This window comes from Manduca sexta, chromosome 16 (assembly GCF_014839805.1).
Source record: "Manduca sexta isolate Smith_Timp_Sample1 chromosome 16, JHU_Msex_v1.0, whole genome shotgun sequence".
Lineage (NCBI taxonomy): Eukaryota > Metazoa > Arthropoda > Insecta > Lepidoptera > Sphingidae > Manduca > Manduca sexta.
The window spans coordinates 9,884,860-9,956,948 of NC_051130.1; the positions used below are offsets into that span (position 1 = coordinate 9,884,860).

The 72,089-nt window shown below is 36.5% G+C and overlaps 6 protein-coding genes across 14 annotated transcripts in view; 5 read left to right on the forward strand and 1 right to left on the reverse strand.

The window, feature by feature from the left end:
* LOC115448860 overlaps window positions 1–3,262 on the forward strand; it is a 15,826-nt gene extending 12,564 nt beyond the window's left edge. For 2 of the 4 annotated variants that reach the window (XM_037439075.1, XM_037439078.1), the window contains exons 17-21: window positions 220–500; window positions 1,066–1,235; window positions 1,640–2,020; window positions 2,434–2,518; window positions 2,851–3,262. In XM_037439075.1, the coding sequence (XP_037294972.1) occupies window positions 220–500; window positions 1,066–1,235; window positions 1,640–2,020; window positions 2,434–2,518; window positions 2,851–3,192 (1,259 nt within the window). In that variant the 3' untranslated portion in view covers window positions 3,193–3,262. The remainder of the gene's footprint in view (window positions 1–219; window positions 501–1,065; window positions 1,236–1,639; window positions 2,021–2,433; window positions 2,519–2,850) is intronic. The other 2 variants (XM_037439079.1, XM_037439077.1) reach the window with 2 other exon arrangements.
* Window positions 3,263–3,904: 642 nt separating this feature from the next.
* LOC115448861 (centromere protein X) lies at window positions 3,905–5,815 on the forward strand. Its single transcript, XM_030176441.2, has 3 exons — window positions 3,905–4,165; window positions 4,380–4,574; window positions 5,013–5,815. Exons 1-3 carry the CDS (start codon window positions 4,082–4,084, stop codon window positions 5,028–5,030), a joined length of 297 nt encoding a protein of 98 aa, XP_030032301.1. The 5' UTR covers window positions 3,905–4,081; the 3' UTR covers window positions 5,031–5,815.
* Window positions 5,816–5,993: 178 nt separating this feature from the next.
* Window positions 5,994–12,761, reverse strand: LOC115448855 (phosphorylated adapter RNA export protein). Of its 2 annotated transcripts, none has more exons than XM_030176434.2 (6): window positions 12,560–12,761; window positions 10,380–10,637; window positions 9,866–10,220; window positions 9,648–9,739; window positions 9,164–9,350; window positions 5,994–8,997 (listed from the first exon to the last, which is right to left on the reverse strand). In XM_030176434.2, exons 1-6 carry the CDS (start codon window positions 12,620–12,622, stop codon window positions 8,744–8,746), a joined length of 1,209 nt encoding a protein of 402 aa, XP_030032294.1. In that variant the 5' UTR covers window positions 12,623–12,761; the 3' UTR covers window positions 5,994–8,743. The 2 variants fall into 2 exon arrangements, with proteins under 2 accessions (XP_030032294.1, XP_030032295.1); XM_030176435.2 differs by lacking the exon at window positions 12,560–12,761 and adding an exon at window positions 12,305–12,519.
* A 504-nt stretch (window positions 12,762–13,265) lies between these two features.
* On the forward strand, window positions 13,266–22,070 carry LOC115448870 (probable beta-hexosaminidase fdl). Its single transcript, XM_030176453.2, has 12 exons — window positions 13,266–13,582; window positions 13,664–13,813; window positions 14,083–14,233; window positions 14,611–14,732; window positions 15,571–15,655; window positions 15,885–15,996; window positions 16,645–16,793; window positions 17,405–17,580; window positions 17,813–17,997; window positions 18,498–18,688; window positions 19,311–19,312; window positions 20,346–22,070. Coding segments are annotated over exons 1-12 (3,000 nt in total). The 5' UTR covers window positions 13,266–13,580; the 3' UTR covers window positions 22,021–22,070.
* Window positions 22,071–25,566: 3,496 nt separating this feature from the next.
* On the forward strand, window positions 25,567–38,954 carry LOC115448853 (E3 SUMO-protein ligase PIAS3). 5 transcript variants are annotated; one of them, XM_030176427.2, is made up of 13 exons: window positions 25,585–25,740; window positions 27,298–27,467; window positions 27,757–27,919; window positions 28,286–28,428; window positions 30,553–30,730; window positions 31,660–31,761; window positions 32,767–33,007; window positions 33,281–33,515; window positions 33,762–33,937; window positions 34,815–35,033; window positions 35,362–35,535; window positions 36,147–36,240; window positions 36,917–38,954. In XM_030176427.2, exons 2-13 carry the CDS (start codon window positions 27,325–27,327, stop codon window positions 36,921–36,923), a joined length of 1,875 nt encoding a protein of 624 aa, XP_030032287.1. In that variant the 5' UTR covers window positions 25,585–25,740; window positions 27,298–27,324; the 3' UTR covers window positions 36,924–38,954. The 5 variants fall into 5 exon arrangements, with proteins under 5 accessions (XP_030032289.1, XP_030032291.1, XP_030032287.1 ...); XM_030176432.2 differs by having other exon boundaries at window positions 34,932–35,033; XM_030176428.2 differs by having other exon boundaries at window positions 28,295–28,428.
* Window positions 38,955–57,405: 18,451 nt separating this feature from the next.
* LOC115448854 (zinc finger protein 608) overlaps window positions 57,406–72,089 on the forward strand; it is a 118,412-nt gene continuing 103,728 nt past the window's right edge. The window contains 2 exon segments of the mRNA XM_037439371.1: window positions 57,406–57,588; window positions 57,680–57,880. The gene's annotated coding sequence lies outside the window, so the exon portion shown is untranslated.

The following is a 72,089-nucleotide window of genomic DNA, read 5'->3' on the forward strand; positions in this document are numbered from 1 at the left end:
AATAATTTTACTTGTTTGACTAATATTTTTTATTCAAATCCAGGTTTACACTTAGACTCGAGTCCTTATACCATGAGCGCCACTCCGTACACAACCACAAGCTGTCTGTATTGACCATACTAAAGTCAGTTTGAATAGATTGCAGTTCAATTTAGTTGAACAAAGTGAATGTTCGGAACGCCAAATCTAATAAATACATATAGATGTTTATTGTTTCAGAATATGCAGTATTATTTCAAATGAAGTTCATAACACGTTTGACTGTAATGTTGAGACATGCGTCGTTCAAAAGACGTATTTACACGTTGTTTAATGAATTTAACGTCGATACAGACGATCCAGTGAAGTTAGCGCAAAAGATTCAAAACAGTTTTAAGAAAGACCTCTGTGACTTATATATTGAGTTCTTGGGCTTTCTGACGGCTCAACAGGCGGAAAGACTCGGCGTGTTCCGCCATTACCTTGTTAGTTATATTAATTGTATAATGAAGAGGATTGATGTGAGTATTTTAATGTAATATTGTAGATTGTAGATTCAGATTGCCTCTGGCGTAGTTGTAATTGTACACGGTATGAGACGAACGCGTTGAGGTCCCGGGTTCGAATCCCGGGTCGGGTCAAGATAATTGTGACTGGGTTTGGACATGTTAAAAATTACTCAGTAGCAGCTTGGATTCAGGAAGTTAACGATGAAAGAACGTAAAGTCTTTGGCCTACGCCTGATCTCTCTCCGGTCATGTCGGATTGCCAGTCTGTACTATGCGACTGAAGGAACACAATGCAACTAGGTATTGCGCACACTCTTGTGCACTATAATATCTCCTGCGTCCTTGGCTGATCGCCGTTGAGATTGGGCACTGTGGCCGAAATTCAGTTAGGATGGAATCAAATATTATAGAGTAAAAATATTTGTGTATATGGTGGTATATAAAACTAAAAACAAATATTTTAAGTCACTGTTAAAATATTATAAGTGCATTGTCGAAAAATAGTTAAATTTTAATGTCTAACATTCGCGTAAACATGTGTAATCATTCTGTCTAATTTAAGTTAAACATGTTTCAGGAAGAAATTTCGGACATAGAAAGGCGGAAATCTATACTTACAAAATTAAAGCAATGCGTCAATAACTTACAGAAATTGACCACGTGTCAAATGTGTAAGAGTTTGCTGGTAGAATTAAAAGATTACCCACGGGTGGCGCAATATATATTCTCACTCTTCCCACACAAAAAGTAAGTTTGGTTATACAGTCTGATTAGAAAAAAAAACGCTACTGTGTGGTGGTAAATGTATAATTAATTTCTCGAACTGACAATGTTCATTTTAAAACGAAAAAGCAACAGTGCCGCCATCAAAGCCGGTTTTTTATATACCTGATCAACCTATACGTAATATGTACTTTACCATTATTTATGTCTTTATATTTATGATATTGGGCTGATTGTACCGTTTTTTTTTTCTTTGGTCTAATAAAATTTTGGGCAATCTTGTAATGAAGTTTGTCTTGAAGAAAAATTTAGTGCTACATTTCGGAGGATCGTGATAACAATATGTAAACTATGATGCTTTTGCCTGCCTTTATGTCATTTTAATTGCTTTAATTTTGATGGACTATTATTGCTTTGAATTATTTTAGATGTACGCCACAGAAAGTAACTCTGGAAACCGTAAGGACTAATGATAAGCCAACAGCGCCATCTAATGAGCCAATAGTGATACCTGATGAGCCAATAGTGATACCTGATGTGCCAGCAGCACAACCTGATGAGCCAATAGTGATACCTGATGTGCCAGCAGCACAACCTGATGAGCCAATAGTGATACCTGATGAGCCAATAGTGATACCTGATGAGCCAGTAGCACAACCTAATGAGCCAGTAGCACAGCCTGATGAGCCAATAGTGATATCTGATGAGCCAGCAGCACAACCAGACGAGCCAACAGCACAACCTGATGAGCCAACAGCGCCAACTGATGAGCCAATAACGATGAATCAAGAAGATGAGGCTATGTCAAGGTATTGACATTATTTATTGCATTTTTATGCATGGAACAATTCATCTTAATATATTTTTGTTTATTAAATATATAGCCTGAACAGGAAAATAAAACACGTCGCCACGTTGTGGTAAAATATGGAACTAATTTCTTGTACTGACAATATTAACTTTAAAACGAAAAGCGAAAGTGGCGCCCCCAAAGCGGGTTCTTTATGTCCCATCAAGCAATTTTTTTTTGTGAGATAAACCTATGTTCATGCTAATGAAGTTATGGACATATGTAGTTAGTTATATCATAACTAATCCATACTAGTATATAAAATTGAAGAGTTTGAACGCAGTAATCTCGGGAAAATTTAATTCGATTTTTTATGCGTGCGAGGCAGCAGGCAAAATGAGTTATAAAAATTATATCAATCTTTTTTTCCAGTAGCGATTGTGAAAATTCCGAGCAAGAACCAGTCATAGTTGGAACATTCAATGAACGTCAAATCGAACTGGAAGTTGTGAAACAGGTAATGAAAAGGTTTTTTTAAAATTATTACTTGCATTTTCATTTCTCATCAACATAAAGCCAAAAAGCATTGTCAATATCCACTAGAAATAAATCATGATAACTTTAAAATCTGTTGGAAAAGATTTATCAAAGAATAAAAAGGAAAAACAAGGAAAGAGATAGTGATTTAACCCCATTACGTGTCCGTTCTTACTTACATAATCTATAAAATGTGAATGACTGTCTCAACTGTAATGCTGTTTACACACGATTTGTTTTTCATATTATGTTCCGAACACAATAATTATATTATGTACATTAGTACAGAATAATATTATGATTTTGTGCCAGGAGCCAGTGTCAGAGGAAGAATCGACTAATGTTATATCAACAGCACTCAACGAGGAATCCCTTGACGACTCGCGGGAAACACCCGATAACACCATGGTCATAGTGGAAGATGATACTCAAACTGATAACCAGGAATGGTCGAGAGAAGACGATAAATTACTACTAGAGATTATCAAGAAGTACTTGGCCACAGAAGAATCAAAAAATAAATCGATATTTAAAACATTGCAAGAAAATAAAGTGTATGAGTTAATTGCTGAACGTTTGACTGAGAAATCCATGGATAATATTGTGCAAAGAGTCATTTACTTGTTAGAAGTTTTAGTTGTAAATAATAGTTGACATTATTATCGATATAAACTGTTAAGACTTTTTTATAGCAATGTGAAATAAATTATTTCATCTATACATATTTTTCGTGGTTTTTAATAAAAAGTAATTTTGGAATACCTTATCTCATTGAAATCAGCTTTATTCTATAATATACCTATTACACAAATGTAAATGACGTCACTGATTTAACTTTAGAACAATAACTAATGCTAGTTTACATTTTTAGCTATCTAAAATGGAAATAATGCTTTAATTTCTAATCGCTTTTTTATTTTGTATCCGCTCGACATTAGCAAAATCACCGATGCATTAACGGTGGAAGCCATAAAATAGAACAAGCAAGCTAGCTTCAACTGAAACTACATTTTTTACTTGACGTACGTTTATACAAACATACCGGATTTTTGAGTAAGCGCATTAGGCACTCGCAAGCCTTGGAAAGTAAGTGACTATGCTGATGGCAACGCACTCACGAGTTGGTACTACTGATAGTATTACCTGTAATCAACTAACTGCCGAAACATATATATTGCAGTTGTGCGCCAGTATATATAATTCCATGATATCGGTATATCAAAATGAATCCACTATCCTACTGTAATACCTTTTCGAGCTCCGTTTAAAATTTAACCTTTTGCTACCGTAGCGCTACCAATTTGTTGTTTTTTGACAGACACTTTTACATAAATATGGACATAGGCAAGAGGCTAGATGTCAACTTCAACGGCTGTCAATCTGTCAAATGATAAATGTCAAACGGTCCACATATTGCAAAATATTGCGTTAACTGTTTTGGTGTTTTGCCCAAACACCATTCATAATACTACAGAAACTTATTCTGAAAATATATTTGTTGTTCTGCTAAGTCTTCAAAACAATAGTTGAGAATATCTTCAAAATGGCCCGCAATAGTAACGAAAAAGGAGAAGACAGCGTCGATCCTGCGGCCGTCGTCTCCAATGTAAAAAGTACATTTAAAAAGGTAAGTAGATTTATAATCTAAATAGCAAAACCGTTAATAACCGTTTGAGATTAAATTTTTTTTTATTAAAATTTTGAAATATATTCAAATATGTAACTAATTATATTAACATTCACTTGCGAATTAGTTTTTGAAGTGGTATATATTTTTAAAATAACGATTCTTAGATTATACAGATAAATAAGACAAGCTTTACACACCATATCTATTTCAGGAAATAATAAAAGAGCTATTAAATGGTTCGTTCCAAGACAACAAGATGAAGCTGGGCAATGATGCATTGCTGCTGGTGGTGGAAGTGGCCAAGTGCCTCGTCACTGAAACCTGTTTGCGAGCTTCAACACATGCCCTGCAAGAAGGCTGCGAGAAAGTAGACATTGAGCATATTGAAAAGTGCCTCCCACAGTTGGTAAATATATTTATTTATTGTACCTACATATGGTTAGTTGGAATCAGGGGTATGTTGCAGAGCATACAAATACTATAGAATGTTGATACAAATTGTTAATCCCTAACCAAAATTAATTCATTATGTTGTCCGTTTTTGGGGATATGGCAGGTTTAGTAGTTATTTTAATTTTTTTATTAATGGTTTACTTCTTGATCTGATCTTACCTACTCTAATAGTATAGGATTTAATGAATGAGTGAATTACAGTTGAGTGCAACTTAAGACTATTTGAAAAAAGTAATAATTATATGTATTGTATAAGTTACTTCTTTACTATTCCATTAAATTATGAGTTATATCAAAACATAAAATAAATGTAAAAAAAAGTGTAAAGTAACCATTTCTTTTTTTAAAATCAGTAGAGAATATACTAAACAAGCTCACGATTGTTTTCCAGATGTTGGACTTCCCATAGACAGCAAATTGGGGAACAAATGAGGATTATATTCAAAAAGATTTATTTCTGGATGTTTATTGATGACTTCTGTACTCACAACCAATAGCTGATACATTAAATCCTTTAATACAAATTGATCTCAATAAAAATGTATATTCTGTAATTTAAGATAAAATGTGGAAAAATATAGTGCCAATGAATTATATTCTATAAAAGGACATCATTATAAACTATAGCTTATAATGACCAGGATGAGAGGAGATGCAGTTGTTATGAAGAAAGAGAGAGTTTTAAGTTCAAATGCCAAGATTAAGTATTGATGGGAGAGCTTCAGGAATTCTGTTCTACCGAATATCTCACTAGTATAAATATACATTATGTAAACACCTGCAAAGATGTTATAAGTAAACATGGAAACTTCTTAATGGATTTAGATGAAATTTTGCAGACATGCCATGTCCTAGATATAGGATATTTTACACAAAGAACATCACAAGACTTTCATTACAGTAAAAGTTTTTAACATGGATGAAATAAATGGAATTGGCTCTTTATAGTTACTTACAACACATTTTCAAACTGTAGAAATGTTGCAAGTTGTTCTAAGTACAGTATTCATCCAAAGTTGATAGTCTTTATAGATATATCAAAAATAATGTGCAAAACGATTAGAAATATGTTCAAGGATGTGGAGCATGTGCAAAAATATTCTAAGCCAAAATAATTTGTGTACCTATTTTGGATTGTAAGTTATTGCATCCACTATATTTGTTAAATTGTTGAAATATATTATTTTCCTGTAAGGTACTGTATTATTTTCTAACATCCTAAAATATCCTGTGTGTATTTTTGTGATGGATATAAAAAGTGATTGGGGTCATTTATTGAAAAGGATGCTTGGAGAGTTCTTTATATTAACTTATTTAATTAATAATATCAAAATAACATGGCTAGCAGAATGAGGAATATAAAAATACAAAGTTGTTTCCAATTTTTATTATACAAATTATTTCAGAGTCCATTTCTGTAACGTTCACAGTATTCAATACCATCTTCACAACACTTCTGAAAGCGTTCCATTTGTATAAAAGACAATCAGTACGAAGCAACTACTTCTAACGCTTACAATTGCCATTTTGGCAATATTTACCATTTAAAAATAACTCCCTAGGTATTAAACATAAGTAACACAGCTCTGCTCAGCGTTTTGAAGAACTTTATTTAAAAAAATATAAGGGCCTATTCAGATGGTGCGCTTTTTACTCCCCGACAACGCGCTGTTAACGTGACAGTCGGGAACTGCACTGAATATGCGTCGTCGACGTGTATAAAATTCGTCTGTATAGACTTTTATATATTTCAAACATTAAAAAATTTGCACCTGAAATATTAACACATATTTCTTAAAACACTGAGCCAAACTGTAATAAAATACATTCTCGTATTCTATGTCGATAGCTCCGTCTAGTTACAAGTCTAGACTTCACTAATAATTATAGAATTCCATGTATGAGATAAAGTACATAATATAAAGCTTCGTTCACATATGTGATGAGATCTGCTGTGTGTATTTAAATGAGTTAGGGATGAAACGCTTGTTTCGTCAAAAATTTTGACGATTAGGGAAATTATAAAGACAAATAATTGCTGCATTTTGGTTGTATAACAAATAACATTATAATACTATTATAATATGTATGTTTAAAGAATAATAGATCATTTTTTAATTAAGTATTCATATACTTAAGATTAGAATTTAAAACACAGCCAAAATCGTTACTACCTATAATTTAGGTCACGATATAGAAGGGGTTCATATTTCAAAGCTACACAGCCGTTATTTCCGTTACTTCTCAATTTTTTAAAAGGCGATCCTCACTTTATTCATCATATCTGATACATAAAAGACGTTTTCACGTAAGAAAAAGTATTGTGTAGCGATACTATTCAACTTTGTTTATACACACTACAGCACGTTATTTTCGCCGCTGCGTTTTCGGCGCGTAGGTGTGATCGAAGCTCTATACGTGGCGAGTACAGCCACAGCAACAGCCGAAAGGAAAGTATTATTGTCTACATCTACAGCTAATTTACAGCCATTACAATAACCGACGTTCGTTTACAAAAATAATTTCATAGGCGGAGTGAACACAAATGCCCCGATTCGTAAAGTACACAATATGTTCCATTATGTTCCAGATTTTTCGATAAGTTCACCAATTCCTTTACAATGCGTTGAGATCGATATTTTTGATTGTTTAAAAATATTTTTCCTTCTTTATAAAATAGAAACTCATTTTCACACTTTGGTATTTATACAAGTGAAAGTAATTTGTTATGTCCAATAACAAAAGCTATCTTCATTAATACATTAAACTATTTAAACTGACCCTTGATTATTCTAAACATTGAGGTGCCAACTATATTAACAAACAACGCAATTAGAACGGAAATTAACGTCTTCTTTAATCGCCATTGCCTCCACATACTCAGTCTATATAAGGGCTATGACAGTACCATCAACAAAAAAACCTTTACTATAGATCTTATTTATTTTCAACAGCCAACCAACTGTTTTATTTGATTACATTAGTGGGGTAGTTAAAGTATTTTTTTTGCTGACAGTTCCATTTAATAACTACTGTTATTAGATTTAAGCCAAGAATTACGCCATTTATAAATACTCCAAAGGAAAATTACTGCGGTTTTGCTTCATACATTTTCAATAATTAATGTTGATAAAGGGTTTCTCGTAATTAGATTTTACAGCACTAAGTAATCCTAAGTTTCTAGATGTAGGTATCTTTGTATGTTACCATGAGTAATTAAAACTAGGGATAAATAAACAAACGTAACATACACTACATACTATAATAACTGACGAGATGAGACATCAAAGTCTATGATTATACCATAGAGACCAAATTAGAGCTGTCGATAGAAAATAATACACTTGAGTTTACGAAAATGCTTTCATATTCATTAAACTATTGTAATTTTTATTAATGTTGCCAAGTCAACAAAATTAATAATTTCAACATGACCCATTTAAATATATTATACATAGTGTGTCAAAATATATACATAAATTTTAGGCAATTTTGTTCCTTTAACATATAATGGATTTATGACTTAATAAGCTGCCTTTCTGAGGCAAAGGTAAAAAGCAACTTTTTTCCTCTATACTAGCATACCATCATATGGAGATATGATGTGCACAATTCATATAGAACATACATTGACTCAAGAATCATAAACAAGCACCATGCATGATCACCACTAACATTATTTCCAAATATATTAGTATCAGGCCAAACTGTCAGGCAGTATTTTCGTGAACAGTCTTCAGTTTTGTATTCATCTATGCTCGGTAATCTGCACAGATTGCTGTTAAGTGACATATAATCTACACTATAAGAGGAATGGGCAAAATTATTCTTCAATACCATTCCATCTAAATGGTCGTAAAAATAGGTTGTTTGGTTACTAAACCGTTTTAAACGAAACTTTGTTTCGCTAACAATATCCGATCTCATCAAAGAAGACTGTAGGAGTCGCCGTCAAGGGATCATCGGACATTATCATCACAATATATTTGACCTGGTATGATAACAATTCCATCATACAATCCGCTGCATACTAGCAGTAAAAAATCACTCGCATTTCATGATTAAACCTTGGCCAAGAACGCACTTTCACAAGATAGTTTTCCGCACAAGTGTAAATACCACTTAGAACAAGTCCATGTCATCGTTGCACATGACTTCGAGGAAGTCATCATCGTCATAGTTGTTTAACTGGCGCGTATCCCTGTCTGGCGGCGGTGAAGGAGGCCGCGCGGGGGAGGGCACCGCCGCGTCTGTGTGCGCGTCCGTGTCGCTCGAACAGTCGCGCGCGTCTGTCGCCGGAGACGGCGGCGGGTTGGACCCGTGCTCTGATTGGACTGTCGTCTCACCGCGGGATAGTAGTGATGGTAATTCCGCTTCTGAAATTAAGATGTTTAATTTTAAAATGGCATATTATTTAAACATTTGAAAATTGACAATTATCAATAGCAAAATTATACCAATATAAGACAGTCTTTTTGAAAATCTATTAAAATAAGAATATGGTACATATATGTAACATAGAGGTGAAGAAATTTTAACTACCTGTGAGACTCTGTTTCAGCTCTTCCATAACCTTCTGGCGACTTTTGGACCGCGCTTTCTTTATATTTCGCGCCGTTTCCCTCCTATCTTCGTTGAAGATCTGGCTGATCATTTCTTGCGATACTTCATTGTCGCGCTTTAGTAAGAAAAAGTAGATACCGCCTGGCGTGCGTCTGCGTGTTCCGTTCTGGAAAATATGATTAGTTTTATTTTTTTGTTAATAGTTAGATAAATGTATGTCAATATCCCATAAGTCGATTATCATTCTCTCTAAACATTGGAGAATGTTGTATATGCCAGCCGCTATAATTCCCACAGATAATGTAAGTAAATTGAAGATTGATAATAATCCTTAACTATTCCCCATTTTAGTCTCACAGGCGAGTATTACTTTTGGCCCAATAGCCGCTTGCTTGGGAAGTTCAAGTGCATGGAAAATATTGATTTTGAATAGTGAACCAGTAACAATATACAAAAGACTTACAACGACTAGCATGCCTCCATCAGCCTCCAGCCTTTGTGTTTCTTTGTATAATTCTATTGCTTTATTTACACCAATCACTTGCACAATTTTACCTGTGGACAAAACAAATGTTCTAAATAACTTTCATATACCAACTTGATAAAGATCATTTACTAAGTAATTGTGAAATATGTATTTAGAAACACATAAATAACTGAGTTAATTCAATTGTAACTTACCCACTAAATCTTTCTTTTCTTCGGATAATTTCTCGGCAATTTCTGTGGCTATGCTGTCAATAGAGTTTTCTGTGGTGACAATCAAATCTGGCAGATACTTTGGCTCTGATCTTTCGTGTTGGCGACGATGGCTGTTCTCTCTCTTCCCAAGCCTTAATTTAACATTTGACCTATCAGAGTACCTCCTTTTATTTGACGTGCGCTCCCTTTCGTAATTACTATTGTTTGTAAAAATTTTTTTAGACACATAATCGTCATCTAGCCTATATTTAATGGTATAATCATAAGATTCAACGCCATATTTACTTTTTTTGGATACATCACAGGAGACCATGTCTTCAGTTAATAAATCCTCCTGAAAGGGAAGTATAGCTTCAGTTTTAAAGTGTCATTTAGTTATAAATTAGCAAAACTGCATACTATTTCCTGATTGGAGTTACTTACTACATATTGAAGACAGAATGTTTCCTTAATAGAATTGTACAAGTAAGAGAAAACAAGTTTTGCAAGTTACCTGTAACGTTTTGCACCAGATATTATATTTTTCTTTTTTGTCTGACTGCGATGATGACTGCGGCCGCCGCGGGCGCAGCTTCACCCGTTTCGCGCGCCTTCGAGGCTCTTCATCCGACTCCGAACCTGATGACTCCTCTGGTGTGGGATCATCGCTTTGTTCATCTTGAATCTGCATGTGAACCAATGATGGAGGGTTGAAGGCTTCCGGTCGCGTCAACGGAATGTACGTTCCCTCTTCTACATCTGAATCTTCTAACTGTAACAAAAATATATAATATATTATATTATACACTATTTCCATTTATGTTAAGTCAACTGGTGCATTATCTCATTATTGCTAGGTTTCTGTTTATTAATAAGGGCAATATTTATTTATTATTTTGTGGAATAAAAAGTTTAACTATCAAGAGATTGTTTGAACAGTTTAAAATTATATGTATATATAAATAACATTGCAATAGTGTATTATATTCAGGTACGGTACTTCTCAGGTAATTAATGATAATAAACATGCTTCTTTCTCTTAAAAATGTTGACAGACGTGGGATAGTTCTCTGAACAGATATACAGAAAATTTAAAATTTAAATACACATTACAAAAAGCAACCTTTGAAATACAGGTAAAAAGTTCTATGTACTAAAATCGTAATTCCCACTTATTATATATTTGGCCTAATATTTTTGGTCCTTTAAGCCAGAATTCAAATCATAATTTTCAGAACTTATTGAGTTGTAACTTTTTAATTAATAAAACAAATAAAAATTGAGACCTGTTGTAGGCCAGGTTTGATCTGTGAATATTCCTATTCATCACTTCTATCATAAAGTGTACCAATTACCATCTCCAAAGTCAAGAATGCAGCATATCAGTGGTGAAGCATCCATATAACCCTTATCCATTAGTTTCCCATTTGTAAATATGTTAAATCTATCCTATACCCTGTTCTTGGATGTTATTTAATTAAATATAATGAACAGTGTTAGGCATATTTTTATACTCTACATTTTGGTCCAAAAATTAAGACAAATGTTGGGTTCTGCACAAAATATGTTTGGGCCGAGGATGTTCGCAATCAATTTCACAACAGACGTTTTTAAATGTGCAGTACCCATGTTATAGAGAGAGCAAAACAATTTGAAATATTATTTGTACACTATACATGTTTCCAAATATAACTAAAAATAAATTTTAATCTAATGTTCTATCAGTCAATGGGCTGGTACAACATAGACCAGGATTTTCTATCTTTGTCACCCAACTCTATTGATGTTGTTTCACAGTCTATTCCCGTATATAATTAGTTTGAAATGTTCTCCAGATAATTTCAAGCCACAATTGTTTACACAAACTGATTTAAATGATTTTGCAAGATTTAAATTTAACGGAAAAAGCTGAGTTGCTCTATTCTAGATGAAAATAAAAAGATTTATTTGAATCTGGAACATCTATATACTATTATAGGGTTGTGGTTTTTTGCTAATCTAGCCATTTCAACCATTAGTTTTATACACCAAAATTATATATTTTTAACATATAATCAATATCCTATTGTTATACGGAAAAAAACTGACACCAACAATAGGATCAGCACCCAAATACATACTATTTAGGGAACTTAGTATAAAAAGTTTCTTCGAACATGATTTTGTAGGACTAAGTTATTATTTTGAGATTTTATTATCACTTTACAAACAACACTTCTATATGATTTGTGATATTAGTAAATTAGAATTTATACCCATTTTTTTTCTACCTTGAATTTTATATCGTTCCAAATTTCATGGACTTTGCTAAAGTAAGGCAATTTCTAACTATCCCACATAATTGCATTTTTTATGAAATTTGAGACGCAAAATCATGAAGTACGAATATTATAATATCTATTGTGATAGTGTGAAATGTAATATAAAGCTCTTACGCACTTTCTGGTTCATTGACGCTTCATTTTTATAGCTTGAACGATTACTGTCACATGAACGCGGCCAAAAATGTACGCCCTAAACGTCACGACGTGATTTTACGTTTTCACATTAACTTTATCACAAAACGTATTAATTATAATATCTATGATGAAGGAAACAAGTAACTTAACACTTTTATGTAACCAGTATATGTAATTACACGTGAAATACAATTTTATTTGGTAAAATAGATGTCAGTAAAAGTGGCATTCTAACCTCCCCCTCCTCTCGATCATTAGGCACCTCCACATCTAATTCGCCTTCCGTCGTAGACATCATACTTAGAAGATTATAATTCAGTGGTAAAACAAAATAACATCAAAGAATTTTAGCGAAAAACACTTATTCCGCCTTTTATCACTTTCTGCTTGCTGTCATTTTTCTACCATTAACTACCATAGACAAAATTAAACCACAACTGTCAAAAGGGTAAAATGCAGTGTTGCCAGAAGGTTACATTTCTTACATTTTTCGTTACTTTTGACCCTCTCGCGTAACATGTAAGTAATTTTTATATTTAAGGCAATTTTCGTAACTTTTGAGAACAACGAGATTTGTAATATAAATTATTTATTATAAACAGTTTACGAACGCATTTCTATTCAACGCATCCAAATTGAACGCACTTAAAACTGGCGGGTCTAAAAAGTATTTCACTCCATATCACACTTAGGATGGCTCGCCATGACAAAATTAAACGTATCTTGCATATACTAAAACTTGATTTTGCTTGAGTGTACGCGCGCACTTTTTTTACTTCGCGAGTCCCCGCGGTTTCGTAGCTACAGAAATGCTTGCCAAAAACGCGTAAATTAAAAAAAAAAACAATAATGTAACTTTTGCAGCAACAATGTAACATTTCAGGAAACGAAACGTAACTTACGACTCAAGGGCCCTGGCAACACTGGTAAAATGTTTATGGGCTAAGGACATAGGTCCGACGCGAAAATAAATCTAATATTACATATTTTAAAATATGTAATATTATGTCATTACTTTTTATTTATATGTTTCACCGCATTGTTTATTTATTGAATGTAACATAAAAAAATACACTTTTTTCTGTGACATAAATTGATAATACATCCGATGACATCCCACGGCGCGACATAACGTTCTGCTCTCTTTGGTTCTGCTTCTATTTGAATATTTATTTGATTTTGAAAATGCCAATTATATATTTTATCATGTTTTAAAATAAAGGATCGAGAAATTTTGGCACTAAATAGAGATTACGATGTACGGTTTTATTCATTCGTCCATTTGTTTTATAAAGACTAATGAAGCGATTTATATGCCATACATCAATATAAATTACAGGGCCGCATTCGAAGCAGTGAGCAGAATAAGGATTCAGCCTATGAACCGAGCATCATTTATAGATTTCAGAACTGCTAGATTACCCTTGCAAACACCTGAAATAGATGATTTTGATCCCTCGCTACAACGTGAGCCTAAAAACCCTATTAAGTAAGACTACATTATTAAACTCGTATTTAATGTATGTAAAGTACCTATATCAATATGTATGTAATTTTATAAAGCTTGCTACATCATTATTGAACCTACGGAAGTGTTTACTTCGTCATCACCGGTCCTGAGTAGGTTCGGTTTCTAGATTAAGCAACACTTTGAGTTTTGTGAGTATTACGATCATAATTTGCCTGATTTGGACTAGAATTCACCAATGTTATCGAAAGTGTATTTTCCAGAAATAATATTTTCATTTTGGTTCTCAGATTATGGATGGCGTATTTCAATTTGTTGCGCACGGTTTTCGGAGCTGGAGTCCTTGGTCTTCCATTGGCTATAAGCCAAGCTGGAATAATCTTGGGTCCAATATTGACGATAGCCATTGGATTTCTGATTGTTCACACGCATCGAATGTTGGTGCGGATAAGATTTTATTAAAATAATTTTACATATTCTGCAATTCCCGTAATGAGTGCCTGCTTGATGTAAAAAATCTGATATAATTTAATTTTGCTGGTAGTAGAATATATTTTATATCCGGCCGGATAGCGATCACAGTACACAAGGTGTTGAAACCCGCCACAGTGGCCCACGTAATTGTGTCATGTTCCAGGATCAGCGCGTGCATATTCGGTTCCAACAGCCCGGCATAATTTTGTCGACTGCCAAGGATCAGTCGAATCATTTCTCGTCAGTCGACGTTCTAATGAACCCCATTCCACTGACCATCAGGTGCAGTGGGGTCACTAGCTTGCACTTGCCTGAATAAAATAAAAATAAAATAATTTTCTTAGTTACGATGTTTGAATGAGGTGAGTCGTCAGCTCAAGATCCCATACATATCCTATCGCTATGGGTTCCGCATTGCGCTGCTACACGGTCCGGGGATATGTCAGTTTTTTGGACACTTTGGCCCGTAAGTTTCAGTCATTGTAGCTACTTACCCCCTTCTCTTACAACCTCTAGAGTTTATTAATTTTGTGCCAGCAAACGAGCGAATAGACCCGTCGTTAAGCATGTCGTGAGTCCTCCATACCTAAATACACAATCCCAATGAGGTGAGACGCTGGTCGTCTTAAAGGAAAGGAATAGGATTAATACATAGATTCGGGATATCTGGCTTTTTAGATATTACATTTAGTTTCCTATTATATGAAACGCAAATGTAAACTGACAATTCACGTTGGTCCTCTGTAAGGCGGTGGAAAATACATTATCTGTCGAGCCAGATCGTTAATACTTGAAAGTCTAGACTCTAGACTAAGGACGGCCGTCTCATCTATATCTGGGCCCACGCCGTCTCGCGAACATCAGCCAGCACCCCTCTTGCTAAAAAAAATACTTATATGTTTCTTTTACGAGGTTAGAGACTTTCCCGCCCTTACACCCACTACAACACATATCATTTATCAGCAATGGCACGCTTATTATGACACCGAAGAGTGAACCTCGGCGAGTCTCAGGGAAAACTAATTTGTCATTATCCCGCAACGAAATTAATCAAATAGAAAGATAGGGAGGAGTTGGAAATATTTATTGTCCACCTCCATAGTAAAGCTTTTACGAAGTTAGGGCAAAAAACTGGACGCAATTTTATCTGCGATTTTTTTATGGCGGCGTATGACCCTGCATTCCCTGTACCCGTGTGGTTCCGACCCCGGGTTACCACCACCCTGAGACTATGTCTACCGCGTAACTAACTATCTTATAAATATTATATATATGTCAGAATTTTATTTTTGTTAATTTCGCAGTGCAATCATAGCAACCTTTATGATACTGAGCCAACTCGGAATATGCACCGTGTTTGTTTGTTTCACTTCGGACAGTTTGCGAGATGTTAGTGCTTTTTTTTTTGTATTTTTTACTTACCATTTAATTATATTTGCCTAAAAACTGAGATATGTTACTTTTTATTGTTCTTAACTAATCACGGCTTTAGCTATAATAGTAGTGGGTAGGTTATATTATGATTAAAATTATAAATTGCAAATGTAAGAAGGTTTTGTTTACTATTTTTGAACTGACTGTTAATACCTACCTATATTTTACGGGCATCTTTTTTCAGATCATGGATTGGCAGAGTTCACAAACAGCATTGTTAGCACTCCTATTGCCATATTTGCTGTTGCAATTCTTTATGAAAACGTTAAAAATCGTAAGCTATGTGTCGTTGATGGGTATGTGAGATTTATGAAATCTTATTTTCTTTCTTTAAAACTAGCTTTTCCCCTCGGTACCACCTGCGTAGTAAAGTTTATTCGGAATAAAAAAATAGCAAGCAGGAATAATGTACATGTAGCTTCCTATCAGTAAAAGATTATTCAATCGCCAATCAATTCAAAGTCCCTGTTTAATATTTAATTGGAATGGACAGCGAAATGGACCTAATATCAGATTTTTCGGACTGAAGACCAGCAATATAATTGACTACCTACCTGCCTATGTATAGGTACCTACATATGTAACTCAATATTAATTTAAATTAAGTATGTACGATTTAGTATCCAAAGAGCTTGTTTGTTGTTAGAATGCCTATATCCTCATGCATAACGAGCCCCAAAAATATAAAAAATAATTAATATTGTGTTAGATATGTTTTAACAGACTTCAAAAAAATAGTTTATAAAGCACTTTATAATTATTAATGTTGTGTATCAGGGATATTCACTAAATAATAGAGGCCGGCAATTACTTTTACCGCAAAACTTCTTTATTCAAAGAAGGAATGTCAAGATGATAATGGACGCGAGAGCATAGACTCACATAGATAATACCATAGATTAAATTTAATTCGACTTTTACTCAATAATTAACAACATTTTCAGGTAACTTGCTGAACCTTATTGGTTTGATTCTGGTTTTCTACCACATATTCGATGACCCGCACGGCGAGTACATTGACGCTACGACTGACGCACTGCCCGTGCTCATGAGCATCGGCTCATTCCTCTTCAACTTAAGTGCCGTTGGCGTGGTTAGATATTTATAAATTCGGAAAATTAAAAAATAAACTTGTACCTGGATTCCAACGGGTCATGTCGACTGATATCTTACGGACGATTTGAATAATGGATCCCAATATTGATATTTAATCCGAAACAAACAAACCATTCAAAATGTTATGTCAATTGTGAGCAGTGAGCATGAGCCATGACAAAAAAAATGTTATGTTGTGTCCATACACCGTACCCTCTCACCGAAAAAGTGCACAAGCATGATTCTTATATCTGGTAGCAGCATTATGGTTCATTATTGCAATGGAACAAAAATAAATTGAGACCATTTGTTGATATAATTTATCATGAACTTTAGTGCCGTAGGCTTGTTTACATTTATATTTATCAAGGCGTAAAATGTTTTTTTCTCTATTTCTATAAAACCATTTCAAATCTGTCCTTGAAATTTGAAATGGCTGGATTCTAATAGATCACGTCGAATAATTATTGAGCCACCATAGTCTTTTTTTTTCAATGTAATACCTACTATAGTGTTGATAATACTTAAAATTATGCGTAACTCTTAGGGAAACATACTCTACAGTGTACTAGATCATGTGGTCATTTCATTCGGAATATATATTGCCAGGTCCTGTCTTTAGACAAAGCATTACAGAACCCGAAAGTGCTGACGGAGAAATTCGGCGTGCTCGACATAGGCATACTGATACCAACGCTAGTGGCGACCATATTCGGCGTGTTGGGCTACTGGTCGTTCGGCACCATGGAGGAGAATATCCTTAGATCGCTGCCGTATGATGACGAGTAAGTGGTGTAATATCAGGAAAATAAGTTAAATTGTTTGTCTGTCGTATGCAAGAAATGACGGTAGCAATAACGCCTTTTTTCCACGTGAAAAAAATACTTTTTTTTCGCGACTGATATGTAGGAGTGGTACTCCACTGCTACATATCAGTCGCCAAGCAAAAATTTGCATACACTGTCTTCCAATTTAAAGAGCATCGTAGCAGAATATTAAGCTCTAATTTATTTTCAGCACGGCAATGGCGGCGATAGGTTTGTATCTAATCGCAATAGCGTTCGCGCATCCTATACAGTCGTATCCGGGCATACAGATCATTTTGGAGGTGATTAAGAACAGAGATCTACTGCATCCGCCTTCAGAGCAGTCTATGAAACTTGTGGAGATGGTTGTACGGCCGTGTTTCGTGTTGGCATCTTGTAAGTCGTGTATAAATAGCATACCTTTTTTCCGTTTTCAGGGGTAGGTAAAGGTGAAACGGAAGGGGGCAGGCCTAATACTATTTAAGCAGCACATTTTACGACTCCCGGCTGGTATCAAGTCCTAATATCACTGTGACCCAGCGATCGTCCCTAAAACCTTAGCATCCGTAACGCATGTGCAATAAAATTGAGCCACCGAAATAAGGTCAGGGAGCCCTATTCCGTCTACGGGGTACAGTCTTTTCTATTACGGGCACTCTAATCGAAGGACAGGCTTTTGCCTGCGACTCTGCCCGCGTGAAAATTTTTAGCGAGATAAAAGTAGCCTATAGCACTTGGGAGTAATGTAACTGACTTTGAAAATATTTATAAAATTGGTTCTCTATTTCTAGAGATTATCGCGGTCAAACAAACAAACTCTTCACCTTTATAATATTAGTATAGATCATATCAATTACTATACTGCATCATAATTGCAAACCCGATCTTTTTTTCAGTTATCATATGCTACCTAATACCATTCCAAGGGCCGTTTATAGCTTTCGTGGGCAACCTTTGCACCACACTCCTGGCTCTTGTCTTCCCTGCGACGATGGAGATTTGTCTCATGTATCCTGGGCCGTATGGCAAATACAAGATCTACCTCTACAAGAACCTGTTCATCATTATCTTAGGTCTGTTCACCTGGGCCTATGGGGTGGTGCTGAGCGGTTACCTCATTTACGTACGGCTTCTGGTAGCCCGATCGCCAAACGATTTAGATACTTGATGTGTTTGTGTAATAAATGATGTTTTTGATATTGTTATTACTTTTGATTGCTTTGAATGACGAGACGTGCTTGCCGTTCGTCTGATGGTAAGTGATACGACCGTCCATAAATAGGAGAAACATCATCCAACACCTTGAATTACAAAGTATTGTTTGGTAAGTATTCCACTGCGCTCGCCAATGTCCAGTAGTTACACTGGCTGCAATATCCTTCAAACCGGAACTCAACAGTGTCTACACACTGTTGCTTAGCGGCAGAAATAGGCATTGCGGTGGGTAGGTAACCCATGCTGACTCTCACATATGAGAAACCAACCACCAGTAACAACTTATGTTTATTGTTTTGTGTCTTTCAAGGTATTGTTGCATACATGTGGTGTTCATTGGCATTTTAAAGTTCCATACCTCAAAAAGAACCATTAGAGATCACTTTGTTGTCTATATGTTCGTCAAGACCTCTTTTGTCAAGAACACGTACATACAGTTATCAATTAAAGATTTATGTCAAATACTCAGGTGTACCGTTTACGGTCTTTATCAGCTGTGAAAAAATCTAATGTATAACTCAACGACAAAAGATAAGACCATTTATATTGCATATTTGCGCTTTGTTTGTGATTTCAAAAGGGAAACAAAACGTGTAGTTTTAGGGTACCTATTTCCCATTGGCTTAGAATCATGGAATATAGCAAGAAGCGATGTCTTAAAGTAGTCTGGAAACCGAAAATAAGTCCTTTAATAAAAAAAAAAGTTGGTTTATATGGTGCGCAAGTACAACTTGCATCTATCCCTTTTTTCCCGGATGGTCAATTATGTTATTTAGGTAAAAACACAGGCGTATACATAGATTTTATTAGCATTGTTTGCTGTTAACATTATAGCAGAACAAAAAAAACACTGTGCATGTTCTGTCCCATGACGCGACGGGACACGAGCCTATCGTCACATCCGGCTCAAATTCCAGACTCCGCGCTGACACTGAGCAGAAACCCCTATATCACTTTGCCCAGCACGAAGTTCGAACCCGAAACCTTAAAAGGATGTCATACCGCTCACGCAATACAGCTATGCCATCCAAAGAGTTTAATCACTACATTGTAATGCCACCGAAACAGTCACATTACAGCAACTCGGTAAATTCGTCGGTAACACATTTACCGTATTTTGGACGCAGTTAATAATATTAGGTACCTAGTATTGTTGGACGTTAATAGGTAAATGAATTTATGTCGAGTTTACAAATCGACAAAACAGGTTATTGTATTTATAAAATGTAACCAAGGAGCTTAAACTAAACTTCTTTCAACTAACTTCATGGATAATAATAAACAAGCAAGTTTTTTTAATCCGCTTGATGTGACTTAACAATTGACACATAAAGAAGGAGGGAAATATTGTTATCATTTCTAAATTTTTAAGCGAAATATGTTGAAATTTCCCAAACAATGTTTTCGTATTTATTTTTTATATTTCTCACAAACTTTCGGATAAGCCACTCGGACTTATCGTAAGTAATTTAATTCACACATTTTTATCATTATAATATTCAGTGTTCTAGATTTAAATTTTTGTTTAGGAAAAATTTGCCATTATGGACTTGGGAATGTGTAAACGAACGATGCGCGCCGTCGCGACCGTCACCAGAAAAGAAACTGCAATCTTTAGAGACATGCAACATGCTGTGCTCATCGATGCACATCTGGCCGCAACCAACCGGACCAGTCAGCCTCTCCAGCACAGCGGTGCCAGTACGCGCTGACTTCTTTCAGCTACAAATTTTAACAGCTCCCTCGAAATCCGTCCGTGAACACCTACAAAAAGCGTTTGAGCTGTTAAAATCTGATTTAAAGAAAATACAGAAAAACGCACGCGGCTTCGAGGAATGGCGAACCGTTAACATTCGAGTATTTGTCAACGGAAGCTCAGATCCTCGTATGAGAATCGATACAAATGAAAGGTATAAACTCTTTGTCCGTCCAAAGTTCACGTCGAGGTCTATAACTGTAGATATCTCAGCTCAATCATTCTGCGGCGCTCGGCATGGGTTTGAAACACTGTTGCAGTTGATTTGGCTGGATCCATACGCCGGGTGTTTACTAATGCTAGAGGCCGCGGATGTAGAAGACGCACCGCGTTTCAAATACCGCGGATTGTTGATGGACACGGCGCGTAATTATTTCCCCATTGGTGATCTTATTCGTACAATAGACGGAATGGCCGCTTCCAAGTTGAACACGTTTCATTGGCATATAAGTGATTCACAGGCGTTCCCGTTACGGCTAGTAAGTACCCCGCAACTGTCCGAACTTGGTGCATACAGTAACAGTGACATCTACACCACTAAGGAAGTTCACTCGCTAGTCCGTAGAGCAACATTACGAGGTATTAGAGTACTAATAGAAGTCGATACTCCGGCACACGTAGGCTATGCGTGGAATTGGGGCAGCGCTGACATAGGCGATCTCTTACTCTGTATAGATTCCGAGCCGTGGAGTGATTTTTGTCACGAACCTCCGTGCGGACAACTAAACCCACGTAATCCTCACGTCTACGAGATATTGGAGCGAATATACGCGGAGATTATTCAGCTGACGGGTGTCGACGACTTGTTCCATCTCGGCGGCGATGAGGTATCCGAGCGGTGCTGGGCACAACACTTTAACTATACCGATCCGTTAGACCTGTGGGTGGAGTACACTCGTTCGTCCTTAGAACGACTCGAGTACGCCAACGGGAAACTACCCAACCTAACCCTTCTATGGACCTCGCCTCTAAGTGAACGTATTAAGACCGATATGAGAGAGTACATTCGCGTTTTAGGATTACAAGTTCGTAATACAGCGTGGGTACATAAGCAGATAATAGGCCTTCGCACGATCTTTTCTCACGAGGATAACTGGGACTTAAATAACGGGATGGGAATGTGGCATGAGAGCAATGGCGGAGCGCCGTATAACTCTTGGCAGAGGGTTTATGAGCACAGGCCATGGGTGAGAAGTAATGCGGATATGGTTGAAGGAGGAGAGGCGACGGTGTGGTCATCAGTTTTGTCTGAAGACGGTCTTGACGGCCATCTGTGGCCTCGAACTGCTGCGCTAGCAGAGAGACTGTGGACAGACAGAGCTGAAGGCGCTACAAGACCCGTACACGCTCGCTTAGACGTCCACCGGTCGAGATTGATAGCGCGAGGAATCAAAGCCGCTCCACTTTGGTCCCAGTGGTGCACGCAAAATAGTTTTACATGTGTTTAAAATAAGACACATTTTACACCTTTTGTTGAAACATATTAAATTTAAAAATACACACTTTCATAAAGTTTTGTTAGTGAAACTATAAAAGTAACTAACCAGGGCCCGTAGTAAAAATTTCTTTCTACAAGTGCTAACACTAACTAGTTATGTATCAAAATAATATATTCTACAGATAGACTATATTATTCCCATTTTTGTTTTGATTTCTGTTAGCGTTAGCCATTATAGAACGGCAACTACGGCCTCCGGATCCTTACTAAGGAAGAACAAAGACCAATAGCTGCCTTTTATTTTAAATTTGAACTGCAGAGATATATGGACTCGACCTTTAGGCCTCTTAAGGTCCCAATCACTATATGAAACGCAACAGCAATCTCTCAGTTGTCATTAATTCATTCTTAAAGTTAACGACCGGCAGTCTCATGGACGTCAACCACCCGATAATTACCACAGTATACTAGACGTAGCGTGGGACGCCTTCTGGCCAGATGGCGGGACGACTTACACAAGAGAGCCAGCAGCGACTGGATGCATAAGGCAGCAGACTGGGCTCTGTGGCGTACCTTGGGAGAGGCCTATGTCTAGCAATGGACGAATGATGATACTAGATATAAACACCATAATGGTCTACGTAAATGTGTTGCGTTTCAGAATGAGTTTGTTTATATCCCGTTTCAAACAGGCTGGCATATTTGTGTCGAGGGATAATCATCTCTCACTTTGCCGTCACCATTTTTTAAAAATATTTTAGAACTTAGGAACGTAGGAGATATGCCAAGGGGAACCAATCCTATAAAATTAGTGATGAAAAAAACTCATACAATTCTCCTCGACGCAAAAACCGAACCTAAGAAGTTTCACGTAAAGATCCTTATACTAACACTAAACCAAGGAGAAGTTACTTACATAATATTAAAATTTTACACACACCTTTTATCTACGCAAGGGTAGGTTCAAGTGCAATTAATGCATCAATTTTTCGCTTTTTATTTCGTCTCACGATGTGATAGGGCGCAAGGCTATCAACATATCGGGTACAAATTGGAAAAATCCGATATCATTTCACTCGCTCCGGGATTTGAACCTGACACTTTAGTACGATAGTCGAACCGAGCAATGATCCACCGAGACAGTCTTTATAATTTCATAAAATATAATAAGTAGGTAATTCCGAATTACCTATTGCAATGCTATCTTCCTTCTAAAGTATTAAGGTACTAAATAAATATATTTATATTTTTTAGTAAATCATTCAATAAAATATAGGTACCTAAGCGTACATACATTCCATCGTGAATAATTTTTGCTTTTTCTCACAATTTTAGTAGGCATAGTAAGGTAGCGTATTACATCATAATATAAATATAAATACAACTCATAAGTTATATTTATAAATGATATCTCATAGTTAAATACATACTAAAAATTGCATTGTTTCCTGCATGCGGGTCGTTACCTATGTTGCCTACAAGCGCGGCTGAGTTTGTGTGTTAATATCAAATATTTTAAGCCCATTATGTTTGTAGGTAGTGTACGATATACACCAGCGTAGGTGTATATCGTACCTCGCATCTTCTACGAATGCTACTTAATCATCTCACGTAGATGTTAATTGCCAATGTTGATGATGATGATGATGATGGTTATGTTTGTATTAGAAATAAAAAAATATCGGGTATCTATCATAGCTAAAAAAGAAGGAATTCTTTTCGATTTGCTAATTCACATTTTTTTTAAAGCTGCGTAGTAGGTTTCGTTAAAAATAATTCGGAAAAGAATGTAAAAGATAACTTTTTATCCCGAACTTTTATACCTGTTGTAAATAAATACTTTTTTGTTATACCTGTGATGCTGCATACGAATCTAGTTTAAAATCATTCCCAAATCCATGATTAAATTATTAACCGATATACTTGCAGGATTTTCTGGAAATTTTCTTTCAAATAAACGAAATGCAACATTTAGTTAACCATCTCATCATAGTTCTTTACCGATGCACATTATAATATACAGACACTTAACGTTATTCTCTTAACTTATTCAAATGCGCACATTCCTCAAATAACAAATATTGGCAGTGGCGCAGTTAATTTCTATCGATATCGATGATAAATGCGCAGTATCAACGTAGGTAATTAGGAAACGGCAATGACGCACATTAAATATCAGTATCCGTTTCCGAGATGCTTCCACTTAAATACCGTTCTGAAACCAAGCTTCAAAATATAAACTATTACGTTTATAAATTCTCTATTTAATAACAGCTATATATTTTTTTATAATCAAAATATGTAATCAAACGAGTGTGTTAAAATGTTTGCCTATTTATACAAATTTGTTTATTCATGTTTCGACAGAAGTGCATATATTATCTTTACCAAATAGTTTTGAATAAGGTTTTGGAATGCGCTCACGTTTGGATATTCTTTTTAAGTTTCAAATATTGGTTGACCTACTTTTATATTTATAAAACTCATTGTTTTAAAATAATTCCAAATGAATAATGAAATCAAACTTTAGCATGTTTTGTGATGTTATATAAAATACATTGTAATAAAGCTAATAAGCACTTCACCTGATGATTTTATATGGTATGTAGGTATATACTTAAAACTTTATATATTTTTCTTATTTTTATTAAAATGGTACTTACAATAATATAAATTTAACCAAGACAACTCATGTTTTAGTTATATTCAGATGATCAAATATTATGTATGCAGTTTCAAACAGATCCAACCAAACATCATACTTTAGCATAAAGCTAATTGCGTTTCTTAAAATAAGTATACATAATATTATATATTCTAGTATTATTGTCGTGTTTTGAACTATTTTTGCAAGTCAGTGTCGGCCTAGTTAACAATGGGAGGACCAGACAACCACTCAGGCCTCGCGCAGTGCCTTACCCAAATATCTATATTAATTTTTTTAGGTCGTCAACTAAGCAAACCATTTTACCTACGAAATTATTGAAATTGTAGTGTTCTTCGTATGCTCCAGGGCTCTCGTGCCGGCTAATGCTGTCACTGCTGCGAGTCGCAACTTCAGTACAATGACTATAAATAAGTTATAAATAATGCCACGTAATATCATATTAAAAGAAATATCTTCATCGTCAAGTTTGTATTGACAGTTAAAATTGATATATATAAAATATATAATTACCAAAGTAATTGACACAGAGCACTACAAGTTATAATATACTCAACGTCACACAAAATTCATTACTTGAAACGAGTTCCTTGCTGTATCCGAATGCATAAAATTTCACATCACTAGTGTTAAGGAAACGGATACACGAATCACTCTAGTAGTCTATGCGTAGAAATCATGTATGAAGTCTTTACAAATTTAGATTTTCAATTTGTTACTGTTATTGTCGCATAAAACTTACACAAAACAATTTAAACGAATATAATAGAAATATGGACATCAACTATGGCAACTTTGAGCCTTAATCACCTGTAAAATTCACAATCACAATAAAAACACACAAATAACAAAATGTTATGTAAAGTCAAAGCACATGTTGTTTAAAAATATATTCTTGTAGTCTATGACCAATGTGGCCGCTAGATAGCAAGCGTCAAGTTATGGCGTTTGCGAGACATTCGTAAATGGTTTTTTTAAATTGTAATTTTTATAAATGTCTGTGTGATTTTGATAACATAAATTTAACATGAGTAGATATTACGATTACGGTAACGCGATATCATGGTGAGTAAACATTGAATTCAACACCTGACAACCATATTGCTGAATTTTGTATACGTTTTCATTTATAAAAACTTATTTGCGTTATTGTTTACCTCATAATTTTATTAATATTGTAACAAAATGATTGTAAATACGTAACAAGTGGTATCTGTCATTGCACCCTGTTGATATTTACCGGGGTTTTTAAAATAACAGCTCTTTACAACCTGTCTTTTTTTTAACGTGGTGGTTACTACTTGTGAGCTATGTCCGGAATTTAGGTATTTATTTGTTGCCATTGTCAGTGCGAGGCAAGTTATTCAAAATAAACAATCGCGTTAAAATAATAAGTGCAAATATAACTACGTTGTGCTTATTAAAGTTCGTAGATGAAAATATTGATTTTCGTAATGGTCTGTTAGGGGTTGAAAGTGGTAAAACCTATTACCAATTTCCGGGCTTTGTGCGTACACTCTACCTTTGATAGATGTTGATAAAAAATGATTTGTTATTGTAATATATGTGAACTGTTGTTTATTTATATTTTGTAATTGTGGTAGAATAAAACTTATTGTTGTTTCTTGGTTTTCGAATTTTCTTAACACTATTTTAATAAATAATTAATTGAATTGTAATTTTTATAAACCAATGCAGCTATATATAACAAACTATCGTATAAGTAAAAACAAGATTATAAAGAGCTGTTATTTTTCATAGTTTTATCCTTGAATTTATTTTTAACAAAAATATTTATGTAGTGCGAAACAATATTGTCTGCCTAAACTGAACATTTAAAATAGTGTACAATTATGACTTTGTGGCTAGATTTTGTGTCATTTCTTATGAGATAAGCTCCAATTTTTAAATGTCACATTATCAGCTTTATAACAATATAAATAAGAAGAACAATTCCCATTTCAATGTCTGCTTAGAATGCTCAGGACACATTCTGCTTTTACATGTTGAATTTGTAAAAAACCTCTCATCATTCAAAGCACAGTAATGTATCACAATAATATTTGAATGCAATGTGAATAACATGGTCCCGCATCCCCATCTAACATTTACTATCATTAACTTACAATATAGTAACTTTTTTTCTGGAAAATTTCATTGACAGGACATTCCCTTATTTCTCTTACCGTTAGATCCTGTCAACTGGACATTAGTGGTTGTCTCAAATATTAAATTGTACACTGTTAATGTACTTTCTCTCCATAGCAACGCTCCTTCACAGCTGCAGTGGAATAATTTGCCAATTTACAATTGCTAAAGGATCACCAACATTCATTTCAAATCGATAACTACAAAAATATGGATATACGGTTTGTTTATACATGAAAAATTAATGCTGCAAGACTTGTTTTAACCATTGACGACTCAAATGGAATTATTCAATTGCAGATGTCTCTCTAGTCAATGTCCCTCATCCCTCAATCCAGTCATTTCATAAGAGAAATAAGGAAGTCCCACCGTGTATTAGTTTGACCAACGTCGAGGAAATTTTCCAGAATACTTCACAGTTATGTAACAGATTAAATTATATAGTTTGTCCATTTTTGGACTGGTGAATTTCAGTTGACATGAGATGGTCGCTCGTCAACAATGGTTAAAACACGATCTTCAGCGAGGGTAGGAAACGCGGCCACCAGTGCGCCCGCCGAAAATGGAACGTCTTCCGAACTTAGAACGCGACTCAAAACCACTGAGAACGGGCACCGATCGCAAAAGGCCTACAATACATCTAGGCAAGTGTCAGTCAATGTCGCGTCCGTTCGCCAGCATGAGCTCGCACCACATGTCCGCTGTAACCGGCGTGCACAGGCCGCCGTTCTGTGTCCGCTGTTACCGTTGTTGTGTGGGAGACTCGTGTTTATTAGCACGTTGGTTTACGGTGTTGGGTTTTAGTTTAAAACAAACATTACATGATTATGACAATTTCAGACTTGCATGATTTTAGCTAAATGTGCACCTTGGCCTGTGTTGGCGGAGATCTCTTTATCAATAATGTTTTTAAGCGGGTGTTGTTTATCTCAGGAACAGTCAACAGTCGTTGTCGTCGGGCGGTGTGGGCCCGGGCGGCGGGTCGCAGGGCAAGGACCCGCTGGCCCCCGCGCTGCCCGGCTCCCGCATGTACCAGCACCCTGCCGTCAGCGGTTACAACACACAAGACTCACGCGCACAGGCTATGCCAGTCTCGGTAATTAAGTTTATATTGCCACCTTTTCATTACGTTTACATTACTTTAACATTATGTTGCGTTACCTGCAGCGCTCACACATTTTGTGTGTTTAAGGAAGCATATGCTACGCGTGTCAAAATGTGTGCAGCTAATCACGTACCCTGTGCAGCTTATGCGACAGCATTCGGCATTCCACAGCTGTTGTGTTGGTTGTATGTCGTAGCACTTATTTTCACACTAAGCCTGTTATCGCGCTGTCGTTTGAGCGGGACACATCGGCCGTGTGAAAATAAGTGCTATTATTGTTTGACGCCGCAGCGAAAGCTATAATATTACGTGCAGTAACAAGTGTAAAAGCAAAGTAGAACAGAAATGCATTGTCAGGCGCGACAGAACCCGATGTACGCGAGCGGCATGTACCACGGGTACAGCGGCGCGGGCGCGGCCACGCTGGCGCCGATGCAGTCGCCGTCGCCCACCGCGCCGCTGACGCCCTTCCCCGTGCATCCAGACGTGAAGTTCAAAAAGTGAGTGCATTGTTTATCTACTCTTTCCTACAGTTAACGGCATATTTTTGGACCCCACTCCATTCACTATCAGGTGCAGTTGGATCACATTGATTGATGATTGTGTATATGACAGATGAAAGTGCATGAGAATGGGATGCACTACACAACGAACATCGACTAAGAAACTAATCGCGCAACGCACCGTGTTTACGTTGGACGTCAAACCGACCAATAACGAGTGTGCTCACGATTCGCGCCTTTAAAAATATCTCCACTAGTTTAATATAGGCTGAGCGCAATAATTTTCAAACATATTTAGTAAACGATTTTGTTTAGATTTTACGCACCAATTTAATATAGCAGTCTTATAGTAACTGTTGTGGCTAACAACCGCTATAACGGTTTGAATAACTGTCCCAAGTCTCAATTATCGAAATCTGATTAATATTTCATGGTTGAAGTCTCAATAATATAACATAGCAAATTGTTTTTGGAAGATTTAGTTTATTATAACGAACAAAAAAACCTTTTAATAGAGTTTATACTAAATACCGTTTAGATATCAACTAATTGACAAAGGTTTAGATTTTATTTATTATCCTAACTTGCTTCTCATACTAAGGCGTTATTCGTTTCAATTGCATTTGCGCAGTCCAAATTTACGAATATAACTGAATATGCAATTTCGAAAAGGTCACATCTCATAAATATAATATCTAGATCTATATCGCGAAATGTACAATATATAATAATAAATAACAACAAAAATTTTGTATTACTAATTGAACCCAAATTCTAACCCCAAAATTTATAAAAAAATGTACACTTTAGAAAATGTATGTTTCCTGAAATTTTTACATTTTTGGACATATGCCCTCTTCAAAATTGCATATTCAACTAAGCTCTTCTATTATGCGCAGTCGGTTCCAAACGTGTTACAATGGTACATGAGCCAATACTGATGTTATGTTTATGCAATTCGGATCGGCTCAATTTTCTTTTGATGGTTGAAGTGGCAATGGGCTGGTCACATATTTATGTCGTAGAACAGATAACCGCTGGAATAAGCATGTTCTGGAGTGGACCTCGTCTTGGCAAACGTAGCGTGGTAGGCCCTCTGGACAGAAGGCGGGACGAATAACACAAGAGGGCCGGCAACGACTGGATGCATAAAGCAGCAGACCGGGCTCTGTGGCGTACTTTGGGGAGGCCTATGTTCAGCAAAATCATCATCTTAATCATCATGATGATTTACTTTGATACTATTTGTTACGTTTAGACCACTATTTTTTTTATACGGATATGGCTAAGTGGCCCCACTGCACCTGATGTTATGTGGGTGGGTGGGGTCCAATAGAGTGTCGACTGACGAGAGATGATTAACCCTCGATTGTCGACACAATTATGCCGGCCTGATATAAACTGATCCAGGAATGCGACGCACTTACGTGCGCACACTATAACGGGTTTTAACACCTAATGTACGGTGGTCGTTATATGGACGGATATAAAATATATTCAGTCCAGCAGTGGACTGCAATGGGCTGATGATGATGATGATGAAACAATGTTGTGCCTCACGCTTTCTGCTACTAAATGCTTAAGAAAAAAATGGTTTGTATAGATGCGCCCCTATGAACACACACACGTCACGCATTTATCCCCAAAGGGGTATGCAGAGGCGCAACCAAGCCACCCACCTTTCGCCGATTGTGTTCCGTCCCATGATATATTAGAGGGCGAACCTATCGCCATATCCGTCACAAATTCCAGACTTCGGGCTGATAATGAACAAAAAACCTAAATTCCACTTTGCCCGATCCGAGATTCAAACCCAGGACTTCAGAGCGCTGTCGTACCGCGCAAGCAGTATAACGCCACCACCGAGGCAGTCCCCCTATGAAACATTGATATGAATTCCTTGCGACTTCTCCAAGCGCTATGACTTATCCTTTAAACGCCAGGGTAGGCAACGACCTGTCTATGCTCCTCACAAGTAACTACTACAGTCCATGCGTGACAGATGCCACTTATCATCAGACTCCCTTGTTTGCCTACTAATGCAAAAAGTGCCCCCAGGAAATCAGAAGTATGGCCTGTCTAATGACCTTGCCATTGGTTAATAAAGCATTATCTATACAGGCTGCCGTTCTACGACGTGCTAGCGGAGCTGATGAAGCCCTCGACGATGATGCCGATGCAGGCGGGCCGCATGCAGGAAGGCACCTTCATATTCCATCTCACGCCGCAGCAGGCAACAGAGATCGCGTCCGGGAAGGACATCGTCGGCACTAGTAATAAATTGGATTATGTTATACAGGTAAGAATAATTACCACTCTATCTAGAATTCTTGTATAGAATTTATAACTTCAACTAGACTTATAGAAAGGTGGTGTTTATAACAATGTCCCATAAAGAAAGTACGAATCACAAGATTGGAAGATAAATCGAGTTTTAGTCTAGAATTTTGAATATAAACTAGGATGTTTAAATATAGTGGTATACTTAAAAACTGTAAATGGAATGTATATGGGAAGTTAATGTTTTATTATGATAAAATTACAAATATGGTTTCAGTGCTTGTGCCTAAAAAATATGTCGAAAACAGGAACATTTAGGCTTGCAATACAAAAAATTAGTTTAATATTCACTTTAAATTTTATAATTATTTTGTACATGTTGCATCTACTTTGATTGGTGTTATAGTGCAATACAATGAATGTTGCAAGTAGGTCTTATCAGGCGTCGTAAAAACTTTCAATCTTAAGAAAAAGTATGTCGAGGTTAATGGTAATATTTGTCGTATCGCTAAATATTTTCAAAAAACAATTATTCATAGATGATAAACTGTTCCATAAGAAAAAAAATGCATTCATATGAATCCTCATTTTAATATGTGAAGAGAAAACATTGTACCCTATTTTTAAGCACATTGTAAGCATGGATGGATGAGTATGAGCTTTGACATGATTAAAGTTAATCTAAAGGAGTGGAGAAAAATAAAATTCATGTATAATAATACCATACTGTAATCTCTGCTTGTTCTTGTAAATGTAGTGTTCACAACAAAGACTCTAATAAATATAATTCATTGTCTCACTACTACACCTAGTTCCAAGCGCAGGCGTCCGCCCCGCACCGCCCCGTCTTAAGTTCAACAGCCTGACAGAAACATAAATTGACATTGACCTTATCACAAATAATTGAACAGGAATGGCTATGTATGTAACTTATTTATTTTTTAACAGGCACAACTGAGGTTTTGTCTCCTGGAAACTTCGTGCGAACAAGAAGATCACTTCCCACCTAGTGTTAATGTAAAAGTCAACAACAAAATGTGTCCACTGCCAGTAAGTATTCTTTTCTTTGTAAATAGTAAAATTGTAACATGCTGATGACAGTACATAAGTGGTGAAGGTAGAAATTCTTAAAAAGGTAACTTGATGCAAAAAAATCCTTAGTTAACATATCACTGCCAATTTAACAGAAAACAAAAATGAAGACTTAAATACATCTAAAAGCAAAGCCCGTAATAATTCTGTTGTATGGACGCTTCGCCACTCAGTACATTATAGGTATTAAAGGAAAACTAATATGGGGGGTCTTTATTAGATCAACTGAAGCCAAACCATGTTTTAGAATTTTTGTCTGTCTTTGTACACGCATCATGCAAAAATTACTGCATGGAATTAAATGCAGTTTTCACTGATATATTGCTAGAGCTCAAACTTAAAATATGGGCTCCATATTATCTGGGGAAATATAAAGCGGAACTTTTATCCTGGAAAAATTTATTCACGAGGCCAGAGCCACCAGCAAAAGTAAATTTTCTATTGAAATAAAACTATAACGTAATATTTACGGATGTTATCGCGGTTATTTATATTTCTAGTTTTCCAATAACATGTTTATTGTATAAGATATACTAACTATGATATCTATGGCGGATATTTCGGCCTTTAAAATTTAACATGACGAAATTTTAAAGGCCGAAATATCCATGCATATTAATTATTTTTACGTTTTTCTTTCAACTGCGAGAACTAATCACTAACTAGACGTGAATTTAAATTCTTTACTTGTCAATACTTGTTTAGTTACCCAGATTAAAGGTGAAACAAAATGTATGAAAAATGGACCTTGAGCTATAACCTTAATTAAAAACTGTTTTGCATTTTTTTTTTTTAGTATCATTAATTATTTGGCCAGACAGCATACATAATATGGTATTGCTTGTTTAAAATTCACAAACAGCAATCAAGCTACCTACAAAATGGAATGTCCATTTACACTGCCCCTAACACATAAAACATAAACTCTCTTCAACCACTACTCAATAATTCAAATTTTACCAGAACCCAATACCAACGAACAAACCCACACCGGAGCCGAAGCGGCCACCACGGCCCGTCAACATCTCGTCACTCGTGAAGCTATCGCCAACTGTAGCGAACACAATCCACGTGACGTGGGCGGCGGACTTCACACGCGCGTACGTGCTAAGCGTGTTCATGGTGAGGAAGCTGACATCAGCTGAGCTCCTGCAGCGGCTCAAGAACAAGGGCACCAAGAACCCGGATTATACTAGATCGCTGAGTGAGTTTTGATATGGTGTTTAGTTCATTTAATAATTTACAATCATGTAAGTATAGTGCAATTTATTTGATTGGGCCAACGAAATTTATTACACCTTGTAGGAGTATTGCGGTGCGACTTGCGTGCTGCAGTCTTGAGTTCGAAACCGATTCAGATACTCTGATATTAGGTTTTTATGTACATTTCCTAGCTTTTCTGAGTGTATCTATTCTGATTCATAAAACGGGGAATACTCGTGATGCCATGTATGTAAATCATTTTTTTCCTGAACAGTCAAAGAGAAGCTCTCAGAAGACTACGACAGCGAGATAGCAACGACGTCCTTGCGCGTCTCCCTCATGTGCCCTCTCGGCAAGATGCGCATGTCCTGCCCGTGCCGGCCGGCCGCGTGTCCACACTTGCAGTGCTTCGACGCGTCGCTCTTCCTGCAGATGAACGAGCGCAAGCCCACGTGGCTGTGTCCAGTGTGCGACCGCCCCGCACCGTATGACACTCTTGTTGTCGATGGGTATGTTGTACTTATCGTCTGAAAGAGTAAATGTTTCAAATAGTTAATTTTGTCTACGAGCATATGATCCAAAAAGGGCTATCGGGAATTAGGGAATTTCATTAATATCTATCGTATATGGCGTCAAAATACCCTTTGTGTGGTTTGATGTTAATACTGTCTGTTGGATACTGATATAACCAAAATTGGTCAAAATTTTATGGTTCTAACAAGACTGTAATGTTTGTGTTATGATGTGTTGTGCAGGTACTTCCAAGAGGTGTTGACGTCTGCGCGGCTGTCGAGCGAGTGCAGTGAGATCCAGCTGCACGCGGATGGCAGCTGGTCTGCGCACGCGCCGCCTGCCCGCGCCGCGCCCGCGCTCACGCCGCACGTGCACGAGCCCGCTGCCGAGCCCGTCACGCTCATCTCAGATGATCTGGGTTAGTGATGCACGGTGCACGTCACTGCTGTCATGTACCAACACTCTCAACATACCGCCAATGGAAACCGCATACTTAAGTCTTACGTGGGATTTCAATTTCATATAAAATTTAAATAGTCAGTTCTAGTCATATTTGGAGACCTTGATTGAATGCTTTCGAACAACTCAAAAAGACCCGTGATATAGAGGGTCATGTAAAGACATCCATATAAGTAGCTTAACAAATTCAAAACTTCATATCCTGTACACACTTGTTCAGGATATGAAGCTGATATGAATTTGATGATTTGAATTTTTTAATTACTTCAACTTTTTTAACTGACTGTACCTCGAGCTGCTCACTGAGACGTAAATTTATATTAGAACCCACTAGAAATATTTAAACAATAAAATATGTAATCAAATTTGATTGTGTTGCTGTTATATATTTATGCGGCTTCTATTGGACATAATCTTGATCTATTCCTTTGTTTTTCTCCCATTTATGTCTCCTGTGTCGATTTAAATAGCTCTTTGGTTTATTTTTGTTTTTTCAGTTTTATTTTAGTTACTAACTATATTTTACTTACTGTTTGTAGCTTTTCGTTTATATTTTATTAAACATTCATGTGTGCAAGTGTTACCAATCCACATACATATGCATGTTCAGATCCAGTCTATGTTGTATGTATATTTCTAGGTTATATACTACTGGGGCTCTTTAGAAGCTTTCCGTTTCTTTATCGAAAACCCCGCGTTGCGCAAAATCTATAGGAGATGCCTATGTCTACAAAATTTTCCATAAACAATACAACAAAACACCAAAGAACTATTTAAAGGTATCAACGTAGCTTTGTATGTAAAAACGTGATCGAAAATGTCGAATGCTATTATAGAAGTGATACCAGTGGAAGGCAGTGCAAGCAACGGGGGTGGTAAGCGCGCGGCTGTAGGCGAGAACCGGGCCGCCAAACCGACTGCTGAGGTGTTAGTCGATCTCACTTCTGATTCAGAGGACGAACTGCCACTGAAGAGGAAGGTGCCACAGCCTAAACCGACGCCGCCCGCCTCCGAGACGAGTGTCAAGAGTGATGACAACTACTCCTCCTCGAGTGGTGAGTGTTGGGTGTTGTGTAGATCGAAATTACATTATAGATGCGAGTTTATAATTTAATTATGTATACATTTTTATATGCAGCAGTCTGATAATTTTCATGTTAATATCATATTTGAAAATATCATTTATAATTAAGGTTATGTTTTTTTTTATTTACAAAAATTGTTGGTAAGATGTGTGTACACTGTACACCGTTACATTGACAATATTTGTTCCTTGTACGTTTCTTTCTAAGTAAGTTATCCTATAGTCACAACGGCTAATTCAGGCGCCCTTATTGCCTTATGTTAGAAAACCATTCTATATAATATACGTTGTGTGTGTAGCGGTGGAGGCGGTGTCGTCGAGCGGGTACCGGTCGCCGGGCGGCGCGGGCGCAGGCGCGTGCGGCGCGGCGTGCGGCGTGATCTCGCTCGACAGCCCCTCGCCGCCCGCCGCCGCGCCGCCGCCCGACCCGCTGCCAGACCGCCCGCATCTCTCCATCACGCCTGTAGACAGATGTGAGAACAAAATAAACACCAACAATTATCTATTCTAAATACTTGCCACCAGAGCTCATCCCACTCGGTGTGGTGTCGATGTAACTCAGAAATTGTCATAGGTTCTGCGATCGGCTGCCTGCCTGAAATCAATCGTCTACTGTGTAATCGAGTTCTAGGTAAATCGTGTCAGGAAAACATCAGTTTCCCCAATACGAGAATCGAACTCGAAACATACTATCAGCCTGCAGTATTTTTGTAAATATTTTTTTAAGAGAATCTTTTTATTTATAATAAAAAAAAAACACGCAATAAGACTTCAGTAGAACCTTGAACCTCGTCGACAAAAATAAGCTATGATACATAAGTTACTTGTGTTGCTCACAGTCTGTCCAAGTGGAACTTCCAATATTAATAGTCCTATTTTGTACCTTGACGAAATAAAAATAGCATATATTATAGGAGACAAATAAGCAAGCTGTGCGCGTATTAGTAAGCGTTTTTCATGGCCCACGGATTTGCAGCAGTGCTAGGTGTTCAGCAGAGCTGGTGGTTACCAAGAACTAGCATTTATAATAGTAGTAAAACACTACACCACACAACCATCCTGTAATATAATGATTATTGTCTAGGCACAAGTAATAACACGGAGCGCGAGGAAGCCGACACAGCGCCGGCACACTGGGCGCCGTACGCAGAGACGGACCGCGACGAGCCTTATAGGAAGTGAGTATTGTGAACAACTGTTTGGTGTGGCGAGGTTAAAGATTTAGCGTACTGCTTTACTAAAAACTGCTCATATATTATAATCGACTGGTTTAAGCAAACTGTTGAGTGATTTAAAGTATGGTGTTGGCAGAAAAAAAGTACAAAATAAAACATATTTGTAACCATTGTCTTCGTAAAATTGATATCTTTTTCCCAAAGAATGACTATGTAAGAATAATATGATGTAAATGGTATAAATATACTTTTATAGCAAACTAAAATGCTGGTAAACAGTGCAAAAAAATTAAGTTAACATTGTTGAAAATTTTAAATTTCGTTTATACAGTACTAGTTGTTCCTCGTGGCTTCGCCCGTACGAAACGCCTTTCCCCCTATAACAGTCCCTAAAACACTACGTCGCTAGCATTATCTATTTAAATCTTTTCCAATAGGAACACATTACAGGGTAAAAATGTCTCTTCTGTTAACCCAGGAAATGGTCTGCCTGTATGCCCAATTTCACCAAATTCAGTTGTTTCTCAGTTTACTTCAAACAAACATTCAGACATCCAAAAATTGTCACAAACTTGCCTATTTACAATATTAGTAAGCTATATGCGTAGTACACATAAATGTTGAACCAAGATATGTAATTACGTATTTAATATTTAATACATGTTATATTTTTATTTAGATACTGACTGAGGGAGAAGAATGGCCGCCCGTCGTACGCCAGCGGCCATTCTTCAGAAGAAGAGGAAAGCTCTCCGTATGCGGAGGTGTCTCTAGTGCCGCAATAGGCGTACTCTGCCACCTCACTCAAGGGAAAACGGGACAACAATATTCAGACAAGAAACATTTGCTTCAATCTACAGCGATCTGGACAGACACCGCTTGCACTAACATAAAGATGGTTGAATGCAACTGAACTATCTCATTGTTGAATATAACAACAGATTTGGTCAGTCAAAGACTGTTTTCGGCTTAAAATACATTCAATTGGACAAGGAATGATAACGGAACAAAGACGAAATTGAGAGAAACAAAATGAGTGCAAATATTTCTCTAATATGGTTGAATGCCCGTATCGTCGAGTTTGCTTTTATTTTCTATAAAAATATAAATTTGAGATGTTTAAAAGCTGTCCATTGAATCGTCACAGTCTGTTACACAGCAGCTAGCTTTTCGTGACTAATGAAAATTAAAGTGTGATTTTGTAATATGTTTAGAAAGTTGAACACTCAGGTGGAGGAAGGAAAATAGTGTTTTAATACACTGTCGTACTGTCGCCGCCGAGCGACGTTTTGTATGAAGATACGAGTTTCCAAATAAAAATGTAAAAACGTAGTCTACCCCGCTGTATGTTAAGACATTGTAAATAAAACACGTTTAATATAAAAGACGAGCACGCGGCCGGATGTAGGCGGCGCTGCGTCTCGTTGGTCTCATTACCAAATTAATATTTAATTATCTTTGTAATTAGTGCAATTGATAGTAATTGTACCTGCTGACTAATAGAGCCACTACTTTATTTATGTGTAGTTCTATAAGCCAACGATATGGGGGCGGACTGCGCCGTGTCGACTCCTCAACAGATAATTATCAAGTGGAAAATATCTGTTACGGAATATAACGTTCAGAAAAAATGGCTTCGGCGTTTATCACGTTTAGTTTTTTTTTTTCGAATCTAACGGGCTTGGAGAGCGATCAATGCTCGCCCTTATTAGCAAAATAATGTAAATTTATTATCAATTTTTATATAGTACATGGAAATTAATGATAGATGAGTTTTTTAGCCTTTCCAAATATTATGTGTAAGGATTACAAGTTCTGCCAATTAAGGCGACGATATGTCACGCTAGGTCGAAGCGCGGCGCACAACAGTGATTGTAATTATTTTGTTGACATACATTGATCATTAAAATCCGAGGCCCTTTGCCACGGTAGGTATGGAATATGGATATTGTATGTATAGTTCTCGATTCCAAATTGAATGTTAGTTTAGTACACTTCAAATTACGTGACTTTGAAATCGAGTTAGCCATAATGCTTTTTTGTCAGCCGCAATGAAAACATTGCGAGGTTGGTTTTGGTACGAGAAAACCCACGAAGACACGCGTTTTAATTTATTTATTCAACCGGAACTAAAGGTATGCGCAATGTGCAAACATTGAATAGAAAATGTGGAAACTTCACGGGGTCTTGCGCAATGTGAACGCGACACGCTATGCGCTACGATTCAATAATTTCTTACTAGAATATATATTTTTATGTTATAATATTTCTGAGAAAGATTGGGCAAAAACATTGACATGTTTATCCAATACGTGTTTTGTATATCAAACTCATCAAACGGTATATTTTGCGCAAATTTAATTAAATTATAGTCGTATTCCGCTGTGTGTGGATGATCAAGTATTTTTTAATTAATTTAACCCCATCAGTATAATATAATTAATATCACGTGAGTTAAATGTGGTAATGAGTAACTTGGACGTGAGTAAAATACTCATTTGTTTCATAAATAAAATGAATAGAATATTTCATTGTGTAAATGTGCTCATTTGTGCATATTTCTAGTGCCGGTTTATGTTAAAATATTTGTATTGTATTATAATGAAGTGAATTCAAGAGTTGTCGCAGCGACATTATCACTTCCAAATGTCACGTTAAATTAAAGTATGTTTATGATTAAGACAATTTTAGGATATAAATAAATGTAAATATTTCCATTATGTATTTTAATACCACCCTTTAATCATTACAACAGTTCGGAAGGAAATAATTATTCTATTTAATTAAGCCCTGAGCACCTACGCTGGACGCTAAACTACTCAACTGATGCAATCTTAATTATATGTGTTGTGTAAGTAACAAATTAATTAATTGCACACAGCAAATTATTATATGATTATTTGCACGACTTATCTTGCAGTTTCTTAACATAATTATAGCAATATATTTATCGCGCTGTCAAATCAAGTAAATCTATTAGCATAACCATTTGAATTCCTAATGGCTATCAAAAAGGAAGTGGATAATAAAGTAAGTAATGAAAAAATGATGATAGTATAGTGCGAGTGTCGGTAGAGCGAGAAGCGGCGCTTGCAGCCAACGACCTCACTCGCCATGCTTTAATTGTCGGATAATTATTGTAATGAATGGGCGGCCGGGGCGATGCTGCTCGCCGCCACAAACTACAACAATCATAATATATCCATTCTGTGGATCAATCTAAGACAGCAGTCTGTGGCGACGCCAAACGTACTCTGTACGCGCCCTTCTCACATTTTTATGCCACCCGGCTCGTAAAAAGTGCTCCGTCCCTGTCATACAAAGGGCGCGCGGCGCGTCACATCTCGCTCGCACGCACACCGCGCTGCCAGGGGGGACACGTAGCGTTCCTCAGCTTGACTTGAATCGAGTTCCGCGGTCGTCCGCCAACTCGACGCGGCGCTGACGTGCGTTACGCTGTCACGATAATTTTGTGTTTCTATTGTGGAATCATCAGTGTTATTTGTTTATCATTTATAACATTGGCCACGGATTGTGCTTCATCAAGGCAAGGATCGGGGATCGACTGTGCGGTGTACTGTACGTGTTTGTGTGAGAGCCGAAGCGAAATACTGTTGTGAAACGGGTCGGCCGTGTTCGTTTATGTTGGATGGTGATTAAAAGTAATTTACTTTGCTTTTACGGTGTTGAGGGCCGATGTTTATCGATCTTACTGAGAGACAAAACGGTGGATTGTTGTCGGTGTGTGGAGACGGCCGGTGCACACGGAGGTGAGTGGGTTTATTGGCGTGGTGTTTCATCCCGCAGGCCGCTCGGGCGGGCGCGAGTCGAGCGTGCAGGCGCGCCGCGGCCCGCGAGGATGCCGCCGCACCGGCCACAGACTAACTTTAAACAGCGGCCCAACTACACTTGCTTCTCTTCAATGCCTATCATTCAGATTTTCATCTCCCTATCCTTCTCCATTAACACGCTTGGCAGACTTGTTATTGGTTGGATGTGTAGCTTGAAACTTTACGATCGTCCATTACCCCTGCACTCAACCCTCATGGCTAATGTAATCTCGCGCTCGTGTTTCTTAAGCCGAAAAACAAAGCAAAGAGCCTCTTGTACTTAAAAGCCAAATACGAGTAGCTAGTAGCTACTAACTTTAGACCCAAGTTCTTGCAGTTGGTAGGTTCTTTGGGTACCTATTTGGCTGGAGTATGTAACTTCTGACCACTAACAGAACAATTAAAAATATGCATCTACTTATACCGACCTATGTTATTGAAAAGATCATTCATTGCACTATAAACAAATTGAGTATGGTTTGCATTAGATATGCATTTACGCTGTGTCTGCATTCCAACGCGTGTTTATAACGCAACCTATATTACAACGAAGTTTATGTTACTTACAAAATGTAGTGTCTTAAACAAAATCCTTACAATGACAGCTTACACAAATAGGTACGTGTCTCAGTAAAATATTAATTCAATATTCTAATAATGAACGACAAATGCAACTCGTCTGCGACTTAAGACTGAGAATAGACGCTTATTTGCATAGCAATACGTTAAGTACCACATAAGACAAATCGACTTCACAAAGAAAACATAAAAATCTATGCTTCGATAGACATGCAATTGTGGTTACCATTTATCTTGTTGATTGTACATCACACGTTAATTACATTTGTTCTCCAATTTTCAGCAATTAGTGTGGTAGTTATAAATAAAACATAAATCTATTGAAGCTTATTTTAATAAATTCAGTATTCATTTTGCATACCAAAACGTATAATTATTTAAATGATAAACAGCTACGATCAAATTAAATTTAACTGGCATACCTGCAGTAGATTTATGGTTTCCTCATTTTTTTTTAAGTCTAAAAATGTTATCAGTTAATTTAGTTTATTTTGTAAACTAAAAACTGCTTTCACAAGCATTCTACGTACACATAATTGTAACACGATTGAATTAAATTTTTATTCATGCTTGATGTAGGAAAATAAGCATAATAATTTCGTTCCATCGTCACTGGTCTCTCTGTAGTGTGTACCCATGCCCAATCATGTTCAGATATCCAAAACGTTTAAGTATTTAGCATTACAATTTCGTACAGACATTAACAATCAGCTCTAAAACCTTAGTTGTACTTATTAAGGTTTAAAATAGGTACAGATCAAGTTAATTCTAACAAAAAAAACGTTCATTCAAAAATTATTTGCTAATTTAAGACTGTAGGACGAATTAACGCCACGGCAGATCCCATGACCCGATAAACTTCATAAAAAAAAAAAAAAAAAAAATCTAACAAAAAAAACGTTCATTCAAAAATTATTTGCTAATTTAAGACTGTAGGACGAATTAACGCCACGGCAGATCCCATGACCCGATAAACTTCGCAGTTCATGAATAAGAAACTTTGCGGAATCACTAACAACGTCAAAAGTTAATTTTTCCAGTGGATTTGTTTTATTCAATACAATTCTGTTAAAACATATTCTCCCAACAAATGACCGCAGATATTGAACCGCGCCGTTTAGATGAACAATGGATAATTGATATTCCCTTCCGCTAACGATAAAACTGTCCATACAAAGCTTCATCAATGAATATTAAACATCGAGCCTTTATAACATAACGTTTGCGCTCAGAAATACCGTCTTTTCAAGTGGAAAATAAATGCAATGTCGACTGAGTTATTTACTCGATCACTTCAAATTCTAAAAGGTTATCTACATTTTATCACAGGTTTTTGAATAAACCAGACGAACACTCAGTATTATTAAATCAAGAATAATATTCCCGTATTTTATTATTATCTATTTGATTATAAAAACTTTATTCCGTTCAGACTTCGGTCCTGCCGCCATCTAAATGACCCTGTTTTGAAGTCCTCACGTTTTATGACCTCTCGTAACGTTTATAGAAATATCTCACCTAATATATAAAAACTATAAAAGTTAATTGGCTAATATTAAAATGAAATAACACATAATGCCTGTTATAAATGTTGTAACATTTATAAAGAACTTGGTTTTATATTCATAGCTTCGTGTTCGAAGACTTCACTAATCGGATTTATTCGACTGGCATATTGCGTGTGCTACAAAATTAATAGTCAATATGCGCCAATTCCACGCGACCTCATTACGTATAAAACATGATGTCATTATAATAGTTTTTCATACGCACGCAGCGAGCAATATGTCTTATAATTCTATACACATTTTGAGCGCACAATTGGCAAAATAACAAATTTTATCGGAAATTTTCAATGGGTGAGTTGGGGCGAAGTTAAGTGGATCGTATTCCCGGATTACTTTCGCGTAGTGCGATGTGAAGCCGCGTGGAGTTGTACACCGGCTGCCGCCGCGCGCCGCCTACAAGCGGGCTCGTACATCGGCTAATAGCTTCACATTCTGAGTGAGTAATGCCCTTCCCTAATGGGATAATGGCACGCCCGCTCGCCCGCACGAAATATTTATAAAGCGGTGTCAACAAGCGTCCGAATGTTTGCCTTCCCATTTAGACGGCAGCGGGCGGACAGCCGATAAGGCGATGCTAAGAGCCGCCGGTCATAAACGGCTTGGAATTACACGATAAAATTTCCACAGTTCAGAATTCCAATCGATGTCTGGGATACGGTGTGACGTCATATCGTTTCTAGTTTCTAAGAATTGAAAACACGAGGGCATCATTATTTGATTTACGTTTTTGCTTACAAAAGTTACATCTAATCATGTTGATTTTCTGCTATAATATTTACTCAACGATTAACCTGTCTGCGGTCGTGGATTGATGAGTGTGCTGTGTACTGTTTGTAAATTACTACTTTTCTGTGTAAATATGGAGACATCGTCTAAGAAACACCTTATGAAACTTACAACAGCTCCTACATTCTAATACCGCGCCTCGAGCAAAGTGTAAAAGGACGTATTTGCGGCGTAGCTCGTGAACTCTTTATAAAACATTATACCGGCCATTCACAATGGAACATTGAAGTGTCTCGAGTGCCCTAAACTACGCTGTCGAGCTCGATGGCACTTAACAATGATAAGTAAACATCTACCTTGTTGTACGTTAGGAAACAGAGCCGTGTAAATAACATTTTTATGTTTTCACCCCGGCCCTTAGAGTTGATAGGGTTAGTAAGAAGTTATAATGGCGGTGTGTGCGGCGGCCGTGTGACGACTTCACCGGACACGTGTGTTGTCCACGCTCAACTATAATAAGCTGTCGCACGGCCGTTCCGCTTTCTCATTTCCTTTTACAGGTAGTAAGTACTTCTACCTACATTAGTCGGCCTTCTACGTCTTGCTTACGTTCCAACTTCCAACGTTACCATACTGTGTTTGTTTTTTCTACTTAAACGATTGATAGGCATTTAAAGATTTATATATTACTACCTTTTGCTTGCGCCTCTGGCCGTTCGAGAGATAAAAGTATCCTATAGCACTCAGGAGTAATGATGCTTCCTATAAAAAAATGGTTTAGTAGTTCCTGAGATTAGTGCGTTAAAACAAACTTTTCAGCTTTATAATATTGTATAGATTACATTATACACGCCTATTATAAAAGTGGAGACTAAACACGTCCTAATACTAATTTTAGTTACATAATAATGTAGGAGCTCTCCATATATTATAGGGATTCATAACGGGACTTCTGCCCGTTTACTCATTCATTTGTTAAATACACTGTGCAATTTAAGCGTAATGTAGATAATTCCAACGTCTCTTAAATAAAAAATAAAATAAATAATGAAATCACTTAGGTCGGTACGTAATTGTAAATCGGTATTCGTTGATTCGAAATAATCTTGTTAAAGCGCACGTATCGGGCTAATAAACTGAACCGATCATTCGACTTGGCGTCGGTGATTAAATACGATTTCAACGACAAATTGGTTCTCAGTGGCGCGTTGTTCGACGCGTTAGAAAACCAGCAAATAACTGTCACAGTCTCTCTACAACGTGCGTTCGTGTCGTAACCAAACTCATTTTAAATCAACTGTAATTTATTGCCATTGTACTTTATCTAGCGGTAGCCGACTCGTCGATTTATCCAAGCAAGTTGTCTGATAGAATCTCTCTTGCTGTATCCTTGGTAATCCACTCCAAATATGGCTTACGCAATGCATTCATAGCATTAGCATAAAATTATTGCGGACTGGATTAAAATACACGTAGGTACGCGGTACATTAATGAAACGATCCCGTTGCGCGTCGCGTTTCTAAATGAAAGAAATCAACACGAATATTTAAAACTGTAGTCTCGTTAGCGGTGCGCTCGGAGGCCGGAGTATCCAATTTGTAGTAAGTTTTTGGGCGCTCGCAGCGCTGTGGGAATCGCGGCGGGCGGTCCGCGAAACAACACGCTTTGTGTACAAATCCGCGCTGGCTCGCTGGCTCACTGGCTGCCAGCCCTGCTCCTTTTCATGGCATCCGTTATTGTGCATCGTACTTATTGCCTCGCTCTTTGTGGTTCGAATGTTGTCCGCGAATAGAATCGCCGGGAGGTTTTTCAAACACGCCATTGTTCGCGCGTTCGATAGGTTTTTAACAAGTTGTTTGTCCGTGTATCTATTGGTATCTGGACTGTTGTGCGTTTGGTGCGCCCGTCGTGTTTTTACATCTCCCGTGCACAATGTTATCGGGCAAGTTAATCGGTTATAACGGTGTACGTCGAGATTCGATAATGATATCGAGATTGGATTGTAGGTATTAATTTAATAAATTGTTAACTAAACCGTTATCTATTCGGTTGTCGGTGGTTGTGAGCGCGCGCATGCCCCCGCGGCCCTCTCGCCGCCGCGCGCTTGTCCGCTCAGCAGCACTCTATTAAAATCACACTTGATTAGATCTCAGCGCGGTTTAATTGAACACTCCGCTGTCGGTATGCGCGCGGCCGTGCAACCCAGCGCGTCGACCGACGTGCACCCGGCACAACCGCCGCACAACACAATTCTCCCTGGAGAGAGAATGCTCCCCAAGTTTCTTTTTTCATCTTCCGTTCTTATTTCCTTTCGTATTTTTTCTCGTGTCCCCTTTGTTGGACTTTTCATATCTTTCTCTTTTCCAGATGGATTAATTTTAATTTAAATTCAAAGACTTCTCATTTTACGATTGCCGTTTGTATTGTGTGCCTTGTGTCGCGCTGCGGTGCTGGCGGTGCGTCATCGTTCAAATGTTTTTTGTTATTCGAAGCGACATGGTCTTACACGATAGATGGGATATTTATCGGAGGGGTCGCGGGATCACGGCGCGCGCCGCCCACTGGCAATTTGCCGTCCGCCCGCGGCGCGCCGCACTCTGCGCTCGCCTGTAAGACATATTCTCAAACTAAACGCTATGCTAATGTAATGGGGCTCCATTTGATCGCAGCCCACGGCTAATTTCAAATTTTCAATGAGACGTTTGTGGCAGCAACTTTATTACATGATTATGTTCGTATTAGATCTATCTCGTAATTGTTATACTTGTTAAAGTTGGACCTTCGCGCAGTTCAAATGTGTTTACCGAGTTGTGTATTTCATCCAAACAGTATTATGTCATCAGTTGGTATCATTCGATAAACGTCGTGAGTCAGGTGAGAGCGTTTTTGAATTATCTTTTGTTCGTACGTCGGGTGTATCTACCTGACAACGTAACAATGGTGGTTCCGAGAACAGTCGAGTCGGACTGGTCATTACCGTTTACAAAATAATTGCAGGTTTGATGCACTTAAATAAAACCTGCACCGACGCATTTCACCGTTATTTATTTCGAGTACGTAGCGTCGGGAGTAATTGCGTTGTAAATATTTATTCATGGCATTTCGTCGGTGCCGCAGAGCACTGAGCAGCGTGTGGAAGCGTTTCAAAGGTTTTTGTTATCTGTTTCGCCGTTTGGAAGTTTGGAAACGACAACAGTTACGGCTGACAGCTTTGTGTTTGTTAATCACGGTTGTTCCAATGCCATTATGTGTGACAGCGCGTTAACTGACAATGTTGCTTGTGTGTTTACTGTTTACCATTTATGCAACATCACAACGCGCGCGCTTAACACTCAATTGACGTGTGTTTCTCAACGAGGTTATGTGTTTTCGCTCGGCGGAACCGGTATGCGTGTAGTGTAAGGCGGAGTGAGTCGGGCTCGTGTGTGCCGAGTGCCGACTCGGTAGCCGGATCGTAAATCACTGTGCGCGGCGGTAATGCGTAGATAAGAGCTCTCTCATTTGTTTTCCCATTTCCCCGGAGAAATTTCTTAGCGACGTTTACCACGCAATATGACGTAACGAGCAATTACCCCGGCTGGCATTGGCGGCTACACGCAAATGCCGACATTTTCATAGACTCCACAGCGACGACACACGTTCGTATAAAATTCAGTCTCATATTTTTTTCTCTTTGCCATGTTGACTTTTAAAGCCAGCAGCGGTCGACTTATTATAAAAGGAGTTAAATCCAAGCGTGTAGGTCTCGCGGATGCCATTATCGTAAACAGAAGCGGGCCTATCAATCAACGCGCACAATTAAATAAAATAAGCCGTGCAATTACAAATGCAATTGGCTGAACATAGAGTCGATACAGCGGCGGCCGAGCTGTGAGCGGTACAGAGCGTCGAGCGCCGGCACGGCATCTCGCTTGATTAAGGCCAATTACAGTCTTCACGCGATTACACTGTCGCGATTTACGGATAACCCCACCATTTAAAGAGAGACGCCTCTTTCATTACGATGCCATGGACTGCCATACCGTTCTCCATGTTCGAAGGCTTAATGATCACGGGCATGGATTAATTTAATCGCCGCGCCGCATTGTGATCATTCTCCAATGGCAAATTACCGTCGTCGACTGCGGACTCGCAGTCCGCACAAATATAACATTTATGAGGAACTGTTATGTGTCAGGAACAATAAACTAGTTTGGTTGAACGGAATTAATGGCGCAGAAGTGGAGCTACACTAACATTATGTAAGTTTAGTTTGGAGCGGCGGGCGGCCGCGGCCCGGTCGGCGAGGGCACCCCGAGATGCTCGCGATAACAGCTTTGCTTATCGTGAATACAAATTGATTGTAATTTAAGTTCGATTTAACTCGCAATGATACCTTTTATGTGTGGCGCAACTGCCAACTGCCAACGCAGACCTTCTTATTTAGATATTTTATTTCCACTGGTAGGAATTTATTCATGTCCACGGGAGATAACAATAAAATACAAAAAAATGACACCGGTTTTTATATCGCTCCGAGAGTTATTTCTTTATTGTATAATAAGAAAGTTCTAGCTCTTATTATTTATGTAAGCTAAAAGATATCCTTTTGAGGATTTGCGTCTATTTTCTATCTGCATAATAACTTGGTTCGTGGAGCAACTTTCTAGAATCCGCTTTACTTTGTTACAATACTTAATCGGATTAGGGATTTACCTTGATAAACCTGGATTCTTTGCAGAGTACTAAGAAAAAGAATTTTGTTTTATTAAAGGTTATTAGCCCGTGTTTTATACAGAAAGGTATGAAGATTTAACCGTCTAAGTGTTCAATTCTAGGGGGGATTTAGGTGTAATATGGTATATGCTAATATTATGATTATTAAGCTGAATATAATATAGAAACCACTATAAGTAATACAATTTATGTTATGTTCTGTTTTGTTCAAATATTTTCAAACATAGCCGAAAATATTACATTGCGTAGGATGCTAAGAATAAAAACACACATATGATACATAAAAATATTTCTCAACGATTTCGTCATCGATCCAATCATCAAATCGATTATGGTTAATTAATATTGATTGATATTCAATCGATATAATGGAATCGAATTAAAATCAATGGAGTGTGGAGCGAGAGGGCACGATGTCGAGAGCGGGACGGCTGTAGAAGGTCGACGTAGAACCAGTTTGGTTGGCTGCAAGGTGTCGTCGGCCAGGTTAAGTGCGGTGTATTACCATCACCGGCCGCCCTTTCGTGTCCGCTTATCTGGTCTAGGCAATTTAAATAAGCCTATTGAATGGTACAATGAAGCCTCCAGCGCGATCATAAATAAACAAACCCAATGAGTGTGCTTTAATGTTTCAGCTATGTTCGAGATATAAATGCTTTGATTAGTAAATATTTTATGTTTATATTTAGTTTTGGAACTCGGAGTAGGATTAAATAAAATCGTTAACGCACATGCGATGGTTTATTAATCATTGTTTCTACTGATTCTGGCGTCATAAAGTGCTCTAATTGTTTTTCTTAATAAGCGTTTCTTTTTTATTGTTTATTTTTTAAGGAACAAGTATATTTATCGTATTACCAAAGGGTTTTTTTTATGTTTTTTTTCGTAGGTTTTTAAAGCAATTATAATTAAATAATTAATTGTGTACACCCTTATTTATTAATTACAATTTTAAAAAGAAACCTGTTTCCCCAAACGGTGCATCAGTTGAGAACATGTAAAAACCGCTACTGCACTTACGACCAGCGACACCCGTTTAAAAAGCATTATCTTTATTAATATACGATTATGTTAATATCTTTTGTTGTTACTACTGATCGCCATATTTGTTACGTCACTCAAAAACATAATCTCCACCAGTCGCTTGAACTTTTAAAAAAGCTATTAACTTCTTAGCAGGAGTACACAATACTCAGTGAAATGGTTCCGTTTCAGATCACACACTCCTACTTACACAAATTTGAATAAATCACCATTAGTTTATTTTGCAATTAAAAAATAATAAACAAAATTAGTGACAAACTTGCATATTATTTATTATTATACCTACACGCTTCCACAAGGTTATGTTAGATGAAAAAATGGAACGGTGGAATAAATTCTTATTTTATTTTTATAAATTATTATTTAATCGTTTTAATTAAAAATAATTTGAATTTATATTAAGAACAAGATATAGGATTGTGATTTAGAATTTTATTTCAGTGGCTTTAATTTGGAGACATTGAGTACAATAAATAACATATTAATAATTAAATTATGTAGTTCTCGTTTGATCTCATTAAAATACAATTCACATGATAATATTCCGTTTATACCTTTTAATGATAACAAAACAATGACAATAATTGTCATTGATTTTATCAGTATCATGTAATGTAACATCACTATCAAGATATTTGTCCGCTTAATAATATAGTAAGTACTTAATATATTTAAAACTAATAATTCTTTATTAAACTTAAGGTATTCTTGCTTCGTTGAAGATAATTCATTAACGTTACATTTCTTTAAAAATCCCATTATTGGCCTTAATTGTAACAAGAAAAACAATGCATACTTTGTAAAATTTATGTGAAGTATTGCGTTTCATGTACGTAATTGCGAAACGTATAACCATTGTACTCACAGAATAAATAAAAAATATATTTGTTCTCAGATTGTAATCATTTCATTTACATTTCTTTGTATTCGTTCTTGCAGTCCGCAATTAATTCGAAGTAGGTGCGGTAGAAGGTAAATAAAATAAATGTATGTAAGTTTTAATGATTTTATTCTATAATATTTAATTAAAGTTCATACAGCGAAATCATGCCTTAAAGAAGGCAGGATTTTATAAAACATTTTCAATAAGAGCAAGCTGAACATCTTGAATCACCTGAAAATAATATAAGTGATCTTCTTTGTTTAATTTACCGGGAGTACGAAATCTGAAGGCGCGAGGGTAGCTACGGTTTCCATAACAACACGCGCCTGGTGGTTGTGCCCCCCACGGCCCCTCCTCCTGTACATCGCTGGTAGCCCCCGCCGCCCCGCTGCGCCCCTCGGGCTCCCTCCGCGCCCCCCGCGCGCTATCGATCCCGACGCCCCCTCGCCGCCCCGCTCCACTCCAAATCAAATTACAGGAGCGAGCACGAGCAAGCGAGCGCTGCCATGACGGGCGCGCGGCCGCCAACTCGCGCCGACGACCGAGCCCTACACTCGACTCAATCAACTTTGTATTGGCGTAATAGTATTTTAATTCTATTGGTGCGCTTTTGACTGTGGCCCCTATAATGGCTTGTTTGCAAATTGGTACCTACACGTAACAACATTGGCACCAGGTTTAATCGAACGTTTGGGAATTTTGAATCAATGCGCTGATTAATTAATAAATTTCGATGAACAAGCAAATGAGGCATTGCTGTTTCGCAGCGTTGTCCCCGTTTCGTAATCACATTCAATTGTTTAGCGAACCGTGTACGGAATAAAACGCTCATTTGCGTTTATTAAGTGCCTAGTTGTTTTATTTTGTTAATAATGCATCATTGACATTGATTGATTGTCGTTAATTAGGTACGTCTGGTGGGTATAAGTAGGTAATATTATGTGACTTATTAGGTTCTACTGTCGTCTTTGGAACTCAGTAGCCTCAAATACTGGTTAGCAGTCGAACCTTTGGCAATTCACCAACTGGTTTGGATAGTGGATTTATCACTTATAGTCAAAACTTCTCAAATCACAAGTTAGCCCAGCGGTGGGATATCATACTATCATACACATAAATAACTAAGAAAAGCGTTCCACTATACCTTTTTGATTTGTCAATTACATATGAAACAAAATGCATAGTCTGGAATAATAAAGTGACGCCAGATTGTTTGTTAGCTTTAAATAAAAACAAACGAGTCTTTTATACAAATTCTATTTCAATCGAAAGATACAAAAGCGTTGGCGAGTTCAATTGGTTCCGCTTTAGCACAACAATGAATTTGTACGCTGATATTTGAAATTCTCATTTATAACGTCTTCAAATTAAAGCGTCGTTTCGAATCGCAGCTATGTAGATACTAACAATAGCTTTGTTTAAATAGTGTCGTGATTGATCCGAAACGTGACGACAGCCGTGTGTGACAACTAAAACAAACATGCCAAACGATTTTATAGCGTTCGGCAATAAAATCGATTATCGCATTGAATCGGCAGCGCGGCCCACCACGGCAGCTCGGGGACATTATAATGAGAGAATGCCGTGATCCAAGCCGCGAGCCGAGTGAAATGCTGCAGCATTTGTCTCGCCTGAATAATAAAATAGCGATGAAAGGATATTTATCAAACAAAACATCTCTTATAGTTTATTTATTTTCAATAATTCAACGCCTTAAAAGGCTCACAATATGGTTGCTCGTCGAAATGGAAACGTTTCCGGTTGTTTTTATGAAAGGCGACGCGGCATATTGGCTAGATAGAAGAGAGTGGAACGTGTCGGTGATGGTTATTTTGTGTGTCACAGTAAATTTGTCGTTAAATGATATCTGCGTGTCGCGTGATGGTGATGAGGCGACGGTTGGACCGCTGCCAGGCTGCCGCTCGTCTCGCACCACTTCCACGAGGCATAAACATTGACGAGAAAACGTTTTTACGCCACTCCGAACGTTCCATTTCATTTATTACATTCTTCGATTGTCAAACGAAATGCTACCATCTATTAACTTTTGCTAAATAAAATATAAATTCCTTACCTACCCCAAAAAACTCTGAACATTTCAAATTGCTCTAGCAGTACACTAAATCAGAATTGTAAATGACGTTGGATTTCCGCCAATGTTACTTTGTTTCCAACTATCCGGGTATTCATAACTGCCTAATCGAAATACGGTCCGGGTATCTTTGTGAACTTTTGACGTAGTTTTCACTCGCTTTGAACGTTAATTTGTCTAACAATGAATACATTCCCGCGAGTGTGACGCGCTGGCGTTAGAAAGTTTATAGTACTTAGTTGTGGACTAATTTGGACTGAATAATTGGGCCGTAAACGTAATGAAACAGAACGGGCGGCCGTGGGAGCACGTGTTAGTAGAATTCGTGATCAGTGAAACGATATCGGGTGACCTCAGAGGGTCGCGGGGCGAGACGGCAGCGCTCCGGCCTCCTGCTCGACCGCATACACACTACACTAAGTACAAGTACATATTAACATGACTAGAGGGCGCTAATAAACGCCTACAACGCTACGCACGTACAAAGCCACTTCGTGCGGACACAAATTGCTTTTGTTCGGTATCGAACGTGCTGTGTAGGATCCTGGTGGAATTATTGGCCACTTATTGCGGCTGACGGCTGATGGACTCACAATGAGCGCCCATTCAACGATGATTACTTAAAATTTTACCTTTTCTAAGAGGCAACGCGACCGCTTCGTTGAACTCCGAAAACGTTCCGTGGGACGTCGTCAATAGAGAAATTAATAAATGGTATTGTGAGGGACTCGCCGATGTCGATAAAATGATTGAGTACATAACGGAACGTTCATGAATGGGCATCGAGTGATACATCACAGATAAATGCGATTACGGCCCCCTTTATGGCTGTGCTCTAAAATACACAATCTCAGATAAAGTTTATCCTTTGTAAAGCTTTACATCTAATCTTATTGAAATAGAAAAAGAAACAAGGTTGCGTCAAACACGCAAGCCGTTTCTTATTTTATCTTCGAGATAGACAATATTTTACTTGTTTATCTGTGTGCGGCTGTCTCATCTATTAGCTCGAGTACCAGGCGCGCATAAAACTAAACAGTACTATTTGACTTAATAACGTCGTTCCATGGCCGAGATGACGCGCGTGGGCCGTGGTTGCATCCCGTCATTCTGTTGAAAGATCGCTTTCATTCTATATTCAGACGTAATGGTCGTGAACTTTAATAAACTGTCAATAAAAACTTTATCTTGCGACGCATCTCAATAGTCGGCTATGTCGTGACTGTGAAATTTTATATGGGCTCCTTCAGTTCGCGTATAAAGCACATTAACTATAAACGAGTTAAAACGGAGTCATTATTTCATATTTCATTTTAATAGTGAAATAATAAATAGGCCGGTAGCGCGAACGTTTCCCACGCGTCAAATAATCATTGGTTATGAAAGCAAACAGCCGCATGAATTACGTGCCATAAAACTAAACATGCACTCACATAAATAAGATTAACATGAAGAGAATCTGTGATTATTCAAGTTCGGTTAGCGGCGGGAGCTGCGAGCGGGACCACCTCGCAGCCATTCACACGACCGTCTCCCATATTCCATTTCACTCAAAATGTATTCCGGCTCAGAAGCAAAAAATATTTATATTATATCAAAGGGAAGATCAAAAGTGTTCGCGAATATTATGAGCACACCGCGATCTTGGAGAGAGAGGGGGAAAACGGGATGCGAGGGATTTTTATCGAGTCCCGCATTGATGTTATGAGTTGACTTATACGATACAGCGAGCCGCGTCGGAAATATTGTAATCTTACATGAATACAGAATTCTGATATAGCCGCCTAATACGTTTTACGATAGCTCCGGCCGTAATAGCGTTGGTATTTTTATACGTTCGCGCCGAGTTTAATAAATTGTTTTGTATTATCAATGTGATGTTGATAGGTGTTGATCCGGATGTACTGTGTGATAATGATATAGTGTTTGGGAAACGTCGTTGTTAAGATAACATTTGTCGCGTTTCATGACTCATTATATTGCAGAGGTATTACAAATAATGTATTTGTAAGCTTTTTTAGCGCATAATTATCATTAAACAATTATACCGTTCCCTAAATTTAAGTGTTGGCATACGACGCCATTCATTCAGCACCACGTGTGAATTTTAACGTCAAGTTGAGTTTGGAATTTGGATATTGTTGTCCTTTATTAGAATTTATGTTTTTAAATTTATACAAATATGTATTTAAATACAAATAAACAATATAAAACTATGATAACGTGAACAAAACAGCACGCTCGTGTGAGTTATACGAAATGATCTAAAAGGGGAAATGTGTTGGTAACATCATTATTTTTTACGCGGCAATACAGAAGTAACGAGCGAGTTAACAACATGCAATGTGCACACTCGCTTATTACCACGCCAGATCAGCGAGCCGCGGGAGGGAGAGCCACCTCCCATTAACTTTGTTGCAGGTGACATTTTTTACTTTGTTATATTTTAATTTTATAACACGTTTTGTTTTTACACGTGTACATTTTAAGAGTATTTTTAATAAGTAAAAAGATAGCACAGGAGTGAATGGTATTATTCTCAAACTCTCATAATATTATTATCATCAAAGTTGTATTTGAATTATGCGTGTAAAGATTCCATTCGCGTTTACATGTCAAAATAAAATTTATTAGTTTTATCTAGGGTGGTGAGCTTGACTAAGGATTTCACAGAAAATAAATGTGTTGAGTGAAGCCCGGTATTGTGGGGAGCGAGTACGGAGGGTTGCGGCGAAAGCTGTTCTCTGTATTGTCCAAATTGTTTGGGGCGTTAATAATTCGTCACACGCCTCGCTTCATCGCTGTTATTTGGAGTAATATTTTTCAACGCTTAAGATATTTCTTTGCTAAAACAATTTTAAATGTAATTGAATGACCAGACGTCTTTTTCGCTGAATGACAGCATTGTATATTATTAAAATATGATTATGAACATGATGCTAATCGAAGTTGTCGGCTTTTGTTCATTGAATCGATTATCCCACGCGCTCGGATTATATCTTATTACTCGTTTATCGCGTTTAAGATCTTATCAAGCGCTCGTATCAGTTAATGCGTACCGAGGTAGGTACTAATGCAATTTATGAAACTAGTATAAAACCATAAAAGCTTAAGTGTTTTAAAAGGAAACTCATTACTTGCACTCTGTGTTGTAAAACACTATTCAATAACACACAGTAACAGCTAATGCGTGTTCAGTTGTATCGGTGTTTGTACAAGTTATTAACTAAGGCCAGTAACGTTATCTGCTGTGTAAATTTATGCAACAATCTCATCGAGGCAGCCGCTGGATCGAGGTGTCAGCGATAACGCGAAATTGACACCGCACCATCAATCATTCCGAAGTGAGTGGGCCGATCGAACGCATGGGTGTCGTGTTGCAGTTGTGGTTATCGGTTACAAATTGCCTTCGCTCTAGTGATTAACACATGACTTAACAAAAAACATATAAACCAACCAAAGCCAAACGCTCAAAACTATTTCAAACAGAATCGGTTTAAACAAACACGCGGTCGAAATTCGGATGACGCGAACGTACCAACTGGTAATTTAATAGCCGCAGCGAGCGCAACACAATAGCTCATAGAGTATTTCAAACACGATAAAACATTGCACAAATGTATTCAAAGCAGAAGCGATTTGTCAATACAAAATTGAGCGAAGACAAGATTATCGAGTTGGAGTGTGTGACAATGTCGAGTTTAAAAGTATGCCTATATCCATTATAGTTTCCGGTATACGTCGCGTTCCATTGTGTGTATTGTTGTGTATTTGGGCTGTGAAAGCTCGGCTTCATCCGGCGGTTATAAGGTTGGTTCTCGGAAAGCCAGATGGCGTAATGTTCCTGCCGTTCTCCAGCGCCCCGTCTCGCCGGGTTAAGATTACAATGTCAATAGACGTTTCGGCCATTGAATCCCTTACTTGGTTGGGAACGTGCGTCTTTTTTCAAACAACGTACTCTTGATTACAAGTTGTTGGCAATTTACGAGGAAAGGACACGGCTCAAACGATGTCTCATTTCCATTCACGATACCTTTATCGAACGCTTCTCAGAACACTTTTGTTTATACAATTTTCATTTATTCCGTTTTCAACATTTATTTAAACGACTCATCAATCTTTTTGTGTTTAGGTATTACACTGAGTATTTGTTGAAATTTTTCTTGGCGATAAGGCGTACATTTCCTTGTTAAAATATTCCAGTGTAAAGTTTAGTAGTTAAAGTCCTTAGCGTATTCCGGTTGGAAGGCGACTTTTGAATAATGCCTTAGTTTTTCTTATTCAGTAAGTCTTCCTATAACTCAAACAACAAAGAACCGACCGCCGCGATCCCAACAAAAGAATATGAGAAATATCTTCGCCGCTACAATCGCATCGCTACTTTGATATTATATTTCTTGCTTCTGGTCTATCACAATATTCGAAGTGAGTGCTTGAAATATTTTTGCTACTCGTTTTTCGTTTTTATTTATGTAACGGTTTCCTACAACTGTATTTAGCTCGATGGTAATTTCTCAGTCTCTAGATGTTTTGATTAAATTTCTTCCGCTTCAGATGGCTTTGTTGTCACTAACTTCTATTGTGACACAAAGCGCTCGTACTAACCAGGATAATTTACTTTAAACATTCTTCTTTTTTCGGCTTACTTTGATGTATTGTGTTGTAAAAACCTTTTTTCCTGTAAACATTAAAGGTTGAGGCAAGCTAATTTTGCATAAATTACCTCTTTGAATCAAACATTGTAACGGATAATAGCGAGGTATTTATAATATACAAAGTTCCGATGTTCTGTACCTAAATAAAAACAGCTAATAATGTAATCAATTGAAATAACATGGTTGTAAATATCTAACTTATTCCTTCGAACATAAATAACACCGTGTTTGACTCACGCTTATTTACATAAACCACCAAAGAATTTCCAGGAAAGATATCTACACGTTGCCCATCTAAATTTTGATTATTTAGAGGCAATCCATTGCAATAATTTATTCGTACCCGACGAGCGTCGTAACTCGCCATAAAATGCCTTGTAATTATCCGTTTGTTTAAAGAATGCATTACACAAATAAACTTTACGAGTTGAAACATAACTTTTTTATTATCTCACATGTTTTCTTGAACGCACGATGCACACAGCGGAAAAATTAGTTTTATCACCACCTACCGCGCGCTCACGACCGACGATCGACCACGCCGTCTCATTATGGTGTTTAATAATTTGTCCATTAAGTCCGCAGCGCGGCTGCGATCCATCATTATAACGTAGTATAAATAAATCTCGTTCAATCTGAGCCGCATAACAGCAGTAACATTTTGTTATCCCTTCATGCATAAATGTTTTTGTAATAATTTTGGGAGCCGTGTTCCTGCCACGGCTCTATTCCCCTCTGCGCGGTTCCCTCACCTCCTTTTGCCACGTTGCATAGCGTTGCTCGCAACCGTTTCGTGTTTCTCTTTCTAACTTTAGCTTTGTGAATTCGGTGCGCGCCGAGTGATGCCCATGTGATCGCGTTCGCTAGAAAACTTTATTTTTTTCTATAAAACGTTTTATATATCAATTATCATCGTTTATTTGCTCGCGTAAGTGAGTCGTAATTGCATTTATTGAGATAGACCACGATTGCCATTTGCAACTAACACAACGTGCTATTGGCTATCGGCGAGTCATGTACAAAAACACAATTCGACCGTCAGCATGAATGTAAATACATGTTACTATTTGCGTGTGATTTTACACTTTACTCTTCCACTTAGTGAAGCGTGAAATGATTGTTGCCGCGCACAGAACATCACGATTTGAATTCCGTACTTGCTCGCTCGACCATTTTGTTCCAGTCAGTATTCGTGTGGCGTGCGATAGCGACGCGCGTTTATTTGCACTTGGTGTGTCGGGCACTGTCGTGTCGCTTGTACGAGTACACTGTTCTGTATATCGAGTGACTACAAAATTCATGTTTTGGTGTGCAGTGTATGCTGATAGTTTCCTTTGTCTCTCCGTAGGTGTGTCGAGTGTCGAGCTGCGGAGCGCCAGTCTCGTGCGAGGATCGCTACCGGGATGCCAGTGTGTCTAGTGATTGTGCATTGAGGTCGTGCCGGTACCTAGCATAGTGTCAGTGTTCACTATAGTGCCACATAGTGCTGGATGGATTGTGTCTCTTTTGGATTGCCATCGCGAGTCATCGATAGACCTACTTGGGAACGGTAAGAATTATATTTTACTATAATTGTATGTTAATCATATGTAATCTCACTTTTAGTATTAATTCATGATCAAGTTGTTTTATAATGTGTGTAATTTATTAATATTTATGTACAAATGCATATGACAGACATTAGTCTCTAAGAGCGCGCCTTATCAATGCGTTATAGTATACCCATTAGTCTCATTTACTGCAATAATTGGAGAACATAATGTGCATGCAGGTTGTTAAACGTGACTGGCAGTATATTTTTTCAATAAACATATCACGATTTGCCTTATTGTTAACAATACATCCACTATTATAGAATTATGAACGTGCGTGGTTTAATCAAACGAGTGTACAGATTTTAAAATGTTAATTAAATTTATCTAGGTCAATTACTATCCGCCGAGGTCTGTAGATTTACAAAGAGCGCGGTACATTTTCTGCTTTTATAGATATGACAGTGTGTAATTAATGTGAAATGGTAACACTCACACGTATCTTTTAAGAACATTATTGTAACTTATAACTTATTTGTAAGTGTTTTACGTTGTTCTGTATCGTGTGCTAATAATTCTAGTATGAAAAGATTATTGGGTATTATTTTTAAGGCCCATTATATGGACATAATTACGTTGAGATCGCTCGATAATGGCGGACATTTAATCTATGCGGTCCGGTAGGCCCCGTTTTCCTCTAATGTTTCAATTTACGACGACCTCGGCCCTCGGTCTAATTTAACATTACTATTAAATTAACGCATGAACATAGTTATTTAATACATCGATATTTTGTTACAAATGGCGTGTTGTAATGCGTTATATTAGGAAATTATTTTATACGTTATTTCACTACAAAGTAGAGGTTAAGATGTAATAAATAATTGTGGATTATAGTTTACTTATCTTAAGCTAAAGATTCTAACCGCTAAGTATAGTCTGGATTTATATTAGATCAGCCATACTCAATCTAGTTGGTCGCGATTTTGCAAGTGGCCCACGTGACTTCAATAATTTTACTAATACTAAAATAAAATCCTATGACCTCGAACAGTATGCTACCCTAATAAGAATAAAATCATTCAGTTAATTGTGAACATTTATATTAAAAAAATATAGGAATTTTAATTACGTTTTAGCGACTCAGTAGGTCAATGATTTTACACTATGACCTGAGACACCATATTATGACGTTTTTGAGGCCCGTAAAAAATAGTTGAGTACTACTTTATTAGATTAGATTATATAAACATACACGTGTTAATAATATAGCTCATTATAATGTGTCTTATAAAGTAATGTTTATGTACTAATTTATAATAATAAATCATTCGTATAAAAACAAGTTATGACACAATAATAATAAAAATTTGTCTAATATTACCGTAGATCACTGTGGGAAGCTTTCATTAATTTAAATAACTAATAAGAAGAAATCATCACCACATTCTCATAGTGTCACATCAAAATTAACTAAAACCAGTTCCCCATATGTATAAACATGCTACTTATTGTTTTTTACGTATCGAGCTAACAATTTTATCGTTTTTTTGTCTCCGTCGGAATGTCAACGGTCGGCTGTCCCTTTTGTTTATTTTGGGACATCAAGGAGGGTCGGGACCCATTACCGCTCACTGTACCATGAAAGGGCAGTTTATGGATTTATTGAAAAGGAAATTATCACAGCTGGATGAAAATAAACGTTCGAAGCTTGGCTTTAAAGTATTTACGAGTGGTGTTATCACTGTCAATCAGTTTTCTTATATCTTAGAGATGTTTGATAACGTAATCTTAGGTAATTTGATGTCAAAAAAAATATGAATTTACACATTCGTATGATAAGATTTTGTTAATTTATTTTTAAAGTTTAGTAAACGGAACGAGTTCTTAGAAGTATTATGAGCGTAGACTTAAGTTTTGGTTGTTTATTTAACAATAAAGAATATTTTATTTGTTATAACGAATGTATAATTACTTTTAACAATTCTTTGACACGTATTTTGAAATATGAATGTGCCTTTAGAATAGAGAATATAATACATTAATTCTAACAGAAAAAAAACCAAAACAAAATAATCGCAATTATAATTAAACTTACAATGTAATTGTTTACTAAATAATGATCTAATAGCTTTAATGAGACTACATCTTGAGAAACACATGCACGAACCCGTACAAGTGTGTGTGTGTGTGTGTGTGTGTGTGTGTACGAGTGATTGGTTATGGCAATGTGTTCGCTACCTGCCTCGTTAGTCATAAATTATACCAGTTCAGGTTTAATGACTTATTAAAGTGCACACAGGTTCGTGTTCCTGTGCCTTTATTTTATAAGTTCTAAAATTACTCATATCATTTGCTGTTTTATAAAATTCATGTTTTTCAATGCAATTAGTGTTTAACTGAGTAATCTATCATGCGTGTTTATAAGTAGTTTATTTTTTTATCGTGAGCGAACGAGCTGTGGGCTGCCTGATGGTGAATGATTAACACTGCCCACTCCAGACTTGGAGAATTGTTGCGTCGGCGGACTTTAACGATAAATATAGGTATAAGGGAGACGAAATAGATTAATTAGATCCTCAGTAACCTTGCCTGGGTATACAAAAAACAGCAAAATTTAAGTCATTAGTTTCTACTTTAGTCAGTATTTTTTTGCTGTGTAGTTTTACCAATTATTATAGTAGGTATATTAGTTATGATTTTAATATAATAACTAATTAATGTTCTAATTAAAAAGTCAATAAATTATATAAAACTAAGGTTATTAAATGTACATATCATTTACAATATTGAAACATTACTATATAAGGTATCATTGTACGAATTATTTAATTTGCATTGTTCAATGTTCATGTTCAATTGAATAAAATAATAGTACTAATTGGTTTATATTGTTATACATATTAGGTTTACTTTTCATTGTCCTTTAGGTGATGTATCATTCAAATCGTTAGAAAACGTGTTAATATATTTTTTATTTTTAAACGTATATTATATTTTTCTGTAGTTTATCTCTTATTAATATGCTAAGCTGAGCAAGTAATAAACACGTAGTGCTTTGTTTAGGATGTCCACATAAGTGCTTACTGTCAAATATAAAAATGACATGCCACCAACTTATTCACATGAAGTTATTTCTGGATGTATTAAAAAGCTAAAAAAACAAAACGTTATTTACAATCTTTAATGAAAAGATTATAAAAAAAAATATAAAAAAACAAAACCTAAAAAAAAATTTTTAGTCTATAATTAAAAGATTATAAAAAAAATATTTAAAATCGTCATTAGTATTCTGGTGTTACAATATGCGTGGAGCGGAAAATTTAACATGATGTACAAAAGCCATGTGCTTTTTTAATCATAGTGGGCAGTGACGCTATCTTTAACGTTCCAATGTACGCACGGTAAAGTTATTGGTTGATATGTCATTTATAAATCATAATGGACATAGAGAAAATATTTTTATATTTTTAAAAAATTATAAGTAGGTTTCCTTTATGCGAGAATTCGTCTGTGTAGACACCCTGCATGTTGACATTTGATGTTTAATTGTAATGAACGTAGTAGGTGCCCTCCTAATTGGAGATGAAAGAAAATATAATGAAATCCGAGTCGCATTTTAAATTTTTAGATTAATAACTAATATTGAAGAGACAGCTGATTAAAAAGTTTTAATAAAACTAAAATTAAGGTGTTTATTACTTAATATAAATGAATATACTATACTTCAATACGCGATTAGAAGTTGTGCTGACTAGCGATCCTATAAGTGATGATGATATGTACTAGGTTCAATGCTTTTACAAATTCGAAAAACAAATGCTGAGTTGTGTCGTAAAATTATACAATCCATAAATTTTACTGTACGTCACTATTAACAGTAATGTACAGCAGTTAGCTTATGAATTAATGCGAAACTTGATGAGCGGACAAACGTCACAAACTGCCATCATTGCGTGCCAGTACTGTAGTCGTTCAAAAGTAATGCATTAAGTATGTGTTATTTTAAATTTCGAATTGTAACTCAAATCAAATGTGCTAGAGCCGTACTCAGCCTTTTTTAGGGGATACAAAGACGTTTTTTGTTACGGTGTACCGGGCCGCAACGCACATTCATTAATCTAGTTAAGTGTCTAAAAATGTATTTAAAATAGAATATGTAAAAATAAAATATTAACAATTAACTATACGGTTCAAGTGACCGTGGACATAGTTTCTTTTATTTAGAAAAAAAAAAAGAAGTTTGGTAGTCCACTTGAAATAAAGCTTGGCGAGCCGCATATTGAGTGTAGCTGCCAGTATGGCGCTAATGCGTAATCGAATCGATTAACGGTTAACATAAAGCAAATATCGTATATAATAATAATTCGCGCCGCCATTAAATTTATAATGAGTTTGAACAGTTTTATTGTTATAAATTCATAACATTACGGCCGGCTGTAAACACCCGCCACATGATTGAGCAATGCACGCCGCGGCACTAACAACCACTTTACAAATTATTGTTCAAATTATACCTGTTTGTAGACATGTGTCGTGTTATTAGATGAATAATGTTATATTTATTGAGTTTATTTATTGCGAATTTAGAATGTCTCCCGTCCTTTGCTGATTTCGTGAGACATTTAATGCAGACATCTACTTAGTTCAGATAATAGGTATAAATTTAAATACTATGATGGAAAGCAAAAGGTTTTTCAACTCACGATGCAGTATTCTCGCCTGTCAACATTTGTGTGTACCGTTTTTTGATAAAAGTGTTAAATATTTTAATAGCTTATCGTGACTACGGTATCAGAGTTATAGATATAGAAAATATTTATTTTAGCCATTTTTGACATGTTACTAGTGCTAACTTTAATAGAAAAATATCATATGTATTTAATATTTTTGTAAGTTAAGCCACTAACATCTCTTATCTTAAAATATTAATTCCTACGTAAAATAATAATATTATATTTGATACCATACAGAAATATATTTTTATAGACAATGTTTTAAGATTTAGTTTATTTATAGATCAATGCTTGAATACCACATTTAAATCATTATTCAAAAATCTCGTATGCATTTAAATAAATAACGAATAGTCGTCCACTAGCGGGCGCACAGAAAGAAATAAAAAACTTTCAAATGAAATCCTTTAAATGGCTCGAAACTAACTTATTTATGTAGCTTAATCAAAGCGTCTGGGCTACCACCGGACTAAAGCTGGATTTACACGTGAGTATCTCGCACAACAGAGACGAGAATGTTTAACAAGGGACATATCGCTTACGAATTAATTCATTTCCAACCGTCGTTTGTGTTGTTTTAAATCGGCTTATAAAAAATATGTGGAAGTGACATTTCCATGATTCGTCGAAAATATTTGTCAAATTTTGTCTCTATTTTACGAGAAACTCATCCGTGTAAAGTAACCTTAACGATAAAAGACCGTCGTGACAGTTTGTTCTTGAGAATTGCGTAGCAAACAAATATGTTTACTTAGAAGTCCCGCATAGCCATTATTACTATTAACCGTCTGTCACCTATTTGATCTACTTTATTTTTAAACGTAAACACGGTTGATAAAGTATTTTAATAATTTTTAACGTTGTAGCCATAAAATATTTGGTCAAGTGACAACATCCTCGCGAATGGAATAGTCATGTAAGTTATCATATCAAATTGTTATTCCATTTAATACCACGCATACAAGTGTTTACTATCGATAAACTCAATTACGATGTAGAGAAAATGGTACAAGATAGTAACTTTAAACTAATTTTAACATATCTAAAGTTTAACATATTTTTTATGTATAATATAAAATGTCTGTAGTTATATAAGCGACTTATTGGAGTAATTATTAAATATTCTCATGTACTTTGACTTATTAAGCACAGCTATGTTCGCCTACGTGATGAATTAAGAATTATTTTAAAATAATTTGGAAACTAAATTGAAGTTATAGTTAAAGGTATTCCCTAATCATATAGTTCATTCTCAGTTATATTTTCAGCATATTCGAGAAATGATTAATATCAGCTATTCTTTAGTGATGGGTCAATTTTAAAATCCGAATTCCCAATATTTTTTATATTTAACATTTCATCACTACAGGCTAAGAGCTAAAGTTGTCAAGGAGACTTTAATTCGATTATACTAGGATTTTTATTTAGTTTACGTGCTGGTTAAATCGATATCGTGTTAAAAGAGTTCCAACAGCGTATAGTGGTTAAATGTGAGACATTCGCCCGACATGTCGTTATGTGGGAAGCTCCCAGCGATGCTATTATTTGACGTTCGCGTACTATTCATTTGTCAACAATAATTACTTAGTGTTTCCTTTCAAGCGTCATTAAGTTGACGTAACCTAACGTTACCGGTTGCAAATAATTTCTAATGGTTTAGTACCGTTTTGATAATACGGCGCTCTGTTCTGTACAGGTTTCTTAACGTGTACTATATATATTACTTCTATTAGTGTTGTTTAATACGTGATTTATTGGAAATATGAACGATGTATTTGCAAATGTGGTGTGTAATCATAGTTAAAATTAGTATTATGTTTGCTTTGACGTAAAATGTTGAATGACATAACAAGTACACTTAGCGATGATATGACGTTTATCCTTAAAGTTATTAAAGTATATAATCGATTGAATACCTGTTTTAAAGGAGGTGAAAATGGGAATAACACGCTTTCAATGATTTCTGGAACTACATCTAGTTCGAAGAACTGCCCCAATTACTGTTAATTATCTTATCGTTCAGTAAATGAGACCGCCAGCTGCTTTTCTTTCAAATTTCACCTCTATTTCCAGCAAAATAGCAAATTACTTAATTTGTAGACTAGGAGAACATAACTATAACGGTATACAGTTAGCTTTCATTCGCGTTCCATATCTAAATGTATTGCAAGTACATTGTCCTTTCTCCTTCATCGATGTGTTCGTTAAGTGGCCACTTAAACCTCCAGGTACAAATATTAAGTGTAAGTTGCCAATAAACTTAGGAGGCAACAATTTAAAAATCACGTATACCCAATATAACTACACTTGCGCACTTACAGCGTATTATTGGCGTCTTCTTGCGAGGTGAAGAACCTACTCAATCCAAATCAATTTGCGTTTAGCATTCGTGTTACATACAAAGAAAATAATACCTTATTGAGACCCACGTGGGCGTTTTATCTCCGCAATTTGCTATCTCTTTTATAACTTGTAAGAAATAGAGTTGTAAGAAAGGGACGGGAAAGTCAACTCATGCTCGTTTTACGCAGTGTATGTGATTTCAATATAGAGAGGTGATATTTAAGGTTATTCAGCTCGTTCATCTTGCGTCGTTATTTGATCGGTGTCATTAGGTATGTTTTATGTTAGATTTTTAAGAAATAAAGAACGTATAACAGCTTTATAGCCAGCCGACAGGAAATGTTATATTGCTATGTAGATTGGCTTTTTTCCAACGTACGATATTCTTTATTGTATAAAGTTTCTTGTGAAATAATATTCTAAACGAATTTAAATTAACGAGCTGAGATATGTGGATGTTAATGTGATTATAATGAAATGTAAATTGATTCAGTAAAGTGTTTTATATGTACCTACATATTATTTTTTTATATTGTCACATAATATTTTCAATTAACAGTTGATTGTATGTTAAAATGTTAGAATTTTTTCACAACCAATAATCACATAACCTCAGTAAAGGTCATAGACTGAGCATTAAGCGTCCTTTTGCCCTTAACAGCGCAGATTAACTCATCATTATCCGTAACTCATAGCATAATTGAGCCTCGGAAGGGCTTTGTTGGATATTTTAACTCGCTTTGCATGATCCTTTGTGTTATGAGTAAGAGCGTTATTAAGTACGAGTAAAATGAACTCATTCCGTGGTAAAGAAGCGTATTTAAAAATGTTAATAACACAAGCATACACAGATGTTTGAACATAGTTTTTTACGTAAGTCTCTCGGCGACTGAACCACATTTTTAACGATAGTTTTTACAATGTTTCTGGTTCGCGAAATCCTCTTAAATTCTTTGGTGTATTTTTTTCCTACCTGAGGTTCTTGCAAGTCAGACTTCTTTGAAAGAAGTGTTCTAAGAAAAAATAATTACTGCAGCTCTTGGAATTGATACAATTGTTACACGGTTTATTATTATAGGAAATAATCTTTTGAATGTACGTGTATAAATGGGATTATCTGGAATAAAATAAAAATTCAATTACTTTTTTCATTTTATTGGTAATCATTGCTAGAAGTTATGTATTTTTATTGCATTATGGTGTAATCTGGTCGCTCTAGGAAATGTCTTTATCATTAACTGACGCCCATCTATTTCTACGTGTAACGGTCTTTGTAGTGATTAATTATTTATTTTAAAGATATAGACAGACTGAGAGCATTTTATTGAAATTCACTTATTACCAATAATGCCGTCTTTCCAAAAAGTTTTTCAATATTATTTAAGATAGGATTGTGTCGGGACTTCCCTTTGTACTAAGTGCTTAATTACCGCATTAAGATAATGAATATCAATATTATCAACACTTATATTAATTCACAATCGCATCCAATCTCATTACCGCATAACAATGCCCCATACCGGTTAAATATAATAACATTATGGAAGAGAGAGTTTAACGCGTTCAACCGGGGCCCTCACTTCGGCTCATCGTCGCAAACTGCTGTAATTTAGGCGAACAACAATTTTGTACCGGAATAGTTACATCATTACTGTTAACGTGGGATAATATAGAAATCGTTATCGCTACCCATCGATTCACTGCGGATTAACTTGTGACTACAGCGTTAGTTTAATCTGTTGCGAAATGATTGATTGTATCGACGGTGTTTCGACGCTATTGTTTTTAGATTTTTTATGATTTGTATGCAGTTACAAATAGTTTAGCGTGTTTGAAACGGTTTTACGAATTGTGAGATAGTTTTAAATTCAAATCGTTATGTGGATTGTCTTTGAGAAATGTTAGTAATCAGTAAGTCAAGAACTAAAAAAGTGTAGACATTAAATTAGCATAACATATTGATCAGTCAGTATTGGATGTAGTTATAAAAATAAACGACAAAGTATTCTTTTTTAAAGTCTAACTATACTTCAATTACCAGTAAGACTAAACCGAATGCAGATGGTGCATTCAATAAAAAATATCAAAATAATCGAGGCAGCAATAACGCGAATCGTTTATTCATCTAAGCACACATTTAACTCAAATAGACTAATGGTTGTGTATCGTCGACCGTATTTCCTTGCAACAAGCAATTTTTCTCGCGGTAAAGTGCACCTCTAGGCCGGGTTCGATGCTCGGCAGCGCGCCAACTAGCGCGGCGGGTCGGTAAATCACTGTTAGACATGGAGCTATCAACGTCCGGCTATGCAGTTTTGGCATGAAAATACTCGAGCGTTTTTGCATGTTTTTAAGCTAATTTCAATTAGGAACTACCAGTTTCGTGTTTACTGAAGTGTAGTTCTGTATTAAATTGATGTGAATGAAGCCAAGGAATAACATTGGGAGTTTATACTTGAAGTGATAATAATGGTTTGTGTGAGATAATAAAAACGAAAATAGACAAGAATATTTTTAAGTTACTGAATAAAAGTAGGAGGTTTACTTAACGGAAATATCAGTTTCTGACCTTTCTCCTAATTGAATTAAATTTGGCGAACTGGGAATAAATAACATAATGTATCATCAAATTATAATCAATGTCGCTCTATAATATTAGAGGACACTAAAACTTCCCCAGTTTCCACTTTATAGCATTTTCCTCTTACTATCTCTATGATGCTTAAATATCACAATAACATTTAAGAGGTAGATATTATAAATTGAATATTTTATCTAACTTACCTCCTCCTTCATAAAAGGTACTTGAAAAATGCAGTTGGATTTTATAAAGTTTTTTTTTCCAGTTCGCTTTCCCCCTCGACGTTTCTAGCTCTTAGATTCGAAGTACCAGGCTCGCAGCGCGCCGAGGAGCCCAATCAACCGCTCTATTGACAAACATACGACTCGGCCATAATGGAATCTGTCGCGACTTATCTGCTTTACGTTTCCAAACGTTTTCTTTCTTGACAACACTACGGAATTAGCATTCGAATGGCGCGTTATGTTTTGAGCTCTTTGAGGACGCTGTGGTAAATGTGGTGTTTGTACATTAGAATATCTAGCGCGTTGACGTATTAATCTTTAGTCAATTTGTCGACCGATACGGAGAACCGAGTTCCCGTCCAATCAGAGTCGAATGTCATAGTCTAACAAGCTCATTCAATAGTGGATAGGTCAAACAATGTAGGCATTTCAATGGAAATGTTTCAGCTTGTATCGTGATATCGATTAATTTGACCCCGTATGTTATCGTTTCTTGTAATGATTACGTATAAGGACGTCTTAAAATATTATTATTTATGTTGATAATTGTACCTAGTCTTGCCATAAATATTGTAATAAAGAAAAAAGAAAATTGTTAACTGCAAATAACATTTATTACTTTTACAGTGTGTCAGTTTAATACATAAATATAAAACAATTAAAAATATAAAAAGCTTATTCGAAGTGGTCTCCATTGGCTGCAATACAGTCCTTTAAACGATGAGGCCAGTTATCAATAGAAGCACGCACTCTTTCCATGGGAAAATTCTTCACTGCCAATCGTATAGATTGTTTTAGGGACTCCAAATTATCATGGCGTTTAGAGCAAGCTGTACTCTCTAAAACTGACCACAAATCATAATCCAGCGGATTAAGATCGGGACTAGACGACGGCCAGTCTTCAGCTCTGATGAAGTCCGAAACGTTCGATTCCAACCAAGACTGCGTGGACCGAGCTTTATGACCCGGCGCCGAGTCTTGCTGGAAGGACCATACTTGGTTATTGAACATGGTGATGTTAAGGGGCTTAACTACCTTCTCAAGAATGGTATCTTGATACACTTGTGCCGATGTTTTGATACCTTTTTCACAAAAATATGGCTCAGTCACTCCTTCATAGCTAACACCCCACCAAACCATCACTGAAGTCGGATAATGTCCACGTTGCACTCTGTCGACTAATTGGGAAGCTTCCTTAGAGCTTTGAGCATAAATACGGTCATTTTGTTTGTTAAAATGTTGCTCAATTGTAAAAATTTTCTCATCCGTAAACAAAATTTTTCTGTGACCTCCCTTTGCGTACCGCTTCAGTAGTTGTTTCGATTTTACCACCCTATTCTTCTTTAAATTATCAGTTAAGAAATGGCCAGTGCGTCTCTTATAGGCTGCAAGTCCTAAGTCATCTTTTAAAATACGCGACATGGTTCTAGGTGCTATCTTCATTTCCCGAGATAAAATCTTTTGCTTTCGGACAGGATTTCTTCGAATTCTTTCCCTTACTGCTTTGACCACCTTTTTCGTACGAACACTACGTGGACGGCCAGATCTTTTTCTGTCACAAACAGAGGAGGTCTCATTGTACCTATTAATAGCCCGGTACACAAACATTTTACTAATACCAAGTGTATGGAGAGTTTTAAAAATTGCATTTGGCTCCATACCTACTTTGTGTAATGCTATCACAGCGATTCGGTTCTCTTTATCACCCCACACCATTTTAATATCGCAAAATATTTTACAATGTATTGGCGCCAAAATGAGAAAACACAATGAACAATCGTATAAAAATGACAGATTCGAAATTCAAATGTAATATTTTTTTATAATTAAGTGTAACAGTATTTATGGCCAGACTAAGTATAATATGGTAATATGACGGTTTTTTTAAGAAACTGCATAAATATTATGTTAATTTTTTTCCTTAAATTATAACGCACGTCAGCATTACAACTCAACCCGATATAAAATAGAAACTCATTATTAATATTGAAACATATATAACTATAATTAAATATATGTATACTGATTATATTCAGGGTCTGATTCCAATTCGTACACATTTTATTCGTGTATAAACGAGCACGCTATTTATGATGCCCTGTCATCTATTCGTAGTTATTAAAAAGTTCTGGAAACCGAACCGCCAAAGTCGCTTCACAACACACGTTTACATACGAATACCTAAATTCCTCGCAGAGACATTTGGAGCTCCATGAATTAATGTATGAGCAAATGCGACATTTGTTGACCCGATCGTTTTATTGTCTTGTCTACCGCACGAGTAATTTTACGCCGCGTTGGTTCCCCGCTTTATATTACATTGTTAATCAAATGAATCACTCAATACCTTTTCAATTAGCGAATGATTGATGTGTTAACATTAAATATACAATTTATTATATTATTTGTACCGTTTCGTCCCGGTGACACGTAAAGCCGAGTTTCCACGAGGTTGAATTTTGATTAATTAGCGCTCGATTCTGGGTGGAAGCCAATTATTCGTTGCCAAGGTGTTGTTTAACAATTTTTTTTTACAACTATATTGTCGTTCGATGACAAAATGTGTTACGTGTTATTTGTTTTTCTACGCTAGTTTGTCTCCCGTGATTTTAAACATTTTGGCATTAAAAGTACCTACTTTCAAAATTGTTGCGACATTTGTCCACATTCTTGTCAGTTCCAGTGTAATAATAGTGTTTAAGGTTTTGTATTGTTCGGAACATTAGTTGTTTTGTGTTCGACTTGTGGTCGTGACTCTTCGCCAAGAGATGCAACATGGCATGGTGTAGTTCCGCTCGCGTAACTAGATGGAGCTAGTGGCAATTGCCGGCTGTATAGTAGTTTGTAAATCGCATCACTGTGGCATAATTAAACAGTATATCCATAAAATAAATTTGTTGTTGATGTACTAATAAAATAATAACTATTAATAACGTAGAGCTAAAGTAACGCAGACATAAAGATACATTTAGAAACACTTTAATATTCACTGGTATCTAGCAGACGCTTTGCTCTCGTAAACTTGAATTTAACATGACAGGGTAATTAATTTGTTTGTTAGATCTAAATTGTTTATAATAAAAATAGTTTTATATTGTTAATATTTTATCAGGTGTTGAATTTTTTAAACGCTTGGAATTCTTAAAAGCGGTAAATTCCTTTTGAAATAATAACAGATATAAATCATTGTAATGAATATTTGAAAGACAGCCATATTGCTCTTAACAGGGCCCATTATATACATGTTCAGTACCTGTTAATTAGGTAATTAAGTGCAGGAATAATTGTGTAATGTATTAAGAAAATTACCAGCGTTATTTACAGTTCAATTTGCTTCCCTTAACGGCCACTTACGAGTTGGTGACTTGTTTTGAAACTTGTTTATGTAGTCTGAATCAGCTTGTTTGAATAACGCAGTCACTAATTAGATTTCAGTGAATAAGAACAGTTTGAGACGGGTAATGATGTGTACATTCATTATCTGCTTTTATTACTGGTGTCTGGTGGCTAGTCACTTGAATTCATTTGATTTATAATGTCTAGAAACTGCCAAACGTACTATTCGAATCAAGACAAATGACTAAATAGTCTTTATTAACTATGTCATAAGTATTACGTTGCAGTAACAGCATGATAACAAAGCCTTTTTGTGAGAATATGTTTAGAAATATACACTATTTTGTCGTTAAAAAAATATATTTCCTTACACGCAATTTATTTTCTTGTATTTTGTTTGATTCATATTATTTGGGTCTAAATTGGCAAACCATTAGGTGGTACGTCTGATTATTGGATTATGGGTAACACTGTTAGAGAAGATTACGGACTTTAAAGAGAAAAAAAGAGGATGAAATATTTTGGATCTTCGGTATTTCAATGACTGTATGAACCGGTTCAGTAAACAAGTCATTTACCGTGTGATTTCTGCAAAATATTAGTATCAATCTAGTTAAACTGGATCATTAATTCTGTAGTTAAAACTACATTTATTTATTTATACATGCGGTAAAAGCATTTTATCTCTAAAATTTTAATCTAAAAATTATTTTATATGTGCTCATTAATATTTGATGTCAAGCTATGCTAAGGTTAGTCGAAAACCTTTTAACAATATGAACAAATTAATTGGTTATAAAATGTTTATTGCCGTTGTCTAGAGTCATAAACTATTAAACATTATTCTTGTGAGAATATGGTTATATATACTTTATTTGGCGGTAATACAATTTGCTTCTGGAATAAATACTATCTGCTGTAAGAATGGATCAAGACGTAAAACGTGTTCCGATTGTGAATTTTGTTTCCCACGACTATTATAGCACCGTTGAAGTGGGGACCAGTT

What these genes read in the sequence shown, in the direction of transcription:
- LOC115448861 (XM_030176441.2), top strand. Translation starts at nt 4,082, where the DNA reads ATGGCCCGCAATAGTAACGAAAAAGGAGAAGACAGCGTCGATCCTGCG. An exon ending in TAAAAAGTACATTTAAAAAG is followed by an intron (nt 4,166 to 4,379) that starts GTAAGTAGATTT and finishes TATCTATTTCAG; the next exon opens with GAAATAATAAAAGAGCTATT.
- LOC115448855 (XM_030176434.2), bottom strand. Translation starts at nt 12,622, where the DNA reads ATGATGTCTACGACGGAAGGCGAATTAGATGTGGAGGTGCCTAATGAT. An exon ending in ATGATCGAGAGGAGGGGGAG is followed by an intron (nt 10,638 to 12,559) that starts GTTAGAATGCCA and finishes TTTTTGTTACAG; the next exon opens with TTAGAAGATTCAGATGTAGA. An exon ending in TCTGGTGCAAAACGTTACAG is followed by an intron (nt 10,221 to 10,379) that starts GTAACTTGCAAA and finishes CTTCCCTTTCAG; the next exon opens with GAGGATTTATTAACTGAAGA.
- LOC115448870 (XM_030176453.2), top strand. An exon ending in GAGCCTAAAAACCCTATTAA is followed by an intron (nt 13,814 to 14,082) that starts GTAAGACTACAT and finishes TTTGGTTCTCAG; the next exon opens with ATTATGGATGGCGTATTTCA. An exon ending in ACTTAAGTGCCGTTGGCGTG is followed by an intron (nt 16,794 to 17,404) that starts GTTAGATATTTA and finishes ATATATTGCCAG; the next exon opens with GTCCTGTCTTTAGACAAAGC.
- LOC115448853 (XM_030176427.2), top strand. Translation starts at nt 27,325, where the DNA reads ATGGTTAAAACACGATCTTCAGCGAGGGTAGGAAACGCGGCCACCAGT. An exon ending in GACACTCTTGTTGTCGATGG is followed by an intron (nt 33,516 to 33,761) that starts GTATGTTGTACT and finishes TGTGTTGTGCAG; the next exon opens with GTACTTCCAAGAGGTGTTGA. An exon ending in CAACTACTCCTCCTCGAGTG is followed by an intron (nt 35,034 to 35,361) that starts GTGAGTGTTGGG and finishes TTGTGTGTGTAG; the next exon opens with CGGTGGAGGCGGTGTCGTCG.